Source organism: Chenopodium quinoa, unplaced genomic scaffold (genome assembly GCF_001683475.1).
Source record: "Chenopodium quinoa cultivar QQ74 unplaced genomic scaffold, ASM168347v1, whole genome shotgun sequence".
NCBI lineage: Eukaryota > Viridiplantae > Streptophyta > Magnoliopsida > Caryophyllales > Amaranthaceae > Chenopodium > Chenopodium quinoa.
Window position 1 is genome coordinate 384,382 of NW_018743812.1, and position 72,089 is coordinate 456,470.

The 72,089-nt window shown below is 41.7% G+C and overlaps 3 protein-coding genes and 1 pseudogene across 3 annotated transcripts; 3 read left to right on the plus strand and 1 right to left on the minus strand.

The window, feature by feature from the left end:
- Positions 1–368: 368 nt before the first annotated feature.
- Positions 369–2,480, plus strand: LOC110685393 (O-glucosyltransferase rumi-like). The gene is made up of 5 exons (XM_021861924.1): positions 369–1,132; positions 1,314–1,497; positions 1,610–1,674; positions 1,813–2,029; positions 2,124–2,480. The coding sequence occupies exons 1-5, from the start codon at positions 678–680 to the stop codon at positions 2,478–2,480; spliced, it is 1,278 nt and encodes a 425-aa protein (XP_021717616.1). The 5' UTR covers positions 369–677.
- Positions 2,481–4,741: 2,261 nt separating this feature from the next.
- LOC110685394 lies at positions 4,742–38,555 on the plus strand (annotated as a pseudogene).
- A 629-nt stretch (positions 38,556–39,184) lies between these two features.
- LOC110685346 lies at positions 39,185–40,216 on the plus strand. Its single transcript, XM_021861858.1, has 2 exons — positions 39,185–39,563; positions 39,641–40,216. Exons 1-2 carry the CDS (start codon positions 39,300–39,302, stop codon positions 40,088–40,090), a joined length of 714 nt encoding a protein of 237 aa, XP_021717550.1. The 5' UTR covers positions 39,185–39,299; the 3' UTR covers positions 40,091–40,216.
- Positions 40,217–48,456: 8,240 nt separating this feature from the next.
- LOC110685395 lies at positions 48,457–49,672 on the minus strand. The gene is made up of 2 exons (XM_021861926.1): positions 48,587–49,672; positions 48,457–48,480 (listed from the first exon to the last, which is right to left on the minus strand). Exons 1-2 carry the CDS (start codon positions 49,670–49,672, stop codon positions 48,457–48,459), a joined length of 1,110 nt encoding a protein of 369 aa, XP_021717618.1.
- Between the last annotated feature and the right edge of the window lie 22,417 nt (positions 49,673–72,089).

Genomic DNA, 72,089 nt, shown 5'->3' on the forward strand with positions numbered 1-72,089 from the left:
GGTCAATGTATACAACTCAAGATGCATTCTCAATTGTTAGAAGCCATAACAAGGCCTTTCAAGCGAAGGGCTTCAACTGTAATCCTGTTTTATGCCATCCTCCTCGTTGGTGCCTTCGTTGGAACCCGGTACATGACCATTGTAAGTCTTTGATCCCTATTTTTCGATATCATATTCATTGTTGTGTTCTTCAACTTTGAAGAAATTTCATCAAGAGCATGACATATTATGTAATTTATGACTGATTTTAGGAAATTAGAATTAATCTTTGAAACTTCATAGCTTGATTGTAATTTGTGATTAAGTAATCGTGATGAAATGGTTAATCCCTTTTTGGCTTTTGTTCTAAGAGTAATTGTGTAAGGAAACGTATGTGCTTGTTATATATTTGTTGACGTTCTCACATTTCTATCTCAACATTAACATTACCCCAATACCTTTAAAGAGATTCCCGTCCTAAAAGGACTATAGGAACATTGGGTGTTCGATTATGCTATAATTATGAAACAATACTAAGATTGTTTTAAAACGAAACTAATTCTTCATTTCTAATTGCGCAGCCATCAATTTCAGCAACAAGATTAATCAGAAAAGCACTCCCAGGCTCCAAACAAATAACTGTAACACAATCTCACCCTTTTAAAAAAACAGAATTCCCTTTACAATGCACCCCTGAAATGATCAATGCCACCCAAACATGCCCTTCCAATTACTACCCAACCACATTCAACCCTACTAACCCATCAACCCGAACATGCCCCGAGTACTTCAAATGGATCCACGAAGACCTCCGGCCTTGGAGAGACACCGGCATCACTAGGGACATGGTTGAAGCAGCTAAAGAATTCGCGTTTTTTAGACTAGTTGTGGTTAATGGTAAGGTATATTGGGAAAAATACAGAGATGCTTATCAAACAAGGGATGTTTTTACCATTTGGGGAATACTGCAGCTTCTAAGACTTTATCCAGGGAAGCTACCGGACTTGGATATCATGTTCGAGGCAGGGGATGTTCCTGTGGTTCGCAAGAGTAACTACACCGGACATGAATCAAATGCTCCTCCTTTGTTTCACTATTGTGGAGATGATGATACTCTTGATATAGTGTTTCCTGACTGGTCTTTTTGGGGCTGGTAAGAAGCTAAGAACCTTATTTTAAGAAATATAAACACGTTCTATTTTCGTAAGCATATTAGAGCTGATCATGAACCAGGCCGCAGTTAGGCTGCTCTAATCAGACTAGGCCATACTTGATTACTCTAAGCTAGACTTATCATAAGAAGTATATAATCGCATATGTTTGTTCCTTAACAGGCCAGAAATTAATATAAAGGGTTGGGAAGGATTGAAGAAGGATTTAGCAGAAGGAAACAATAGAGTTCCATGGATGGATAGGTTACCTTTTGCCTTTTGGAAAGGGAATGCTGATATGGGTGACAGAATTAAGCTTCTTCAGTGCAATTCTACTGACCAGTGGAAAACTCAGATTGCTACTCAGGTAACACCAATCCTAAGTAAATCGTCGTAGCCTAATAGCCTACACACGACGTTTTTACAATAATTTACTTAAGCTTATGTGATCATATGGACTAATTATTTGGCACTTGCAGGATTGGGAGCAAGAAACTAAGCTTGGGTTCAAGTCATCAAATTTAGCTGACCAATGTGTTCATAGGTTGGTAATCATACTAGGCCGCTATTTTCTTTGTTTCTTGTAGTGATTATATACGGAGTAAAAGTCTGATTGGTTAATCTCCTAAACAGAACTGTGCACTATGCAAGTTCTTATTGTAATTTATTTTTTCTTGAAAAGGTACAAGATCTATATTGAAGGAATCGCGTGGTCTGTCAGTGAGAAATATATTCTAGCATGTAATTCTCTAGCACTCCTTGTAACACCTAAGTGGTACGAATTTTTTACAAGAAGCTTAATACCCATGAAGCATTTTTGGCCTATTAATCCTAATCCTGAGAACTTATGCAAGTCCCTGAAGTTTGCTGTTGATTGGGGTAACAAGCATACAGAAAAGGTAAAATGTTACAGATTTCTAAATTTTAGTAAAATGGTCTTGTGATCATACACCGATAATTCACTATATTCGTCTTTGTTTATGTAATCAACAGGCACAAAAGATTGGAAAAGCGGGCAGCAAATTCGTTCAAGAACAATTAACCATGAAAAATGTCTACGACTATATGTTTCATTTGCTGAATGAGTACGCGAAACTTTTAAGGTATAAACCAACTGTGCCACCGGGAGTTAATGAAACGTGCTCGGAGGAAATGGCTTGCCTTCAAGAAGGGCTACAGAAGCAGTTTAGACTAGACAATATGGTTAAGGGTCCTTCTAATACAAACCCATGTATATTAGAACCTCCTCAAGCACCTCAAGTTATTAAGGCTTTCTTGGAAAAACAAAATAGTGTAAGAAGGCGCGTGGATGGGTGGGTGGCACAGGGGAGTTCTAGCGAAGATTTATGAGGTTAAGGCGAAACAGATATTGAGAAAATGGACGCGCTGGAGGAGGAGGTGGTGGTGGTAGGAATTAATATGCACCAACAAACGTTACAACCTTGGCCAAAGTCTAGCAACAAAAGGAAACACGTACATGTACGCCTCCTAGAAGGATTTGTTAAGTTGACGACATATTCAGGCTCCAACTTTGCATGGCAGATTAACCTAATTAAGCTTAAAATGTTGTTATAAAATGGAAAAAGAAAAAAAAAAAAAGAAAGAAACAAAAAATGGAATATGGTTACATTTCAATTGAAAGGGGATCAAAGAGCTTCAGATCTTCAGACAATGAATATATACGGAGTAACAAGTTTTTTTTTTTGTTAGTGACAACTTGTTTGTACTCCTTGTGTACTTTTAAATAGATTGTGTCTCGTATTTTCTTTTTTTTTTTGAAACAAGAAGAACGGGAATTATAATTGCAAATCAAAATCCGTCAAAGTAGTTATACTTTGGGGAACGAGTTCAAACAAACTAGTTCATCATTACCCTTCGCATTCCATCGAGCGACTTACTGAGTCATGTAAACTACTTTTTGTTGTTTTGGTTGGAATATTTGTGCCATAATATTTCATCCATTTCTTATTAGTTAACATTGTGTCGAAATCGACGCAAATTAAATGACATAGTTTGATCATGATATGAGATTTAATCTGAACTCGTGATTTATTGTATAGGTACCATCAGTCTTAATCATTAGATCAAAATTTTATAAGTTAGTCTATACAATATTCTCTTGCTCCAGTAGGATGTATCATTGGGCGGAGTGCTTATCCCTAACAAATCTTATCTTCACGTTAAATAATAAGGAATTACCAAATTCCTAATAGAACTAGTTTGGTCTGTTTGTGCAACATTCAGACTTGAGAGAATAAAAGAATTGAAGTTAAGCTAAAAGCAAATCAGCAACCAGCTCGTTTGCTTAATAATAAATAATTAATTAATTTTATTTAGTCTCCTAATGACCTGCTTATGCATAAACGACCAAATTCCTTAGTTGGTTCAAGTCAAATCTTGTTAATGTTCTAAAAATAATCTAATCTTAATTAATCATATCTTTGGCTTATCACATCATTTAGCTCGAGGCTAAATCTGGGGTACTTTATAATTGATTGGCTTTAAAACATGTAAACGATTTCTTTTTAAAGTACAAGATACACTATAAGGTTAAGGATCCATATTTTCAAGGGTATCTTCAGCCAAATCAATGTACATTGTAAAGTTTAATTTATGTGATCTCCAAAGTTTATTTAGTTTGGTCTACACAGTGTATAATACGGAGTATGTGCTAGAAAACAAATGTCTGAGGTCAGGAAGCAAGACGTAATAAAGCCGTTACTTTTTGGAGGTCTCGGTGCAAAGGTTTACCCCCAACTCCCTAAGACGTGACACCTCTCGAGAAAGTCCTAATGTATAATTTTTACATTTTAAGAGAGAAATTTAATATAGATGTTAGCTAATTAGTTGATAAAAGTCTTTAAATGACATATAAGATTTAAACTAAATTTAACCTACTTTTCATTATATTCTGACTCTAAATACACCGTAAAACCATTCATATTAAGAAATATATTAGTGAATTCGAGCTTTGCTTGGTCGTTTAATTTCCATTAATACAAGAATACAAATTTTGAAATAGTCACTTCTAAAAAGCTTTTACCTCATTGAAATTCACTTGGGTTATCAAGAGTTTAAGACCCTAGACCCAAAAGCTCAATATACTACACGTTAGGTAATCTTGTTATTATTCAAAATAAATTAGAGTAACATTTAATAATAATAATAATATTAATAACTACACGTGATATCATATTCAACCCAATAAATTAAAATCATTTATGAACATGAATAATTATATGATAAAGTATGATAATTAGGTAATATTAATAAAGATAATAAATTGGAGCTTTTTCTTGCCATTAAAACAAAGAATAAAATAAATAAATAAGAAAAATCTTGAATATTCCACACGTTAATGTCAAACGTAAGACTAACTATTAACTAATAGTATCCCCATTCCCCGTACCTTATCAGTTATGACGACTAAACCTTTCTTTTTTCTTTCACTCCCAAGAAAATTCAACCTCACTAATTTAACAATAATATTATTATTATTATTATTATTATTATTATTATTATTATTATTATTATTATTATTGTTTTTATTATCAAATTATCTATGTCATTAATCAACCATATAGTCCATATTACATCATATAGTATAATTTGGTGTATATATATAAGTTTACACATTTCTTAGTGCATGAATTACCAACTGTTCAAACAAAGAAAAAATAAAAATAGAGAAGATGGAAGATTCTACTTCTTCCTCTTCAAACAATAACTCAAATAGTATGAAAAAATCATGGGATTCATTCAAATTGCAAGTTTGTTCTTTTTCTTCATCGTCGTCGTCGAAATCAAATAGATTTTCCGCAACAACAGCTTCTTTGCTTCTCTTCTTCCTTTTCATATGTACCCTTGTTTTGACTCGATGGTCTGATATTGTAAGTCCATGTTTTTTTACTCATTTTCTTCTTTCCTCTGTTCTTTTTTCCTTTGAGTTTTTAATCAATTCATTTAATTTTGGTAGTATATATGTTTATGATTATTGAATTTAATGTTTAATTTAAAAGTTATTACCATGATAAATGATGATTTATGAATTATATGATGCATGGTGTGACTTGATTATGTTCATAATTGTTGTATTAGTGATTATTCTTACCTTGTTTATAACTTGTATGTTTTTTATTTTCTTGAGTAATTTCATATGATCATGATTCTTGTACTTTGATACATAACTTGCTTTTTTTTTTTTTTTTTTTTTTTTTTTTTTTTCTTTCTTTTTTTTCCTCTCTTTTTTGGGTGGGGTGTAGACAACTTTGAAAATTTGGTTTTTCGTGGTACGGTGGGCTTTAATGGAGTAATAATATAGGTTTAACTTGTTTAATTGGTATTGACAAATAGGCAGTTTTTGAGCTTTTTTAAAAGTTAAAGCATATGGGCTAATTCTTATTGTCCTGTAAAGGCTGTAACTTACTCCGTACTAAATTAGACACGCAGCAGTTGTAACAGGACAATAAGTTACTCACAAGAGTTACAAGCTAATAAAGGTGTCAATTTGGGTAATTGAGACGGATTCGGTGAGATCGGATTAAATCGATTTATTTCAAAGTCTAACCATACTAATTCATAAGGTCCATACAAGCTAAGTCAGAAATCTAGATTGGATTTTTTTTTTTTTTTTTTTTCCCCAAGTCAGTCAAGTCAGTTTTTGGCACCCGCCACAATTCACAATGAGACAATTGTCACCCATTAATGACATAGATACATAGTTTCCTTGACATATTACTAGCAATCTCTAACATAGTCGGTGATATTGAAATGTTGCGGTGTTCATGATTTCATATGCAAAGTTGGTTTTAGTGAATTCAAATTTAGAGAAATATTTTATAGCTTGGTGATGTAAGTCCATATTTTGATAAAATTTGTAATTTTAAGGATCAAATATAAAAGAGAATTGGTAAAAATAGTTTTAATCACTATAAAATAAAAATAATTTTAAGTACATTTAAATGATTAAAGTTCGATAAATATTAAGTAAAGAGAATATTACTTAATAATCAAAATATGCGATTATAGATATTGGATAGCAAGTGCTACAAAGTCAACTTTTGAGCAATAGACAAATCGATCAAGTAATGTTTGATATAAACTCCTAAATTAGCTCTTTCAAATCAGATAGTAATGGTTTTAATTATTTTCTCGTATATAAGTGACTCCTTCGATGAATTCAATTGGTTGATTTGTAAGGAAATTTCCAATCAAAACCTTTGAAAATTATATTGTAAAGTAACCTACAACTTACTAGTACGTGGTGGATTGCCTGCCTTAGGACTGGGCTTGGTAATTGTGGGTGTGGGTCATGTCAAAATATGGTCACTTTTAATTGGGTTAAATATGGACCGTAACCTCGTAGATTAATATATAGAGGCCAGTGGGTCAATAACAGATAGGTCAATAAACAGGAAATTTTGTCACTTTTTTGTGCTTGAATCTACTTTCTTTTTTGTATCTAATTAAGCTAACATTTTGGCCTTAGCTTATTGTATTAACCTTGTCCAATAATGAATTTGTCCATTTTTAATAAAAACCTTTTTACCCCATCAGGTTACCTTATACAATAACCAGTTCTACGTAATCCTTGTGTCCCAAAAAAAAAAAAAAAAAGTTCGTACGACTTAGGATAGAAAATAGGGGTAGACTATGAAGTCGTTAGGATTATAGATTATGGAACCTTCAATATCATTTCTATACGTCTAATAATGAAATTTATATTTGCTAGCTAGACTTGAATGATGAAACATGTATGGTTGTCATATGTCATATAAAATCTCGATGCATTTCTATTGTTGATAGAATATCAATCAATGTACGGATACTTGTCAGTTTTTTAAGAATTGTGTTTATAACAAGTCTCTAAATTAATATTCCAAATATAACTTACCTTATGCATAACGCTAAACAAAATTTTTTATTTTATTTTATTGTGTAATTATGTTAATCAACCAAGAATACTAAGCCATATTTTTTTTGATGCATTTTTCTCAGTCAACTCTAGCAAGCAGCTCAGGGTCATTCACCTTCTCAATGTTCTCAAACCGTAACAAACATGAGTACCCAAAGAGAGATGAGTATCTTCTCAACTGCACCTCAAGCAACATGACTATAACATGCCCAGCAAACTACCCTCCTACATTCAATCACACCTTTACATCGAACGAAACATGCCCCGAGTACTTTCGATGGATACACGAAGACTTAAAGACATGGAAGAAGAAAGGGATTACAAGAGAAATGGTGGAGAGTCTAAAAGATGTTAATCATTTTCGACTTGTTATTGTGAATGGAACAGCCTATGTAAAGAGATATGCAAAGGCGTTCCAAACAAGGGATACGGTATACATTTTGGGCTATATTGCAACTCCTTAAGTTGTACCCTGGTAGATTACCTGACCTAGATTTGGTGTTTCAATGCCATGATCAAGCATCCATCAAGAAAGACAAATATAAAGGAAGAAAAGCCGCCTTTGCACCTCCACAATTTCATTATTGTGGGGATGATTCCACGTTTGATATCGTCTTTCCCGATTGGTCTTTTTGGGGATGGTAATTGTTCATCAATAATCTTTTTGAATATATTTAGTTTCGAGAGATGTTACATATGTTGCACGTTACATGCTATAACAACATTGGCATGCACATGATAAGAACAATTATGTACAAAATCATATGATATATGTCTAGCAATATATATCATGGACGGCTCTTTTATTGTGTGATCATATATATGTAAATTATGTCTTTATTTTGCATTGTTTCAGGCCGGATATTAATATAAAGCCATGGATTCCTTTGGAGAAAGATTTCAGAGAAGGTAACGCGATGAAAAACTGGACTTCTAGGGAGCCCTATGCTTTTTGGAAAGGTAACTTGCATACTGGTCCAAGACAGAAGCTAGGGAAATGCAATTCTGTAAAGGATTGGAACGCTGAAATTGTTAACCAGGTAATTACAATCTAAGATTTAATTTGTTGCATTGCATACCCTTAAAGCAATGCTAAACATTTTTGCTTATGGAAAATGTTTAGATCAAGATACAAAATTCAAGTGAATTGCATACAATCGATATTTTTTAATTAACTATTGGCTGGCTAATGGGAAGCATAAATTACTCATAATCACTATATTGTAAGCCAATCATGAAGGAGATTAGATTATTTATTACTTTAATTGCCTATAAGGCCTTTTTTTTTTTTTTTTTTTCTTTTGGTATAAACTATTTCAAAATAGTTATTGTACGTGTTTTTAGAAATTTGAAATACGCAACACGTGCATACAAATAATATAGTCATGCTACAGCTAATTAAAGCAGTGTACATTGGCAGAATTGGGGCAAGGAAGTTGCAGAGGGATTTAAGAACTCTGATTTGTCAAAGCAATGTACTCATAGGTAATAAGTAGGTCTTTCATTTTAATTTTTGCTAAGACTTTTATTTTTTTAAATTATGGAAATTATTTTGTGTGATTTATATGCAGATACAAGATGTATATGGAAGGAAATGCATGGTCAGTGAGTGAGAAATACATCTTAGCTTGTGATTCCATGACCCTTCTCGTAAACCCTGTATACTATGAATTTTTTACAAGAAGCTTAATTCCTATGAAGCATTATTGGCCTGTAAACCCTAATAATCTATGTCATTCCATCAAATTTGCTGTTAATTGGGGCAACAACAACACTCACAAGGTAAGTAACAAAATGCCAATTCATCTTTTAAAATACTCCTTTTAATATAATCTCCCAAATTACAATGTATCATAAATTCATAATATAAAGTCTACACCGTCCATAAATAATTGGCCTATTTATATTCTTAGAATTTCAACCAAAATTCTTCTTGTTACTTAAAAATTTTAAATGGTTACACTCAACCCCAGTGATTTGAGCACCCTCCATTATTATTATCTCACATTCTCAATACACGGTATACACCCTGCTAAATTCTTTATTATAAGTGTCCAAACCTAATAGAAAGATTATTTATGGTGGAGTGAATTACTTTATTAGTATTTTTTTTTTTTTTTTTTTTTTTTTTTTTTTTTTTTTTTACGGAGTTAGTAATCTTATTCTCATACAGTCTTACTTCGTTCATTATATTTATTCGGACCAAAAATTACAATTTTTATCTAAAAGTCACTATTACTACCATTTTAATTATATCTGAAGTTGAATTAATTGATGTATAAACAGGCTCAAGAGATTGGAAAAGAAGGAAGCAAATTCATATTCGATCAAATAAAGATGGAAAATGTGTATGATTACATGTTTCATTTGTTGGATGGATATGCAAAGCTACTAAGGTATAGGCCCACTGTACCCGAAGGGGCCATTGAGTTATGCTCCCAAAAATTTGCATGCAGCCCAATGGGCTTGGAGACAACGTATAAAAAACAGACCATGGTAAATGGGCCGTCAGAAAAAGGCCCATGTAAACTTCCCCCACCATATGATCAACAAACCTTGAAATCTACTTCAAATTTGTTGATGTCGGTGGTGGTTGTTGTTGGGTTTCGCAGCGTCCAACGCTACGCGGAAGATAAACCCGCCCAAGACCCGCCCCAATAATTAAAGCAATAAAGCATGCATAAACATAATTAAACAATAATTAAGAAAAGGGATAAAGAAGTAATACCCTTGAAGCGTGCTTCGCTCGTAAACCGAGCTCTTACTTCGAAGCTTAAAGCCTCACAAGCGTGACGGCCTCCAACGGCTCGTACCCACGACCCGACCCGAACGATCTTCGCCTCGAGAGTTAGTCGAGACTTGACCAAGTATAAAACTAGATTTTACGAACTTAAAGGTTTTCTCAATAATAAGAGATGCCTTTTTGAGTTCCACTCAAGTTGATTTCCAAATGCCCAATCATGGGGTATTTATAGGGAAATGCAACTTGCACTCCCATTCATGATCAATGTGGGATAATTGCATTTTCTACTAATTTATTTAAATCAAAATAAATTATAAAACAATGCAATCAACAATCAACAAGTGGCATGAGGAGAGGAGAGGTTAGGTGAGGACCATAACCATGGGGGGGGGACCATTGCCTTGCTCCCCAAGGCATGGCTCTAAGCCTTGGTCCCCACTCTCCTTAAACCGGCATCAAGCAAGGGGTGAGCTGGCTGCCAGCCTTGCTGTCCAGCTAGCACAGCCAGCCCAGCACAGCTAGCACGCACAGCCAGCCAGCGCATGCGTGCTGCTAGCGAGCCACGCATGCTGCTGTGCTAGGCGAGGCCCCTAGCTCGCTGCTGCTGGTGGGCGAGGCTCCTGTCAGACGCACACACGCACAGCAAGCACAGCGTGCTGCTGCTGCTTGGTGCTGTGCTATGCGAAGGCACACACACGCAAGTACGTAGTGCTAGCGATGGTGCTAACATGCGAAGGCACGCACACACGCAAGCGCCTAGTGCTAGCGATGGTGCTGCCATGCGAATGCACGCACACACGCAAGCACCTAGTGCTAGCGATGGTGCTACCATGCGAATGCACGCACACACGCAAGCACCTAGTGCTAGCGATGGTGCTGCCATGCGAAGGCACGCACACACGCAAGCACCTAGAGTTAGCGATGGTGCGGTGCTAGCTCGAGCTAGCCTAGCAACCACATGGCTAGGCCAATGTGATGCTACGGCTTTGCTCGAACTTGTTGCTTGTTGATTTTGCGATGCTCGGTCTCGACGCCCTAGGCTCGATATTTGACGTCTGTGTTCGTAATACTCTGGTGACTTATTAAATCCTTCGGATTGATTCGTCGGTTCGGATCGGTAGTTTGTTTGGGTTCGACCCGAAGGGTTCAGTTAAGACAAAGCTGTAATATTAATTGTTCACTAATATTACAGATCGGAAGCGGCCTCCACCCAGGCATTCCGATCACTTGATCTTACTGAAGAATTAGCTTCCTGATAATTCTGAACCCTCTATCAGAATAATACACTTGTTTGAAGGACACCATTCCTTTCAATCTCCCACTTGTCCTTCCGGACAAGTGTGCATTCAGTGTATAGCCTATTTCCTATGTCGCTTAATGTCTCTTCATGAACTATAAGGTAAGAATCTTCGTCATCCTTATTACGTCCAGAAGTGTTTCTCGATCTCCGAGTTCGACTGTCAATAAGCAGATGATTTCTAAAGTCCATCTGAGCACGGCCATGCATTTTCACAGTCTCGCTCTTCGAGCGGCCTTGTAAACAACAAAGACATATTCCCTATTGTTAATAGGGGGACATTCCCAGTCTTGTACTGTAAGTCTTTCTTACTAAGAGGACCTAATCTCCCGAGTGTTCCCGTTATAATCCCTAGTTACGGCGGACGTTTGATAACATCAAAGAGACTAGTACTCAAACAAGAGAACTTCACAATACTCATGGTTGAGGAAACAGGTTCCGATAGCTATAATGAGAAATGTACTTATGACGTTTTTAAATCTCTTAAAGTACTCTCATAGGTCAATCCGGTGCAGTTCCAAACTAGCACCTGTGCAAATGATTTATGACTACTATGTCCTTCCAGCACAAGAAACGGTGCTGTAAATCATACTACACACTAATCTCCAGTGGTCATTAATCGTTCATCAGTTAAATGACCTCGATTAGGGATAATTTTCGATTTTAATATTCAATATTCACTTAACAGGTGTTTCTTTATCCAAGACATGGTCTTGATACCCTGTTTTGAATATTCTCAGAAGTCAATGGATTCATTATTTAATTCTAAACCACAACTTAATAGCAATGGAGTGAATAGTAATTTTGCATGAAAAATTAATTACTCCATAAATGAATGGTTTCTACATAGTGTTTTACATTAAGACATCTAGTTTAATTAAAACACATGTATGGGGAATTCAAAGCCAGTCTCCAACGTGCTTGATTCCCATTGCCTCGACGTGCTTGTTGTGCTTCACTTGAGGCAGAGGTTTAGTCAAAGGATCGGCCACACTTTCTGATTTCACCTTTGGATTTCCATTCCCTTATCATGTGAAATCGCCTTTGGACATGTTTGACCTTCTGGTGCTCTCTTGGCTCTCTGACCTGAGCAATAGCTCCATTGTTATCACAATAGAGATCTATTGGACCCTTGATGGAGGGTACAACACCAAGTTCATTGAAGAACTTATGAATCCAAACTGCCTCCTTAGCTGCTTCCGAAGCTGCAAAGATTTCGGCTTCAGTTGTAGAATCTGTAGTGGTGCTTTGCTTGGCACCCTTCCAACTAAACGCTCCTCCATTTAGGCAAAATATGTACCCTGACTATGACTTGAAGTCATCTCTGTCAGTCTGGAAGCTAGCGTCGGTGTAACCTTCAACAACCAAATCTTTGTGGCCACCATAGACCAGGAATTTATCCTTATTCCTTTTCAGGGTACTTTAGGATATTCTTGGCTGTAGTCCAATGCGCCTCTCCTGGGTCTGATTGGTATCGGCTCGTAGCACTTAAGGCGTACGATACATCAGGCCTAGTACATATCATGGCATACATGATCGATCCAATTAGCGAAGCATATGGAAACTGATTCATTCTCTCCCGCTCAATAGGTGTCTGTGGACACTGTTTCTTGCTGAGAGTTACGCCATGGGACATGGGTAGGTGCCCTCTCTTGGCATTCTCCATGCTGAATCGTGCCAGTACTTTATCAATGTAAGTACTTTGGCTCAATCCAATCATCCTCTTAGATCTATCCCTATAGATCTTGATGCCCAATATGTACTATGCCTCTCCTAAGTCCTTCATTGAAAAGCACTTTCCCAGCCAGCCCTTCACGGACTCTAATAATTTTGTGCTATTTCCAATGAGCAATATGTCATCGACATACAGGACTAGGAATGCGATGTCACTCCTGATTAGGGGATTTTTATCCACCAATCAGCATCCGACACGTGGGCCAGCCAGGTTTCGCCACGTGTCCTTCACGTAGGCCAATTGGAGCCTGCCACGTGTCGTCAAGAGATTCGCTCTCCTTGGACCAATTGCAACGCAACACGTGTCCACCCATGCCAAATGGGAAAACCGGCCAACAAGGCCCAATCCTTGTGGGAGGCCCAGTCAGCCTTAGGTTTAACCTAAACCTAGTACTGGCACACATCCCAAGGCATATAAATATGCCCATTAATCCTCATTAAGGGGGATTACGCACATTAAACACTCTCACCTAGAGAGACCAAAACACATTTATTTCCGCATTAATTACTCTTTAATCAAGTACTAACTTGACCGTCGGAGGCGGATCTCCAATCATCCGGAGCATCCGTTTGTTTTGCAGGTACAGGCGTCCGGTTTCAGTCTCGGAATTGTAACTCTCCCGTAGGACACAAAAAACCCCGAAACATTTTGGCGCCGTCTGTGGGGAGAGTACTTCTGAGATGACATCCACGTCTGTACCGACTCCTGAAAAGAGGCGTCCCCTGGGCGACCCTCAAGTTCAGTCGGACCATGATACTGAAGAAGAATTGGAAGTTGAAGCCCATACAGCTTCAGACGGGACCCTAAGAGCCCGGCGCACCCGTCATACCGAAAGGAGAGAACGGGAAGATGTTCAAACTGGACTCAGTAATCCAGTCGGCGACCCGCCTGTCCAGCAGCAACCGGCTGATGGGTCTGCTCCCATTACTAGAAACGAACTCATGACTTTCATGAGGGGCTTCAAGGGAGAGATTCAAGAGTTGCTCAACAGGAAGCCGCCTGCTCAAACCAAGGAGCAGTCGGCTAAGAAACCTTCCTCTTCTGGGAGGAAGAAACCTGTTCAGGGGCGAGAGGCTACTCCTCATCCTAATTCTAGGAAGTGGGAGCCGCCTGCCCTTGATTTCACGAAATACCGCTTTCCTACCCCAGGAAAGAGAAAGCCCGTTCGTCACATTCAGGCGGACGGTTCGAGGAAAACATACACAGATGCTCGGCTATTGCTAGAGCAGAAAAAGAGTGACCGATTGTCAGAGTCGGCCTCTACTTCAGACTTCCAAGAAAGTCTACGCAATACCTCGATGAGGTATACTCAGTCGCATCATGAGAGCCAGTCAGGCGGTACCTCCCGACAGTCCGGCTTTCACAGTGACCAGGCGGTACCAAACTTACCGTTTGTTCCGCAACAACAATATTTCTTGCAGCAACCTCTGTTTGGAGGACATGCGGCAAAGAATGTCCAACCTATGGACTGGCAGCTACGGTTGCTTAGACTTGGAGAACAGCCGTCGGCTTTCTCCAAGGAAATTACAGAAGCCGCTCAGCCGGCCAAAGTGAAAAATGTGCTAGTAGGCGCCTATGATGGCACTACTAACCCAGAAGACCATTTGATGGCATTCACCAACCTGATGTATCTTCAAGGGTTGGATGATCCCACTTGGTGCAAATGTTTTCCAGCGACTCTCAAAGGAATCGCCCAACAATGGTTCGGCAACCTGCCGACTGGTTGCGTAAATAGCTTCAGGACGCTTGCTTACTTATTTACCTCCAACTTTGCTATGAACATACCTGCGAAGAAGACGACCCTAGATTTGGGGACGATTCAGCAGGGCGAGAAGGAGGGGCTTCGTTCTTACATCAGGCGGTTTAACCTAATGAGAATACAAATTCAAGGGTTACCAGATGAGGTAGCCTATACTGATTTTTTCAGAGGCCTCAAAGACGGGTCGACCTTCAAATTTGATTTGGTTCGAAAGAGGGTGGCGACTCTTCAAGAAGCCTTGATTGAAGCAGAAGCCTATATACAGGCGACTGATCTATGCAATACGGGAAAACAGTCGGACGGGAAAAGGTTCGACAAAAAAGAAGGACGACAGAAACAGTCGTCCAATAAAGATGAGAAAAAGAGAAAAGAGGTATGGGCGGCTGATTCCTCTAAACAGCCGGCCCAGAAGAAGAAGAAAGAATTCAAACCATACTCCCCAAAGTATGCGTTTATCAAGGATAGCCAAGCTATCCTAAAAGAGATTAAGGGGCGGATCTCAATTGAGAAGCCGGCCCCCATGAAGGGTTCTGCGAGCAATCGGAACCAAGAAAAATTCTGTGATTATCATGAAGATGTTGGTCATCAGACCAACGAGTGTATCAGTCTCATGCGGTATCTGGACCGCCTGGCTGAGCAAGGCGATCTTGACTTGTATGTCAAGAAATCTAAGGGGAACACTTCCTCGAAAAAGCAGTCGGCCAAAAAGAATCAACAGGCCGACAGCTCTGATACAGATGATGCAGTCGTCTACACCATTGCAGGCGGCTTCTCAGGAGGCGGCCCCACTATTAGGGGCAACAAAGACAATATCAGGCGGCTAGACGTCAATTCTGTTCACCAAGAGCGGCCCTCCAAATATTCATTTCCTGAGATTGTCATCACTGAAGAAGATCTAGGAGGGGTAAGGGGGCCGCATGACGACCCCATCGTTATTGAATGTAAAGTGGCCAACCAGAGAGTTGGCCGAATCCTCATAGATACCGGCAGCTCCTCAGATCTGATCAGTAGCAAATGTCTGTCAAAACTCAAATATCAGACTGATTGCATGCATCCGGTATCCCACCCTCTAGTAGGGTTTGGAGGAGGAGTCGTCCACCCTGTGGGACGAGTGGATTTACCCATCCGCCTGGGTGAGAAAGGAGAAGGACGACACATGGTAGTCCGGTTCTTAGTAGTAGAAGAACTCTCGGCCTACAACATGATTCTGGGACGACCAACTTTGAATAATTCCAAGGCTGTTATCATCCCATCTCTTATGTTGCTCAAGTTTGAGAGGGATGATGGAACAGTAGGATCCCTAAGGGGAGATCAGAAGATGGCCCGAGAGTGCTATCTCTCGGATATCAAACCCACTGTTATGGCCGCTGGGTCAAGTGGTGGAAAAACAGACCTTGACAATGTCAAGGAAAGAGCGCCTGTTCAAGAAACAGGCGGCAAGAAGAGAAAGGCGGCCCAGATGGGAGCCGCAAGGAAAGAGAAAAAATAGCAATCATTGGCAGAGGAGCGGTCGGATGAATTCCGCCCTCAGCCGGCTGGCGAGCATACGGATCTGATCTTAGACGACTCCCGTCCTGGCCGAACAGTCAAGGTTGGGACGAGTGCTCTGAGAGACCTGGGTGACGACTTTCACCAGCTCTTGAAAGAATACAAAGACATCTTTGCATTCGAAGTCCATGAGATGCCAGGCATCAGTCCTGACCTGGCGGTACATAAACTGGCTGTGGATCCGAAAAAGAAGCCGGTAAGGCAGAAGAAGCGGAACCATGGCGAAGAAAGAAGTCAGGCGGCAGCCGCCGAAGTTAAGAAATTGCTTGATGCAGGGTTCATCCGGCAATGTTACTTCCCAGACTGGGTTGCAAATGTAGTGCTTGTTAAAAAGCCGAATGGTACCTGGCGAATGTGTGTAGACTACACAGACTTGAACAAGGCGTGCCCCAAGGACAGTTACCCTCTGCCTAAAATTGATAATCTGGTTGACTCAACAGCCGGCCATGCTCTAATGAGCTTTATGGACGCCTACTCTGGCTTCCATCAAATTCCCTTATGGAAGAAAGATCAGGAGAAGACGGCCTTCGTCACTGATCAAGGGTTATACTGTTACACGGTCATGCCGTTTGGTCTGAAGAATGCCCCGGCCACCTTCCAGCGAATGATAAATACTGTATTCATTGATCAAATTGGGAGGAACGTCGAGGCATACATTGATGATATGATTGTTAAGTCTAAGCTTCAAATAGATCATCTGTCGGACCTCCGAGAAACTTTCGCCACACTCAGGCGGCACCATGTCATGCTCAATCCCAAGAAATGTGTTTTTGGAGTTGAGTCTGGGAAATTTCTCGGATTTCTTATCAATCAGAGAGGAATAGAGGCGAACCCTGAGAAGGTGCAGGCGGTCATCGACATGCAGTCGCCTCGCACCGTCCGAGAGGTTCAGAAACTAACTGGATGTCTGGCGGCTTTGGGAAGATTTCTAAGCCGATCAGGCGACAAATGCCTATACTTCTTTCAGGCCATAAAGAAAAAAGCAAGGTTTGAATGGGGTCCGGATGCAGAAGCGGCCTTCCAGAGATTGAAAGTCCACTTGCATTCCTTGCCGAGGCTGGTCAGCCCTTTGCCCAAAGAAGTACTCTACATGTACCTGGCCGTCTCTGACCATGCGTTAAGCGCTGTTCTCCTTGCTGAAAGAGACGGCTGTCAGCTCCCGGTCTACTTTGTCAGTCATGTACTGAAAAATGCCGAGTTGAGGTATCCCTTAGTGGAAAAATTTGGTCTGGCACTCTTCATGGCTGTTAAAAAATTGAAGCCCTACTTTTTGGCACATGCAGTCGTCGTGTATACAGATCAACCGATCAAGCGGCCACTGACCACCATGGAGTCGTCAGGCCGGATGATCAAATGGGCTATCGAGATACAGAGTCTCGAAGTTACATTTGAGCCTAGAAAAGCAGTGAAGGGGCAAGCTTTTGCTGACTTTATTGTTGAGATGACTCGTCCTCCTGACTCTCAAGTTCCAGACCAAGTCTGGAAAGTATATGTGGACGGAAGCTCTACTTCAAATGGTTGTGGAGCAAGCGTCATATGTCAGTCGCCAGAGGGCGACAGGTATGAGTATGCTCTACGCTTTAGTTTTCAGGCCTCAAACAATGAGGCAGAATATGAAGCCTTACTAGCCGGAATCCGCATGTGTAAGGCGGCAGGGGCAAGAAAGATAGACGCCTGTTCCGATTCACAATTGATAGTGAGTCAGTACAATGGCGAATACGAAGCAACCCATCCGGCCATGATCAAGTATTTGCAGGCGGTCCGACAAGCAGTCGGCTCCCTTGAAGATTTCCATCTGACTCAAGTGCCGAGATCAGAAAACAACCAGGCGGATGCACTTTCAAAATTAGCATCGTCCGCCTCCTGTGATACTCCTCGAACAGTTTTTTGGGAAGTAATGGAGAAGAGAAGCATCGAGGAAGACCCTATTGGAATCCTAGACAGAAGCTCAACCTGGATGGATCCAATCAGGGCATACCTGACAGACGGTACCTTGCCGGATGATCATCACCAGGCGGCTGCACTGAAAAAACGGGCAGCCAGTTTTGAAATGATAAGGGGAGAACTTCACAAAAGAGGGTACCTCCAACCCTTCTTGAAGTGTGTTACTCCAGAAAAGGGGCGAGAGATACTAGACGATCTCCACTCTGGATACTGCGCTTCACATGTAGGCGGCAGGTCGCTTGCTCAACGGACAAGGCGGCAGGGCTACTTTTGGCCTACTTTAGAAGCAGATGCAATGGAGATGGTGAAAAAATGTGACAAGTGCCAAAGGTTTGGTAAACTAATTCACCGACCGGCTACTGATCTCACTACCATTCATAGCCCGCTACCGTTTGCTAAGTGGGGAATGGATATTCTGGGTCCCTATGCGCCTGCTACAGGCGGTAGGAAGTACATACTAGTTGCAGTCGACTACTTCACTAAATGGGTGGAGGCGGAGGCTGTAAAGGGAATCAAGACGAAGGATGTAATCTCATTCATCTGGAAAAATGTCATCACTCGGTTCGGGGTTCCCATGTCTATGGTTTTTGATAATGGTCCCCAATTTGAGACGCCTGTTCTCAAAAGTTGGTTGGGTGACCAAGGTATTGCACACCACTTTGCATCAGTCGGCCGTCCACAAGCAAACGGCCAGGTAGAAGCTTTTAATAAAATCATCTCAGACGGTCTAAAGAAAAAGATTGAACGAGCAGGCGGCCTATGGGCAGACGAACTACCACATGTTCTCTGGGCCATTAAGACGACTGAAAAAGGGGCGACTGGAGAAACACCTTTCCTCCTAACTTATGGTGCGGAAGCTGTTCTTCCAATTGAACACTACGAGCCGACTCTTCGAGTAATGTTATATGACGAAGAGGCAAATTGGGAAGCCATGCGCCTGGCATTGGACTCGCTCCCAGAAAGGAGGGGCAATGCTGTCTTGCGCCATGAAATCTACCGCCTGAGAATGACCAGATCATACAACAAAAAAGTACACAGGCGTCCACTCAAAGTGGGGGACTTTGTACTCAGAAAAATGGAAGCAGTCGGTAGGGCTAATGAGTCTGGCAAGTTAACTCCCAACTGGGAAGGACCCTACCGAATCTATGAAGAGGTCAGGGACGGTACCTACCGTCTGGAAACACCAGACGGCCAACCTTTGCCTCGAACCTGGAATGTAGATAATCTTAAGAAATATTATTTTTGAATAATGTAAGTAGCTGAGAGCTAATTAATAAAAGTTTGTTGGTTCATTCAATTTTGCACTAAGAGGGGCACGCCTACTGACCAACAGTCGGCTACTCTCCCATAACACAGTTCACCGAGAACTATTAATGGCTCATAGCCGAAAGGATCAGACCAGGCGTCAGGCCAACTGATCCAAACATCAAATTAATTCGACCTGTCCCAACATTATAGCAGGCGTCCGGCGGCATCCATCCGGATGAAATTCGTCGCAAAGAGCAGCTCCCTTTTGGGTGGAACATTGTTCTATAAAATCCTTACACGGCACCTATACGACTGTCTAACCAAGACAACCACGTAGCCGTTTCCCGGACAAGGATACCTCTCACTTAAACTGACTAATCAGGTCAGACAAGTGTTCGCAGTAACCATCCGTGTCCACCAACCGACTGAACTACTTGGGATAAGAACAGCCGGTACCTTATGAGTTAATAGCCAACAAACATTGGCGAATAAAGGGGAACAACCGGTACCCACCGCTTGAAATCTCTACTACTCAGTCACTCGGCGACTAAGTAACAATCATGTTTGCTTAGTCACTCCTCAAAAACTTAGTACAGAACTAAAGAGGCGATAGCAGGGACCAGTCGGCCTAGACCGCCTAGAGTCTCTAGCCTAAAAACATGGCAGGCAGGAAACTACTTTCCTACTTGGTTAATTTTACAAAAGACAGGACCCCCTTCCTAAAGGGGTTCCACTTTAAAATGACCGCCTGCCTAGAGCATTAATCACCATTTACAAGACCCTGTCTATTTTCTATTTAAGAAAATCTTGAAATCGTGGAATCGGTAGTCATCATTATTAAAATGGCCGACTGCTCGCTGAACCTGGAAACAGACAACCAGTCGTCCAGGGGCATAGGCGGCGTGACAACCTTGTACCTGTTCGCAACTGTCGGCCATACAAAACAGTCGACATAGTATGTAATTGGATCAGAGTTTCGATATTTAGCAAAACAAAAGCGCAAGTTCGAAACAGTTTGGCAAAAAGGCGACCTAAAATAGCGGTCGCCTAAGTTATAATAACAGCCGGCCATAGTCGCCTAAGTTATATTAACAGCCGGCCATACAGACCGGCATAAATATTTAAAACCCCGGCCCCTTGGCCGGGTAAAAGAGAGAAAAAAAATATATATTCAAAGCCCCGGCCCCCTGGCCGGGTAAACAGAAGCAAACGGCACGCAGGCCGTAAAAGAAGATAAAAGCTTAAGAAGGGGGCAGATCTTCAATAATAGCAGCTGCCGCCTGGTCAGCATTCTTTTTGCTGGACTCGGCTTCAGCTGCATCCTTCTTCGATGCGTCCACCCCAAGCGGCACCAGCGCCACTACCGGCTCCTCCTCCTCCAACGCCTCGTCCTCAGCAGCCGCCAGGATCTCTTGATTGTATCTATCAGAACACTGGCGGTACGTTTTTTCCCATGAGGAAAAGTCGGCATTGGGGAAGAGGCGGCTCCAGGTCATGCGCTGGATCTGAGCAGAGTCCTCCATCATCTCTCGGACCAGCTCCTTCTTCTCTTGCTCGGCCTTGGCCGAGAGCTCTTGAGTGAGACCCTTCTCCTGATTCGCCAGGCGCTCCTTGACGGCTGCCAAAGATTTCTCCAAGGTGTCGTAGGAGCTTGCTTTTTGGCGAAGAGGTCTCAGCTCGGTCTTGAGATTGTTGATGGTCGCCTCCAGCTCAGTATTTTTCTTCTGGGCCGCCTCCAACTGAGCCCGGATAGCAGAAGTAGCCTGCGCCTGATAATAAAGAATATCAGTTGTCAAAATCTCATTTTGGGCAATTTGAAACATTGCCTTATCACAGTCAGAGGCGGCCATAGCTTTTGCAGCCTTTACCTCTTTGTTCTTCCTATCAATCGGCTTGCGAAGGCCGTTTACTCGGAGCAGGGCCTAAGTAAGAGGGAACAGGCGTCAGTTTTCAAACAAAAAAACAGGCGTCCTGGAATTTATATGACAAAAATATGCTAAGTATACCTCAGCAAGGACCCCTGAAATCCCGTCCAAATCAAGGGTGCCGACACCCCTGACCGCCTCCCTCTCAGTTGGAGGGACGGCCTTGATCATAGACTTGGCCACCTCGACCAAGTCTGGCTCCTGGGGGCCGGCTGTATCAAGCACAAACAAGCATGTTAGACCTGGCAAAAGGAAAGCAAGTCTAAATTCACAAGGAAAGCTTCATACTCCTAGGCGGCCTGCTTGGAGTCTGAGAAGGGGTGGCCGGCTGTTTCTCAGCCGCCGCATGCTTCCTGGCAGTACCAGGAGAGCTTGCAACAGTCGTCCTCCGGGTCTTGGAGTCCGGCTGTTGAGAAGAAGAGGTTCTTGGAGTGCCCGCCTAAAAAAAAAAAAAAAAAAAAAAAAAAAAAAAAAAAAAGACGCATGGTTAGTATCTACATACTCTAGCTTCAAAAAAAAAAAAAAAAAAGGAGCGAGAGACTGGAAACTTACCAAGGGCGCCTCCTTGTTGGGGGAGTCGGTAGAGCCCTGTTGCATGATGGAAGCACGCAACATAGCAGCCGCTGTCTTAGAAGCGGTGATCTTGCTCATGGCGTCCGCTGCGAAGACAAAATACCAAGTTAATGAGAGATAAAACAAGTCACGAATGGCAGAAAAGAGTATTCGACAGGCCGGCTACCTCTTGAACACCGGCTGCTAAGGCCACAGGCGGCCAAAAAGTACTCGTCATAGAGCCACTTGAAGCTCGGGACGCAGTGCAGGGGTACTTGCTCTCGTACCCCTGTAGTAGAGTCGACCCTCGACTCTACTTTGAAGAGTCCTTTGTCCAGGATCTCTTTCTTAGCTTTTGGAGGAACAGGCGGCATGCTGCGGCCGCCTGCAAGAAGAGGCGGATCCCTGTTCCATCTGTTGAAGCGCTTGTTCAGCTCTGTGTCTGAACTCTCAATAATGAGGAAGGTGCTCCGCCAATCCTTCCATTTACTTTCTTTACCTCTTGTCATGAGGTAGCCACGGTGGCTCGTCAATTGATACTAGCCGGTACCGCCTGCCTTAGGGGTCCGGCTGAGGTAGTTCATGTGGGCGAAAGCCTCGAAGTTTGGCTCCACCCCGTGCAGTTCGCACCCGGCCACATAGCCGAGTACGTTGAACCAAGAGTTTGGGGCTAACTGCCATAACCCCAACTCATACCCATCCAAGATCCGCTGAACAGCCGGATGTAGTGGGAAGCGCAGCCCAGCCCTGATGGCCGCCTCGTAGCAGCCAAAGCAGGCGCTATCATAACTAGTACCAGCCGGCCAGACGACTGTGTCTTCTGGATCCGGCACAAAAACTAAAAAGCCGGGGCCCATTGTGTGGTTCGCAATAAAGCTCCCCACTTTTTCTTGCATGGCCTTGATCCGGCCCTTTGGGACTGTGCAGTAGTAGGGGGTGTTTTGCTCTCTGTAAGAGGCGGACGGCTCCGCCCAATTGTCCCCCTTCTCAACTGCGTGAGAAAGTCTTGCCTCTTGTAGGCGGCTGTTTTTCTCTTCTGTGTCTAGAGATGCAGGACCAGAAGAACTGGACTCGGACTCGTCAGAGGACGAGTCCGAAGAGGACGACTCCTCCCCTCTCCCAGAGGGGCCCGCCTCCTCTCCTTCAATAGGAGTAGGAGAGAAGTTAGACATATTAACGGTATAGTGGGTAGGGAACACCTTGATCCCTCCCTCAGAGCTGTCGGCGGTCAAGCCGACTTGGTTAACTTCGACATCTGGCGCCTGGTCAGATGTTTCACTAATCGGCACCCGGTGGGAGGAGCCGTCTGAGTTCGAGATCATAGCAGTCCTTTTTGTTCTGGCCATTGTGTTCTGCATAGACACAGAGACAGTCGGACTTTGTATAAAGGGCAAAGATTGGTTCGGAAAAGGGCAGGCGGCACTCCTAGTCCTAGATTCAGCCGTCCCCGGTGACCGGCTGATCACTAATCTAGGCCGTGTCGTGTGCTTCCGTGGTGCCATTTCAAAAAAGTAAAATAAAAAGAAAAATTAAGAGTAAGAGAACCGACGGTTACCTGAACGAGTGAAGTTGACTTTCTGAAAGTTCTGAGCAGCCGGCTTGTCAGAGCAGGCGGTAGGCAGAAAGAGTCCGGAATGTCAGAGCAAGTTCAGGGGTCCGAATGTTCTCTTCAAAAAGTTCTCAAGTGTGAAAATGACTGAAGTCAACACACCCTTATATAGGCAAAATGAGAAGGCGAAGGGTCATTCCCAAATTCAAAATTTGGGCGGGAAAATCTCCCGGCCTTTCACCAAGCGACACCTGTAGCAGGCCGTCGCCTGTTACGGTGCGACACCTGTCACAGGTAGCATGTGACCAGTCACGTGCCACCTGTGAGGGGCAAATGATTAGGGGATTTTTATCCACCAATCAGCATCCGACACGTGGGCCAGCCAGGTTTCGCCACGTGTCCTTCACGTAGGCCAATTGGAGCCTGCCACGTGTCGTCAAGAGATTCGCTCTCCTTGGACCAATTGCAACGCAACACGTGTCCACCCATGCCAAATGGGAAAACCGGCCAACAAGGCCCAATCCTTGTGGGAGGCCCAGTCAGCCTTAGGTTTAACCTAAACCTAGTACTGGCACACATCCCAAGGCATATAAATATGCCCATTAATCCTCATTAAGGGGGATTACGCACATTAAACACTCTCACCTAGAGAGACCAAAACACATTTATTTCCGCATTAATTACTCTTTAATCAAGTACTAACTTGACCGTCGGAGGCGGATCTCCAATCATCCGGAGCATCCGTTTGTTTTGCAGGTACAGGCGTCCGGTTTCAGTCTCGGAATTGTAACTCTCCCGTAGGACACAAAAAACCCCGAAACAACTCCCACTGACCTTCTTGTAAACACAAGACTCATCTGGATTCTTGATAAAACCAAACTTACTAATGGCTTCATCAAATCGCAGATTCCAACTTCTGCTTGCCTGCTTCAGTCCATAAATGGACTTCTTAAGCTTGCATACCTTTCCAGCGTTGCTTGGATCAACAAAACCTTCCGGTTGTGTCATATACACAGTTTCTTCCTAAATCCCATTAAGGAAGGCGGTTTTGACGTCCATTTGCCATATTTCATAATCGTAATATGCAACAATTGCTAGGATGATCCGGACGGACTTAAGCATTGCGACTGGCGAAAAGGTTTCATCATAATCAATCCCGTGGATTTGCCTGTAACCTTTTGCCACCGGTCTAGCTTTGTATATTGATACATTTCCATCTTTGTCTGTTTTCAATTTGAAAATCCTTTTGCAACCGATGGGTGTGTAACCTTCGGGCAAATTTACCAAGTCCCAGACTTGATTTTCAGACATGGAGTCCATCTCGGATTTCATGGCCTCTTTCCATTTAGTAGAGTCGGGGCTTGTCATAGCTTGTTTGTATGTCGCTGGATCATCTCCATCCATGACTAGGATGTCTAGATCTTCGGTTAAGACAATACCAAGGTATCTGTCTGGTTGAGATCTTGGTCGTTGCGGCCTACGAAGGGTAATAGGTTGAGCATTTACATTGTCTGTTTGATTCTGACCAATCTTATAAACTGCTTCTAAAGCATTTTGATTGTCAGTTTTATCAGGTTGACATTGTTGCTCGTCCTCTCGAACTTCGTCGAGTTCTATTTTCCTCCCACTTGTCATTTTGGAAAGGTGTTCCTTCTCCAAAAAGACACCATCACGAGCAACAAACACTTTGTTCTCGGATTTATTGTAGAAGTAATACCCCTTGGTTTCTTTTGGGTAGCCTACAAAGAAACACTTGTCTGATTTCGGGTGAAGCTTGTCAGAAATTAATCCCTTGACATATGCTTCGCAACCCCAAATCTAAAGAAAAGACAACCTTGGAGGTTTCTTAGTCTATAATTCATATGGAGTCTTTTCTACAACTTTTGACGGAGCACGGTTCAGTGTTAGTGCCGCAGTTAGTAACGCATGTCCCCAGAAAAAGATAGGAAGTTTACTAAGACCCATCATTGATCGAATTATGTCTAACAAGGTTCGATTTCTCCTTTCGGATACTCCGTTCCATTGAGGATTTCCAGGAGGTGTCAGCTCTAAAAGAATACCATTTTCTTTCATGGCTCAAATATTCGCCACCTCGATCCGATCGAAGTGCTTTTATCTTCTTGCCAAGTTGATTCTCAACTTCACTCTGAAATTCTTTGAATTTCTCAAAGGATTCAGATTTATTCGACATAAGGTAGACAAGCCATATCTACTATAGTCGTCGGTGAAGGTAATGAAATATCGATAACCTTGCCTTGCGGGTGTACTCATTGGTCCACATACGTCCGTATGTATTAGACCCAATAAGTCACTTTCCCTTTCTCCCAACTTGGAGAATGGCTGCTTTTATTATCTTGCCTAATAGACATCCTTCGCAATTTTCAAACAACTCCAAGTCGAATGAGTCAAGAACACTTTCTTGTAGAAGTTTCTTGATGCGTTTGACGTTAATATGGCCAAGACGACAATGCCACAAGTAGGTTTGATTCGACTCGATAGTCTTAGCCCTTTTGGCGGTATCATTAATGTTATAAACTTGTTTGTCAAGAGAAAGCACATAAAGACTATTTTCTGAATATGCCTTACCATATAAAACATTATCGAAATAAAATGAACAACTATTTTTCTTAATTCGAAATTCAAAACACTTGGCGTCCAACGCCGAAATTGAAATAATGTTTTTGGTAACTCTAGGAACATGATAGCAATTGTCAAGTTCTAAAATAAGCCCAGAGGGCAAAGACAAACTGAGAGTTCCAACGGAGACGGCAGACATCTTTGCTCCATTGCCGACCCGAAGCTCGACCTCTCCCTTCTCTAGCCTCCTATTTATCCTTAGTCCCTGAGCATTGGAACAAAGGTGTGAGCCACATCCGGTATCTAATACCCATGATGTTTTGCTAGCAAAGTTTAAGTCTATAACAAAAATACCTGATGAAGAAGCAACGGTGCCGTTCTTCTTATCTTCCTTGAATTTGAGGCAATCCCGTTTCCAATGTCCCTTCTTCTTGCAGTAGAAACATTCGGAGTCGGATTTGGAAGAGGCTACCTTTTTGTCCTTGCTGCTCTTGGCAGTGTTTGACTTAGGCGGAAAATTCTTCTTTTTCCCTTTAAAGCTCTTCTTCTTGCTTGAGCGCTTAAATGGCTTGCCCTTTTTCACTATGAGCATATCATGCTTTCCCTTCATCCTTGAGGGTTTGCTCGGCTTGCTTCAACATACCATGAAGCTCGGTGAGAGTTTTCTCCATGCTGTGCATATTATAGTTCATTTTGAACTGATCATAGCCTTTGTGCAGCGAATGGAGAATGATGTCAATTGCGGGCTTACCGACTCTCCTTTCTTGAGCTTGCTCTCAAGGATTTGCCTGTGGTTTTCGAACCTTTCAGTTCAGGCTTGCTCTTGAAACATATTCTAAAGCTCAAAAATGATCTCAAAAGTCGTCTCCTTTTCAAAGAAAGTCTTTTGAAGGTCCGGAGACATAGTGGCCAACATGATGCATTTGACATTCCGATTGGCACTTTGCCATCGGTTAAGGGCAGCTTGAGTGACCTCCTCATTGGGAGTGTCGGGCATTTCCTCATCAAGGACGTATTCCTTTTGCTCTTGCATGAGAACAATACGTAAATTCCTTTGCCAATCAAGAAAATTTGGCCCACTCAATTTCTCCTTGTCGAGAATTGAGCGTAATGAGAACTGGTTGTTTGAGTTACTTGCAGACATGGTTCTACAATTGAAAGAATTTGAAATGAAAAACCATTCATAAACCAATAAGTTTGAAATTTAAAAGTGTTCATGCAAATTTTCAATCTTATTGAGTATTTTATCCACGCATTAATAATTTGTCCCTTTTGGCGAGAATAAAATGATTCCGAGATCCCAAAAATCAGAAAGTGATTAAGCATGCTTTGGCATGTCTTAACACTTAATATTTTTAGGGTAATCAATCCAATTGCTAATAGCTCTAAGCTACTCTCGGTTTGATAAAACGTCGCATCTAATGCTTCCTTGACTTATCTCTTTTGCCACGACATCTAAGGACTCCTTACTGATATCGTTGAGCTTAACCAAGATCAACTCGTATACATAGTATACCTTACGTTCCTAGGGAAGTAGTGATGCCTCGCTTTGGCGTAGCCCATCACGTACGCGCATTAGTTCGGTAAGTGTTGTTCTTGGAACGGTAAATTTTAGCTCAATATTTTAGGGACCTAGGGTTTCTATGTTGGTTGATTTAAGTGAACTTAACTAATCATCGCAACATTTGAAATCCTAGACATGCATCTAATATTCAAATATATATATATATATATATACACATATATGTATATGTATATATATATGTATATGTATATATATATGTATATGTATATATATATATATATGTATATGTATATATATATATATGTATATGTATATGTATATATATATATATGTATATATATATATATATATGTATATATATATATGTATATATATATATGTATATATATATATATGTATATATATATATATATGTATATATATATATATGTATATGTATGTATATGTATATATATATATGTATATGTATGTATATGTATATGTATGTATATGTATATGTATGTATATGTATATGTATGTATATGTATATGTATATATATGTATATGTATATATATGTATATGTATATATATGTATATGTATATATATGTATATATATATATATATGTATATATATATATATATATATATATATATATATATGTATATATATAAGCATAATGATATATATAGAGCATAAAAATAGATGCATTTGGCAACTGGCATGACCCCTTGAAATCTTCAAATCTTCAAGGGTCTTCATCTTGGCTCGTCTTCATGGAAACACCGTCTTGAGACATCTTCGCCAAAATAAAATTACTAGCTACTACGACTAGGATTAATCTAAATATTAAGGTACAAAAATACTCAACGGTACGCAGACCGTATTTAGATTTACAAAAATACGTAACGGAACGCAGTCCGTATTTTCTATCCTAATCGGGCCCCACTAGTTGTCATTTTCACGAAATCCGTGAAACAATATATCTTCCATTCATCCATTCACTATATGTGAATGGCCCATGCATTTTACGACGAAAAACAAGAAAAAATGCACAACATGCGAAAACTAGTAACTAACTTAGGTTGTTAATCCGACTAACACGCCTAATTAAAACTAGTCAAAGTTGTTTAACATATTATGTTTATTAAGGCGCAATTTGTTCACGAAAAATTCATAAGCTCCCACTAAATTCCGCATCCAACTTAATTAATCTAATTAATTAAGCCGGTAAACCCAAATTTTGTCAAAATTAAAATTTTGCAAGAGCCGGAAAAATCGAGGTCTAACCTCGTTAAAATTTTTAAATAAAATTAAAACTGCAAAATTGCGCAAAAACGATAGCCCAAAATTTAAGCAAAAAACGTCCCACTCAATCCTTGTGGGTTGCGGACCATGGCTGCTAGGCAGCCCATGGGATGTGCGTGATGCTGGGTGCTAGCATGCTGCGCTCAGCATAGCACGCTACGCTGGCTAGCACCAGCAGCTTGCTACGCATGCTGCGCATGCTAGCTCGCATGCTGGCGCCTGCCAGCGAGTGGCGGGCTGGCTGGGGCTTGCTGCCATGCTGCCTAGCAGCATCCCCAAGCATCCAGCAGCCTAGGCCACGCACAGACATCAGCGCACCAGCACTTCCTCGCCACACAGCAGCGCCATTTCAAGGCACAGCCCCTGTGCGCACCATAGGCAGCCACATATGGGGTGCTAGGCAGCCCGGCTAGCCTTGGTGACGCTTGGGTTTTTTGCCTCGATTTGCGTACCATTTCTCGGGATTTTAATCCCGATTTACATGTGACATAAAATTAATCCTAAATTTATTTTAGAATCAATTTAGGGCAAAAATAAAATTAAAATAAGTCCAACTTAATTAAATTCAATTTTAATGGTGCACAAGCCTAAATCATCCAAAATTACCCTTTTGAAATAATTTAGGTCTTTCTTTATGCTTTACAATTGAAGGGCTACACCCAAAATTAATTTAACCCAAATGTAAATTAATGATGAGTTTTGACAAAATAGGGAGTTGGAAAATAAAACCAATCATCCAATGAAAATTTTTCCAACTTTTAACTTGTGTAAAATAACAAAATTACATCTTCCAATATGAAAATTAATCAAGATTTAATCACAAGCACTTGAACTTTAAGGACTTTAATCAACACAAAATGATTAAATCCAAAAATTAGTTCAACCATGGAATTTAGAATCAAAGTTCCAACCATTTAAACACTTAAAGATTGGATCTTTAATATACAAGGAACTTAAAAAAAATCACATTCACAATAAACATTCACACTTTAATGCAATTTATTTGCATGATTGTGAAATAACAAGTTTATGTGAGAAATTGAACATACCAACTTAAGCACACATTATGACTTCATAACCATGCTTAAAAGGGTTTATAATTGCAGTAGATTAGGGATGCAACCATACATTTAATCTACCCTTAACATGCATAAATTAATCAAGGCATAAAGATTTAAAAAAATTTCGTCAAAAACGAAAAACACCTCAAAAAACATATTTCTGGGAGGATTTTGGCTTCTGGATAATCCTAAAAGGGTCAAAAACGATTTAAAACATCGATTCCACCCAAAAATCACTATTTTTGAGTCGAAATCTGGGTTCGTCAGCCACAATAAGAAAAATACGAGTTTTAAAATTAATTAAAACGAGCTTCTAATCCAATTAGAAAGCAAAACCAGTAATTTAAATCCATTTTAAATCACCTTAATTAATTACAAATTGCAATAATTAAAAAGAGCGCGGCTCCGATACCGCTGTTGGGTTTCGTAGCGTCCAAAGCTACGCGGAAGAGAAACCCGCCCAAGACCCGCCCCAATAATTAAAGCAATAAAGCATGCATAAACATAATTAAACAATAATTAAGAAAAGGGATAAAGAAGTAATACCCTTGAAGCGTGCTTCGCTCGTAAACCGAGCAATATTAATTGCGGAATCTCTCTGAATCAGGGAGAAAAACCCATTTACTTTCCGCACTTTTACCCATCCGGAATCATACTAACTTGATCGTCGGAGGCGGAACTCACCCCAACCGGAGTTTCGTGATTTTGTAGGTACGGACGTCAGGCGCGCATTCCCAGAATTGTAACTCTCCCGAGGGACTCCAAAAACCCCGAAACATTTGACGCCGTCTGTGGGGAGAGCACTTCTGAGATGGCATCTGACAGTGTACCGCCTGTAGAGGGCAGCCGGCCTACGGTTGAACCTGAGGTCCATACGGACCATGACAGTGGTGAAGACTATGAGGTCGACACCTATGTGGCCCTAGACGGGTCATTTCGAACAAGACGCACCCGTTCCAAAGAAAAGAAGGAACGGGGCCAAGACAAAGCTGGTCCCAGCAACCCAGGCGGCAAGCACGCCGGGCAACCCCAGGCAGCAAAGTACACAGCCCCCATCACCAGAGACGAACTCATGAAATTCATGACGAGTTTCAAGGGGGATATAAAAGATATAATGAAGAAGTCAACTGGCTCAAACAAGGGTCAGTCAGCAAAGAAGCCTTCTCCCTCCGGGAAGAAGCAGATTAAAGACCGGGTGCCTACTCCTCACCCCAAACCCAAAGGGACGGATGGGCCCCTAATCGACCTCTCAAAACTTCGTTTCCCTGAATCAGGGCAAAGGAAGGCCATCCGGCAAGTACAGCCGGATGGGTCCAAAAAAACTTACTCTGACGCGCGGATGTTCATCTAGGAGAAGAGAAGTCAGCAAATGTCTGAGTCGGCCTCAACGTCGACTTACCCAGACAGTTTCCACAATTCTTCAATGAAGCATTCGGAAACACTTCAAGGGAGTCAGTCACGCGGCATGTCCGCACGTACTGGCCCTCATATCGTCCAGCCGGTTCCGTATGTGCCCCAACAGTCATACATGCCGTATGGATCACCATACATGCAGCCGTCCCCCGTTGGGGGTCAGGCGACACATCAGGTCCAGCCTATGGACTGGCAGCTCCCGCTGCTCAACCTTGGGGAACAGCCTTCGGCTTTCTTCGGGAGATAACCGAGGCGGCACAGCCGACCAAGGTTAAAAATGTGTTGGTCGGTACCTACGACGGTACCACCAACCCGGAAGACCACCTAATGGCATACACCAACCTCATGTACCTACAGGGGTTGGATGACGCCGCCTGGTGCCGATGCTTCCCGGCTACATTAAAGGGCATAGCCCAACGATGGTTTGGCAACCTGCCAGCCGGATGCATCAATAACTTCAAGACGCTTGCATACCTGTTTGCGTCCAACTTCTCCATGAACATCCCTGCCAAAAAGACAAGTCTCGACCTAGGGGCTATCCAGCAGGGAGACGGTCTTATGTCAGGCGGTTCAATCTGATGAGAATTTAGATTCAAGGGCTGTCTGATGAAGTTGCATACACAGACTTCTTCAAGGGTCTGAAGGATGAGTCAACTTTCAAGTTCGACCTAGTCCGCAAGAGGGTGGCTACCCTCCAAGAGGCTTTGATGGAAGCCGAAGCCTATATACAGGCGACGGAACTCTATGCCATCAAGCACTCGTCGGAGCCAAGGAGGTCCGACAAGAAAGACAGCCGGCCTGCCCAGCCGGCCAAAAAAGAAGAGGGCAAGAAAAGAAAAGAAGTCTGGGCCGTGGATCGCTCTGGTCAGCCGTCCCAGAAGAAACAGAGAAAGTTGGAATCGTACGTCCCCAAGTACGAGTTCAACAAGGACTGCTCCTCCATCCTCATGGAGATCAAAGACCGGTTAACTCTTGAAAAACCGGCTGCTATGAAGAGTTCTATCAAGAACCTTGACAAGAGCAAGTACTGTCACTTCCATGAGGACGTTGGCCATGACACTAATGGTTGCTATAGCCTCAGGCGGCTATTGGACCGTCTGGCTTACGAGGGGGCTTTAAAGTCCTACTTGGTGAAGTCCAAAGGTAACCCCAAACCCAACAATGGACAACCGTCAAAGAAGCCGGCTGTGAGTTCTGATACTGATGAAGAGCCCATCTTCACCATAGCAGGCGGCTTCGTAAGCGGAGGTCCTACCATCCGGGTTACTAAGGATAACATCCGAAAACTATCCAACCCAGAGGATGAGGGCCAGGCGTCGAAAGACACCTTCCCTGAGGTCTTCATCTCTGAGAAGGATCAGGGTATGGTCAGGCGGCCCCATGATGACCCAATTGTCATCGAATGCAAGGTTGCCAACCAACGAGTGGGCCGGATCCTCATCGATACCGGGAGCTCGTCTGACCTGATCAGTTACCAGTGCTTGGCAAAGCTCAAGTACAAGCCTAGCAGTATGCACAAGGCTTCTCACCCCTAGTCGGCTTTGGGGGAGGAATAGTGCATCCGGTGGGGAGAATTGACCTACCCATCCGGCTAGGAGAGAAGGGGGAAGGACGGCACATGGTCGTCAAGTTTTTGGTGGTCGAGGAATCGACCGCCTACAATCTCATTTTGGGCCGTCCTACCCTCAACGAGTCCAAGTGAGTCATCATCCCATCCCTCATGCTAATTAAGTTTGAGAGGGATGACGGGTCAGTCGGTGCTCTGAGCGGGGACCAGAAGACGGCTAGGGAGTGCTACCTCTCAGACGTCAGGCCGACTGCTATTGCAGCCGGCCATAACGAGGAGCCCATGGACCTTGATGACAATGAAGCCGCGCTTGCTCCCAAGGCAGCCGGCAAAAGAGAAAGGCGGACCATCTGGTGGCCGCCAAGAAGGAGAAGTAATAGCAATCACTGATCGGGGAACGATCAGAAGATCTCCGTCCCCGGCCGGCTGGTGATACCATTGATATGATCATAGATGACAGCCGTCCGGAAAGAACCGTAAAAGTGGGGACGGTTGCTTTTGAAAAGTTGGATGCAGACTTGCACCAACTGCTGAAAGAATTCATAGGCATCTTTGCCTTTGAAGTGAAAGAGATGCCAGGCGTCAGCCCGGATCTTGCTATCCACAAACTTGCCGTGGATCCAAAAAAGAAGCCGGTTAGGCAAAAGAAAAGGAACCACGGCGAGGAAAGATCTTAGGCGGCAGCCGCTGAGGTCAATATAGCCAATGTCGTTCTGTTCAAGAAGCCGAATGGTACCTGGCGGATGTGTGTTGACTACACAGATCTGAACAAGGCCTGCCCGAAGGATAGTTATCCACTTCCAAAGATCGACAGTCTAGTCGACTCTACAGCCGGCCATGCTTTGATGAGCTTCATGGATGCCTACTCAGGCTTCCATCAGGTACCCTTGTGGAAAAAAGATCAAGAGAAGACGTCATTCGTCACTGATCAAGGGTTGTTCTGTTATACGGTGATGCCGTTTGGGCTGAAGAATGCGCCTGCTACCTTCCAACGGATGATTAACACGGCCTTCATTAATCAAATTGGAAGGAATGTAGAGGCGTACATTGATGATATGATAGTCAAATCCAAGCTTCAGACGGATCACCTTGCTGACCTCCGAGAAACCTTCACCACCCTCAGGCGGCATAATGTCATGCTTAATCCCAAAAAGTGTGTCTTTGGTGTTGAGTCTGGGAAGTTTCTCGGATCTTGATTGATCAAAGGGGGATAGAGGCCAATCCGGACAAAGTGCAGGCGGTAATTGACATGAAGTCACCCGGCACTGTCAGAGAAGTCCAAGGACTCACCGGTTGTCTGGCGGCATTGGGGAGATTCCTCAGCCGGTCAGGTGACAAGTGCCTCTACTTCTTCTAGGAAATCAAGAAGAAGACTAGATTTGAATGGGGGGAGAATGCTGAGGCGGCATTCCAGAAGTTAAAGGAGCACCTCCACTCTTTGCCACGGCTAGTTTGCCCTCTAACAGGAGAGGTTCTCTACATGTACTTGGCCGTCTCAGATCATGCCCTCAGTGCCGTTCTCTTAGCTGAAAGAGACGGCATACAGCTCCCGGTCTATTTCATTAGCCATGTACTTCGAAATGCTGAGCTGCGGTACCCCCTGGTTGAAAAATTTGGCCTTGCTCTTTTCATGGCAGTCAAGAAGCTGAAACCATACTTCTTGGCACACCCGGTGGTGGTCTACACAGATCAACCCCTCAAGCGGCCAATGACAACCCTGGAGTCGTCCGGCAGAATGCTCAAGTGGGCTATTGAAATGCAAAGTCTGGAAATAACTTTCGAGCCTAGAAAGGCAGTGAAGGGTCAGGCGTTCGCCGACTTCGTTGTTGAAATGACAAGACCGGTACAGCCGGAAAATGTTGATCAGGTTTGGAAGTTATATGTAGACGGGAGCTCTATTATGAACGGCTGTGGTGCAGGCGTAATTTGCATATCTCCGTAAGGGGACAAATATGAATACGCACTACGGTTCAAGTTCCAGGCCTCCAATAATGAGGCGGATTATGAGGCCCTGCTAGCCGGTATACGCATGTGTAAGGCGGCAGGGGCAAGGAAAGTTGACGCCTGCTCAGATTCTCAATTGATTGTTAGCCAATTCAATGACGATTATGAGGCCACCCATCCGGCAATGATCAAGTATCTGCAGGCGGTCAAAGATGAGGCTGCGACACTTGATGAATTCCATCTAAGTCAGGTGCCCCGGTCAGAAAACAATCAGGCGGATGCATTGTCCAAACTGGCCTCATCCGCCACATGTGATACGCCTAGGTTAGTCTTTTGGGAGGTCATGGAAAAAAGAAGCATTGAACATGATCCCATTGGAATTCTGGACCGAAGCTCTACCTGTATGGATCCCATCCGGGATCTACCTGAGCTTCGAAATGTACAAGGGGGAACTCTTCAGAAAGGGTTACCTCTAGCCGTTGCTGAAGTGTGTTACCCCTGAAAGGGGAAAAGAGGTATTAGAGGATCTGCATGCGGGTTTTTGTGCATCACATATAGGCGGCAGAACTCTAGCAAAGAGGGCCAGGCGGCAAGGCTACTTTTGGCCCACTCTTGAGGCTGACGCCATGGAATTGGTGAAAAAATGTGACAAGTGCCAGAGGTTTGGCCGGCTCATACACCGTCCGGCAACAGATCTGACGGCCATCTGCAGCCCGATTCCATTTGCAAAATGGGGCATGGACAACTTAGGTCCTTATACGCCTGCATCAGACGGAAGAAGATACATTCTAGTGGCTGTAGATTCCTTCACCAAGTGGGTTGAGGCAGAGGCGGTCAAGGGCATTAAGACAAAGGATGTCATCTCCTTCATTTGGAGAAACATCATCACCCGGTTTGGGGTTCCTATGTCTATGGTCTTTAACAACGGTCCTCAGTTTGAAACGCCTACCCTCAAGAGTTGGTTGGGAGATCTGGGGATCTCACATTGTTTTGCATCCGTTGGCCGCCCCCAGGCAAACGGACAAGTTGAAGCCTTCAACAAGCTCATCTTAGACGGCATAAAAAAGAAGATTGAAAGAGCTGGCGGTCTTTGGGCGGATGAGTTACCTTACGTCCTTTGGGCCATCAGAACAACTGAAAAAGGGGCAACCGGTGAAACCCCGTTTCTCATGACATACGGCACTGAAGTCGTCCTGCCAATTGAACTTTATGAGCCAACACTCCGAGTCATGCTCTATGATGAAGAGGCTAATTGGGAGGCCATGCGTCTTGCATTGGACTCACTCCCGGAGCGCAGGGGAAATGCCGCCTTGCGTCATGAGATATACCGTCTGAGAATGACGAGGGCCTACAACAAAAGAGTACACAAACGGCCCCTCAAAGTGGGGGACTTTGTGCTACGAAAAATGGAGGCAACCGATAGGGCAAATGAGCAAGGGAAGCTAACCCCTAATTGGGAGGGCCCCTACCGGATTTTTGAAGAAGTCAGAGGCGGCACCTACCGCCTGGAAACACCAGACGGCAGGCAGCTGGCCAAAACCTGGAATGTAGACAACTTGAAAAAGTACTACTTCTAAGGATTTGTAAATATTTTGTAAATATAGTATATTAATGAAAGAGTTACTTTATTTCAAATTGTTTTTTGTATAAAGTCCCATGTGCAATGCACAACCGGGCAACTTCTAAGTCCCATGTGCAATGCACACCCGGGCATCTCCCAAGTCCCACCTATGCAATGCACATCCGGACACCCGTTTGCTCAAAATGAGTAGAAGGCTAAGTACCTAACTTAGTTATTTAAAAGGCCAAAGGCCAACATATTTTAAATCGTCTGCTCTAACCATGAGCAGGCATCCGGCGACGCCCATTTGGGTGAATTTGTCGAAGAGAACATCTCCCTTCCGGGTGGTACATTGTTCTACAGGTCATAGACTCAAACGGCTTTAACCAGTTAGGTTAAAGATAACCCATGGCCGTTTGAATGACCTATCGAAATCAAGATACACCCGGTTATTGACCCAAGGTAATACAGACAGTGAATTAAATCTTGATCTGCAGCCGGCTTTTGCCAAAAAGCACTACAGCCGGCTCCAGCTCCCATAAACAAATTCAAAACCTTGTTAAAATCAAGGGACACCCGGTTATTCCCCCAACACAACACAGGCGGTGAATTAAATCTTGGTCTTCAGCCGGCTTTTGCCGAAAAGCAATACAGCCGGCTACCATTTCATTATCATTATCATTAATCCGCACTTGTTTAAAATGCATACGTCCGGCCACAAGCCGCCTGTATGCCAACCAACGACATTGTCGGATACCTTAGGGGTAAAACCCCAGCTGGTTGAGCGCGTATCCTAAGTTTGATTTAGCCGGCACAGCCGGCCGATTCGACTTGGGTTCAATTCTTTTTTGAAACGGTCACAGACCGCATATATATTCATCTGGATGCTTATGGACGGCTGCTTGCTTTAAGTTTCTAACTATTAAGCAAACAACCATCCAGGGGCAGACAAGGCTAATGCATCCGGCATATATCAATTCAAATTGCAACAAAAAATTCATTCAAGGAAAATTGCAGAAAATTGAAAATTGAAACAAAATGGCAAAGTAAACCGACACAGTCGGTATATATATATAAATTTCAAGTTAAAATGTTAGCCGGACCCCTGTCCGGAGAAAGTGATACAAGATTACACGGCTCGCAGGCCGGATGAAAGTAGGAGTTTATAAAATTTTAAGCTGCTGCTGCTGTTGCTGCTGTTGTTCCGGCTGCTGGCCCTGACCGGCATTAGGGGCATCTTGGGTCTGCTGGGGTTGGGCTTCTCTTGCCCCACCCGGAACCTCATCTTCCGCTTGTTCATCCCCTATGCCGGCCCATTCCTCGAAGGGCGCCGGCTGCTAAAGCCCGAGTACTTGAGCATCAAATACCTCTGTTGCGTATTTGTACCTCAAGTCGAAGAAAGCATAGTCGGTGTCCGGGTGGATCATGGACCATGCCATCTTCATGCGTGCTTTGAAGTCACGCTCATTCTCGATGACCAGCCGGTTCTGTTCAGCCAACAGCTTGTTGGATAATTTAGAGTGTTGTAGTGGAGAGATCGCTCCACTTGTTAGCGCGCTTGTGAAAGACAAGCGCGGACCGCTCCAAAAGCGCGACAAAATCGCGCTGAGTTTCTGGAAAATCTGTAAAGTTTAGGAGGCGCGCCCGCGCCATGGTTTGGCGCGACCTGCGCCTAAACCGCGACAAAATCGCGTCAGGTTTCTGGAAAAGTTGGATTTTTGGAAGAACGAGTAGGAGCGCTCGCGCGAGCAAATGGCGCGCCCGCGCCCTATGGTGGTGCGCCCGCGCTGCTGTGGTGGCGCGCCCGCGCCTCCTCGCTCGTCTTCGGTTTTTACGGTTATTTCCTTTATATCGTTTTCGATGTTTTGTTTTGAGATACAGAAAAACAGATTCCTCTCTGAAAAACTCTCTCTTCTCTACACTTTTAATTGAAGAATCTTGCAAACTCTTCATTAATTCTCCATTATTAAGTTTATTGATTGAGAATTTGTTCATCTTATCACACATCTTTGTGCTTAGAGTGTGGTGTTGACTATTGTATCTCAAAGTGAGTTTCCGGTTTCAACCCAAGCACCGTGGTGGGGGAAATTATCACTTGAGGAAAGTGTATACACGCCTTAGTCAAGTATCCGGTATAGAAGACTCACGTGGTCATTGTTTTTCTCATGTTCTTGGTGGATATCGGCTTGGAGAGAGGCAAGTAAAGAACCTTTTACATTAGTGTTAATTTGTTGTAATTTCTGAATTATATTGTTAATTTAGTGCTTGGTTTGTGATAATACTTTAAGTATTTGGTGTTGTGTATTTAATTGAATTTTATACACATTCGAGGGTTTGTCCACCATTGTTTTTTGATTCTAGTTGTGTAGAATCAAAGTAGTTAAACCCTAACAATCTAAAGTGATAATTTTTTGAACAACATGTCTAGTGTGAAAGAACTTACCACAAACTTTGTCAAACTCAAGAAGTTTGACGGTGTGGAATTTCGACGATGGAAGAAGAAGAAGATGTATTTTCTTCTTACATCGTTGAAGGTTGCCTATGTGATTAGCACTCCTAGATCGGTAGAACATGAGAATGAAACAATGGAGGATGTGCGTGAGAAATCTAAGTGGGATAATGATGACTTTATATGTCGGGGACATATTCTCAATGGGATGGAGGATGATTTGTTCGATGTGTATCAACATGTCGAGTCTGCTAAGGAGCTATGGGAATCGTTAGAAAGCAAGTATATGGCGGAGGATGATTCTAGCAAGAAATTCCTAGTAAGTAATTTTAATGATTTTAAGTTTGTTGAAGGTAGATCGATTATGGACCAATTTCATGAGATACAACGTATTTATAGTAACTTGAAACAACATGGTATCAATGTTGATGAATTGTTTGTTGTTTCGAGTATTAATTATAAGCTGCCCAATAGTTGGAAAGATGTTAAGCATGACTTAAAACACAAAAAGGAGGACATATCTTTGTCCAATTTGGCTACCCATCTTCAAATTGAAGAGGGGATAAGGTCCATGGAGAAGGCTAAGGATGGAAATCCTAGCTCTTCCACATCAATGTGGTGGAGGAAAGAAAATCTAGTGCTTCAACTAGTGGTAAGAGGAAGAAGTTTAATTCCTCTATGGGCAAGTCCAAGAAACAAAAGGACAACAACAAGTATGCTTGTTGGGAGTGCGGTAAGACTGGACATCGCAAGAAGGACTGCTACATTTTCAAGAAGAAAATGGAGAAATCCAAGGATGGTCAAGCTTCTAAGAGCAAGGACCAACCCACCAAAGGTAATTTATTACATGAGGTTGAATTTAATTCCGGTATGGATTTAAATGCAATGGATCCTAACATTTTTATGGTGCAGGATGATGACTCATGGTGGATGGATTCAGGGGCTTCAAGGCATGTATGCAAGGTGAAGCATTGGTTCAAAACCTTTCACAAGGTTGGTGATGGAGAAGAGCTCTTTATGGGAAACAACTCTACCATCATGGTCCAAGGAAGAGGACAAGTTGAGCTGATGTTTAGTTCGGGCAATAGTATCATCCTTAGGGATGTATTATATGCTCCTAGTATTTCTAGAAATCTTGTATCAGGCCCAACCCTGAATAGACTTGGATTTAGACTAGTTTTTGAAGCAGATAGATGTATTATAACTAAGGGTAGCACTTTTGTTGGACATTGTTATTTGTCTCATGGTTTGTTTAAACTCTCTTTAAGAGAGAGGTCTGTAATGTTGGATGATGTTTGTTTTAATGTTGGTAATGACAATAGTATGAATTTGCATTGTTTTCTTTATGGCATTCTAGATTAGGTCATGTGAATTACAATAAGTTGTCTTTTATGTCTAAATTAGAACTTATTCCTCCATGTGATATTGCTCTTGATAAATGTACTACTTGCATGCTTAATAAGATCACTAGAACTCCTTTCAAGAAAGTTGAAAGATGTTCTAAGATCTTAGAATTGGTTCATAGTGATTTGTGTGACTTTTATAGTACACCTTATTTGGGAAATAAAAGATACATAGTTACGTTTATTGATGATTTTTCAAGATTTTGCTATGTGTATCTTTTATATTCCAAAGATGAAGCCTTGGTTAAATTTGATATTTATAAGAAAGAGGTTGAAGTGCAAGTAGAGTCTTTTATTAAGAAATTGAGAACCGATAAGGGAGGAGAATATTATGATCCTGCGTATTTCCAATCTTTGGGTATTATTCATGAGACTATAGCTGGTTATGCACCACAATCAAATGGTGTAGCTGAAAGGAAGAACAGAACTCTTCAAGAAATGGTTAATTCCATGCTCTCTTACTCCGGTTTGAGTGAAGGGTTTTGAGGTGAAGCTATGTTGACGGCTTGTCACATACTTAACCGTGTTCCCACTAAGGGAAAAGAATCCACTCCTTATGAACTTTGGTACAAAAGGAAACCAAACTTGAAGTATCTCAAGGTTTGGGGTTGTAGGGCAGTTGTAAGAGTGCCCGGCAACAAAAAGAGAAAGCTCGGTGAAAGGGGCTTGGAATGTATTTTTATAGGTTATGCTGAGCATAGCAAAACCTATAGGTTCTCTGTTATAGAACAAAGTGACTTTATTTCGAAACATTCGATAATTGAGTCAAGAGATGCAATATTTGATGAAAATCGATTTTCATCAATGAGTAGACCTAAGGATCTACAAATAAGTACCAAAGGAAAGGAAATTGTTGATTATGATAATCAACATGTTTCTCATGAAGGTTCATCTAATAATGAGGATGAGACTCCTCATGTTAGAAGAAGTAAAAGACAAAGGAAAATTAGGAATCCTCTAGATGACTTCATAATTTATTTGGTTGAAGGATCTAGGGATGTCCTTAGTTCCACTACTCCATATTGTTTTAATGTGGATAGTGACCCAAAAACTTATAGCGAGGCCATATCTTCCCAAGATAGTGCATTTTGGAAAGAAGCTATAAATGATGAGATGGACTCCATCATGGGAAATGACACTTGGGTCATAGAGGATTTACCTCCCGGTTGCAAACCTCTTGGTTGCAAGTGGATTTTCACTAGGAAAAGGAGACCGGATGGCTCCATAGTGAAATTTAAAGCTAGATTGGTTATCCAAGGCTTTAGGCAAAAGCATGGTGTTGATTATTTTGACACCTATGCACCGGTTGCAAGAATCACCTCAATAAGGTTATTAATTGCAATGGCTTCGGTATATAATCTAGTAATCCATCAAATGGATGTCAAAACGGCATTCCTTTATGGAGATCTAGAGGAAGAAGTGTATATGAAACAACCCGAAGGGTTTGTTTTGGAAGGACAAGAAAAGAAGGTGTGTAAATTGGTTAAGTCATTGTATGGACTTAAACAAGCACCAAAACAGTGGCATCGAAAGTTTGATGACACGATTTTGTCTTTTGGATTCAAGGTGAATCAAGCTGATAAGTTTATTTATAGCAAATTTGATGACAAAGGTCATGGTGTCATCATTTGTCTATATGTTGATGATATGCTTATCTTTGGTACAAGTCTACAACAAGTAGAATTGACCAAGGAATTCTTATCCTCGTCTTTTCAGATGAAGGATTTGGGGGAGGCAGATGTCATTTTGGGCATCAAGATAATTAGGGATAATGGAAGGTTTATGTTAAGTCAATCTCATTACATTGAGAAAATGATCAAACGGTTCAATATGTTTGATAAGTATCCCGTGAATACCCCCATGGAACCTAATGTAAAATTGGTTAAGAATTTGGGGAAAACGGTTTCCCAATTGGAGTATTCAAGGATAATTGGATCCTTGATGTATGCCATGACAAGTACAAGACCAGATATTGCATTGGCTGTGGAAAAACTAAGTAGATTTACTAGTAACCCAGGTGCACAGCATTGGTTTGCAGTTCGGAGGGTCTTGAGGTACCTTAAAGGTACATTGGACTATGGTTTGTCTTATAGTGGATTTCCTTCGGTTTTAGAAGGATATTCGGATGCAAGTTGGATCACTTACAAAGAGGATGACTCTTCTGTACGTGGTTGGGTGTTTTTGTTTGGGGGAGGTGCCATTTCATGGTCTTCCAAGAAACAAACTTGCATTGCCGATTCCACTATGGCAGCGGAGTTTATAGCTCTTGCCTTATCTAGTAAGGAAGCTGAGTGGTTGAGAAATCTCATGTTAGAGCTGCCTTTATTGCCTAAGCCAATCTCACCGGTGGCTATTGTAACACCCCCAAATCTCTCTCTACGTAAATTGTAGAAAAATACGTATAAATACCGTAGAGATAGGCTTGGGCGTATTACCGCCGCGTATAACGCAAGGCTTATACAAAATACTTTTGCAGCGGAAAACTTTATTCATTATTAAATAACCATAATAAAAATTCGTTCATAATTCGTGACACAAAAAATGACTCAAACTTTTCCTAGCTAGGTGAAATTTCCCGTGGACTCCCGTATGCATCAATCAATTTCCACCTGAAAAATTCACCTGTTTACCATAAAGGATAAACAGGGCAAAGCCAAAACAAAAGCACGTATTAGCAAGTATGCTAAGTAAGTCATGTGTAAGATAAGTAAAACGTAATTTAAATCATTTACGTTTAATTAATAAGAAATACCAATGCCGTATTCAAATAGAACTTTCTCAATCCAATTCTTTTAATTCAAGTAAAACTCAATCGATTCATACCAAACCAATTCCTCACTAAGTGTGCACACCCCCTAAGTGGTTTACTTTATAATCAAAGGCCAAACTTGAGGAAAGACTAGGTCATGCAAAGTCCATAGTCTTCTCTAAACCATTCCCTAAGTGGGATTCAACATATCGATTGATTTATTTAAAAACTCGTCTTTAAAAATCCATCACACTTACATAACAACAACCTTGCAAATCATTTCCAATAATTTCCAATCACAATTTAAGGTCCTTTTGATTTAAATCCAAATCATTTAATTCAATCCGACATAATTTCATAATTTAATACGGAACATAAAATTCATACGAAACATAAAACATGATTTCATAAGGAATGTAATAAAATATGATTTGATACGGAACATAATAATTTATAGTTTCATAATAAATCATAGTTTTATACGGAACATAAATTATAGTTTCACAATTAAAATAACATACGGAACACATTATAATTTCATACGATCATAAAAATGTAGTTTCACAATCAACTTTCGAAGGTATCAAACCACATAACGTACCTTGATCAATCACGAGCGATTTCACAACTACTTCTCTAAATCACGAACACTCTACACATAGTTATAACCTTAATTAGTATAAGGCTATCAAATAAACGCAACAACTTAATTAAACTACCCTATATGTGCATGAATTAATTATCATTATATAAAATAATTTTCTGTTTATATATAATGTAAAGAATTTTCTGTTTTTATAAAATTAATTTGTGTAAGAAATAATATTTAGGAAAATGATTAGTAATATAAATAAGATTAAGAGGAAGGAAGGATTAAAGGATGGTGGAGGAACCAATGCAAGGGAGGAGCTAGGGTGGCTGTGGCCGGCTAGAGTGGCGGCTAGTGGCTGCTGGCGGCAACAGGTGGTCGCCGGTGAGGGTGGTCGCCGGTGGCCGGAAAAATGGAAGGAGGGAGAGGAGGAAAACCGTGAGAAAGAGGGGGAAAGAAGAAGAGAATTCTTGAGGTTTTTGGTGTGATTTTTGGGGTGTATGAAAGGGGTATTTATAGGTGTTTAGGGGATGGGTTTATGGCATTTTAGGGTTTATAATTTATGGAAGTTTTTGATCATGAAATTCCATTGGTAATTTTTAAGCTTGGAGTGCAAGGATGACATAGAATAAAATATTCTTAGGTTTAAGAATGGAAGTAAAGGAATTTAAGAGATTTTATTTTTAATAAAATAATTTAAAATCTTTGTAGAAAAACCGTGAATGGCCGAAAATATTGAGCAAAATATTACTCAATATTTTCGGACCTATCATGTTAGTTTAGGGGTTTTATAAAATAATTTATTTGTCAAAAATTAATAAGTTTATAGGTATTTGAAAGAATAAAATCAATTTTTCTTGCTAGATTATTAGGGTGGCCGAATTTGGACTACATTAAGGTATAAAAATCAGATTTTTATTATATAAAGTTTAAAATATTATTTGATAAATTTTGGAAATCATTTTATTTCATAAAAATAATTAATTTAGCAAATAATTAATAAAAATCAGATTTTTAATGTATAAAAATCCGAAAATATGCTTCATTAGTTTAGGAATTAATTTTATTTTATGAAAATACTTTTACTTAGAGTAAAATCAGATTTTTAAATTATAAAAATTCGAAAATGATATTTATTTAGTTTTAGGAAATTAATTTCATTTCATGAAAATAATTAGTTTAGCAAGATATTAAGTAAAATTGGATTTTATTGGGAAAATCCGAAAATATATTTACAAAAATCAGATTTTTAAATTCGAAAAATGCCTCTAATTTTATTAATTAATATAGTTTTGTTTTATTATTTATTTAATCAAAATACTATTTATAATATTTTTAGTTTATCATTTAATTAAAATAAATGATTTAGGCGCCAAAATTCAAATATCATTTTGGCTCCAAAACTGAAATACTCTTAAGTTAGAAAATACGTTGAAAATACGAGACTAAATACTCTTTAATTTAGAAAATGCCTTTCAAAAATACGGGGTATTACAGTCTACCCCCCTTAAAAGAAGTTTCGACCCGAAACTATGCAGAGTGATGAGGAAAGTAAAAGAATTTCTTCTTTGAAAATAGCTTTTAGTTAATTAATTTCATGCACATGCTAAACATTCTAACTAGACACAGCCTATTGCTAACTTAGAGGGTTGGGAAAAGATGCGCGCGAAACTCTATCGCATTCTACCCCCCTTAAAAGTGTTACGCCCTCGTAACTCGACTACTAACCTCCAGAAACAGATCTGGGTAGCGTTTCCGCATTTCGGCTTCAGCTTCCCATGTTGCTTCCTCAACCCTGTGATTGGTCCATAACACTTTCACAATTCTCACATCTTTGTTTCTTGTGCTCCTGACTTTAGTATCCAAGATTTTGACAGGTCTTTCTTCATAAGTCAGATTTTCGTCCATTTCTATGTTCTCGGGTTGTAGTACATGAGTCGCATCAGGTACATACGTCCGGAGTTGGCTCACATGAAATACGTTATGCACCTTTTCTAGCTCACTGGGTAAGTTCAACCTGTATGCCACCTTTCCGATCCGTTGGCTAATTTCGTATGGTCCGATGTACTTTGGACTCAATTTTCCTCTTTTTCCGAATCTCATAACCCCTTTCATAGGTGACACTTTCAACAACACTTTCTCTCCTACTTGATATTCTTCTTCTCTTCTCTTCGAATCAGCATAGCTTCTTTGCCTATCTTGGGCTGCTTTCATCTTTTCTTGTATCAATTTGACTTGTTTAACCATGTCTTCAATCATATCTGGTCCAAGTACCATCGTTTCACTGATATCACTCCAACAGACTAGGCTTCTACATTTCCTCCCGTATAGGGCTTCAAATTGTGCCATCCCAATACTTGCATGGTAACTATTGTTGTAGGAGAACTCAATCAAATCCAGGTGGTCTTCCCATGACCCTTGATATTCCATTACACATGCCCTTAACATATCTTCCAATGTTTGGATGGTCCTCTCGGTCTGTCCGTCAGTGGCAGGGTGGAAAGCCGTGCTCATTAGTAGTTTCGTCCCCATTGCTTTTTGCACACTTTGCCAAAAGTTGGATAGAAATCTCGAATCCTTGTCTGAAACAATGTCACTTGGCACCCCATGGTACTTGACTACATACTTAACATAGGCTTTTCCCAATTGCTCCATGGACCAAGTATTTTTCATGGGTATAAAGACCGTTGTTTTCGTTAATCGATCCACAATTACCCAATTGGTGTCATTTCCTGCCCGAGTTTTGGGTAATGCCCCAACAAAATCCATAGAGATGGAATCCCACTTCCAACTAGGCACTTCTAATGATTGGACCTTCCCTTGTGGTCTGCGATGTTCAATCTTTACTTTCTGACATGTCAGACATTTAGCCACAAATTCTGCAACCTCTCTTTTCATATTGGGCCACCAAAACATTTTCTTCATGTCCTTATACAATTTGTCCCCTCCGGGATGCATTGAATAAGGAGAACTATGAGCTTCTTCCATCAACCTTTGCTTGATGTCTCCACGGTGCTGTGGGACGCACCATCTTCCCTTAAAACGAAGTCCACCTTCTTCATCAATGGTGAAATCCGATACCTGCCCTTCACTCATTTTCTCTTTTATATTTTTCAACTTTTCATCCTCCGACTGACTGTTCTTAATTTCCTCGAAAATCGACGGTCGAATAATCAAAGCGTTCAACATTCGACTGACTTCTCCTTGCTCTACCACCTCCAAACTCATCTTTTGGAACTCGTTACACAGTTGGTCCAGCAATATCATCGCATATGTCGAGTGTCTTGACTTCCTACTTAAGGCGTCGGCCACTACATTAGCCTTACCCTCATGGTACTGTATTAGCAGCTCATAATCCTTGATGAATTCTAACCACCTTCTCTTTCTATTGTTCAAATCCTTTGGGTGAAGATATATTTTAGGCTCTTGTGATCGGTGAAAATTTTACAAGTCACTCCATACAAGTAATGCCTCCAAATCTTCAAAGCAAACACTATGGCAGCAAGTTCCAAGTCATGCGTTGGGTAATTCTGCTCATATGTCTTCAGTTGTCTTGAGGCATAAGCAATAACTCTTCTAGCTTGCATCAAAACACATCCTAACCCAAACTTTGATGCATCGCTGTACACTTCATACTCCTTGCTTTCGTCAGGTAAGGCTAACACAGGGGCTGTTGTCAATTTTTCTTTTAGGGTTTGAAGTGCTTCTTCACACTCAGGGGACCAAATGAACTTACATTCCTTTTTCATCAAGTTGGTCATCGGTCTTGCTATTTTCGAAAAGTCCTTTATAAACCTCCGATAATACCCGGCCAATCCCAGGAAACTCCTCACCTCTGACACATTCTTTGGGGTTGGCCACTCCTGTACAGCTTGGACCTTAGCTGGGTCAACCGAGACTCCTTACTTAGAGATTACATGCCCCAAAAAGGCAACTTCCTCTAACCAGAACTCACACTTAGAGAGTTTGGCATATAACTGGTGCTCCCTTAACAATTGTAACACTTTCCTCTAATGGTCTTCATGGTCCTCCTTACTACTCGAGTAAACCAGAATGTCATCAATAAATACCACCACAAACTTGTCCAAATAGGGTCGGAAGATTCGATGCATCAGATCCATGAACACTGTCGGTGCGTTTGTCAACCCAAACGGCATTACTGTGAACTCATAATGGCCATAACGGGTCCTGAAAGCAGTCTTAGGAATATCTTGCTCTGCAATCCTTAACTGGTGATAACCCGATCTCAAATCTATTTTCGAGAATGTTCCTGCTCCCTTTAACTGGTCAAACAAATCATCGATCCAGGGTAGTGGGTATTTATTCTTTACGGTGACATTATTCAACTCACGGTAATCAATACATAACCGTAAACTCCCATCCTTTTTCTTCACAAACAATACTGGAGCTCCCCAGGGTGAGGAACTGGGTCTAATGTATCCCTTTTCAAGCAAATCTTCCAATTGGGCCTTTAGCTCTTTCATTTCAGCTGGGGCCATTCTGTATGGAGCCTTGGAAATAGGTCCAGTTCCAGGAACCAAGTCAATCGTGAATTCCACATCTCTTTCTGGTGGCATGCCTGGTATTTCATCGGGAAATACATCGGGAAATTCTTCCACAACAGGTAACTTTGTATCATTCTTCCCTTCTTCACCCCTTATCTCTTGGAGGCTACACATGAATAACGGATACCCTTTCTTGAGGCACTTCTGAAGTTGTAAAGCCGAAATAATCCTTATTCCTTGGCTTTTCCCTTCCTTCCTATAAGTCACTCTGGTCTTTGCTGGGCCATAGAGCGTGACCTTTTGTGCTGAACAATCTATCTGGGCTTTGTACCTCCCCAACCAGTCCATTCCCACAATCACATCGAGGTCTTTGAGATCGAACTCAATTAGGTCCGATGGAAACTCTACTTTTGAAATAGTTAGGGGTACATTCCTAAAAAGTCTAGAACACTCCCTAACTTCCCCCGTTGGAATAGCTACATCTAAGGAGACTGACTCTGGACTTTCTAACTGGAGACTTTCTATTACTGTCTTAGAAATAAAAGAGTGCGATGCACCCGAATCAAATAAAACTTTCACAGATAAAGAACGTATAAGAAAAGTGCCAATTACCACATTATTGGAAGTCTCAGCTTCACGGCTATTCATTACGAAAATTCGTCCCTTAGAAGTGTTTCCACCATTGCTGATTCTAGTGTTCTGGGCAGGTCCGCTAGTTTGTGGGGGTTTTGGGGGATTCCGTCCATCCTGAACCTTTCCATTCTTCAAATCTGCTTCCTTCTTGAAACACTCGTACTCTCGGTGTCCCAATTTCTGGTAGTATCGGCATGTCACTTTATTGCCTACACAGTCCTTCCCCGGGTGGTCCTTCTCACATCTCTTACAGAAGTAACTTCTCTTATTTCTCTCCTTGTTTTCTCTATTCTCACCACCATGGTTTGAAATTCTCCGAAAATTCCCCTTAAAGTCCCTCTTATCCCCATGATTCCCATTCCCAAAACTCGCATGGTTCTTGGGCCTCTTATCGCTCCCTTGGGGTTGATCATTGAACTTCCTTTTCTCCCCTGACATGCTCCCTAGCTCTCTTCCCTTGATCCCATACAAATGGGCGGCTCGGCCATACACCTCATCTAGACTCTCAAAGGTTGCCCCACCCAGTTTTCCTTGCAGATTCCAAGTTAACCCCTGCTCGAACCTTTGTGCTTTGATAGCCTCTGTTGGTACTACTTCCGGTGCAAACCTCATCAACTCTAAGAACTTAGAATAGTACTCACTCACAGTCATAGTTCCCATCCTTAAGTTAGTGAACTCCAAACATTTCTGTTTCCTCAAATGATCAGGATAGAACTTTTTCCTCAAAGCTACCTTGAAATCCTCCCAGCCAAAATTAGGGTCTACCATCAATTCTTCTTTTTTTTGGGTCCACCATAAGTCAGCTTCTTCTTTTAAGTAGTATACAACATTATTAACCTTCATATTGTCTGGACAGTTGATTGCATCAAACAACTTATCAAATTCTCGGATCCAGTTCTCAAGGCTAGCTGGGTCCTCTTTTCCTAAGAAAAAGGGCGGTTTGGCTGCAGCTACTCCCTTGAATACTTCACCAAAAGTATCCCCCTTTCCTGAACCCTTCCCTTGGTTTGCTACTTGGGTAATGTTTTCAGCAAGATCGGTTAGTTTCTTAAGGACCTTGCCCATATTGGAACTAGCTTTCTTATTTTTTAACTTTAAAGACATATTTTCCTGATGTTCACATTCGAGAGAAAGAAGAAAGAAAAAAATTAAAATTTATTCATAAACATAGAAGAAATCAAGCAAATACTTTATTATTAATTAATTAATATTCGAGTACACTTTATTATGCATATAATTTATCGAAACAATCATAACATAAATCATTTAATTAATCATCCTCTTCTACTGGGTCGAACTCTTGATCTTCATTGTTAGCCTTCTTGTTACCATTGGGCTCCTTCAAGTAGGTTGGTACATAGTCACTGTAGTTTGGGGTTTGGCCTGACTTTGGATTTGGGTTTCCTTGAGGGTTTGGGTTGTTGGGTTGTGGAGGAGGTGAAGAGTTGGAGCTAGAAGATGATGAGAAGTCATGGACTCTAGGCCTTTTTAGAATTCGGGCTTTTGTTTGAGGTTTTGGATGTTCACGTGGTATAGGTACATTGTACTGAGAAAAGTGGGAAGGATGAGGGTAGTTCTTACGCCGTCCAAGTGGTGGAATGGATTCATCATCAGAGGAGTCAAAGTCTCCCTCATACTTTGGGTAAGAGAAAGGAAGTTGAGAATTTAGATAGCGGAGTTGGTCAGCCTCTCTTAATGTGTGGTGAGGGGTAAGTTTAGGTGGCTTAACGGACTTCCTCTTAGGTTCATAGTTACGCTCCAAATAGTGTAGGTCATTCTTAAAATGGGTCAAGGTGGCTAGCCATTTTCCTTCATGGTGATGCCTCTCATTCCAAAGCCCATCCTCCTTAATCACATCCCCATATTTCTCAAGTAGAGGGTAGTACTTCTTAAGCTTGGGTAAGTGGGCTAATTCCAAAAGAACTAGCCAAGGGGGTTGGGTGAAAACTTCAAGATTATACTTCTCATAGTAGTGTAGAGCTAATACTGTTATTCCAGTCACAAAGTCGCTAACACTGATTGCATCAGTTTTCAAGTAGTGAATGTTAAAGTACTTCTTCCTAATATCATCCAACATCTATTTAGAAAACAATACTTCAATAAGTATCCATATAAACATACCAATGTTCACAAACATATAAGTTTAACATATATGGGCCACATATATATATACTCAAAGATCATGTCCATGGACTTCTTCAAAAAATTCATAATATACTTATCTTATATGCACACATAGTCTTTGAAACTAAAAATTTCAATTCATTCTTTTGAAATTAATAATGTACTTGACTCATGATATAGGATGGTCGAGCCCGCGTCTCCCAGGTAAGTTACTCACAGCGTCGGGGAGAGCCTTGCCTAGACAGAGAGGCGTACCCATTATAGGCCTCATTATGAGAACCCGAGCATCCATTTCTCAATCATCTTTCCAAAGAAGAAAATAGTTTTTATGAAAATAGTTTTTTTTTTTTTTTTTTTTTTTTTTTTTTTTTTTTTTTATAAAAAAATGTGAAACTCTATCCTGTATGCCCAACTTAAGTCTACCCATCCAATTTATTTATTCCACTTTTAATCTTGTTTTAAGACCAACAAACTGATACCACTTTGTAACACCCCCAAATCTCTCTCTACGTAAATTGTAGAAAAATACGTATAAATACCGTAGAGATAGGCTTGGGCGTATTACCGCCGCGTATAACGCAAGGCTTATACAAAATACTTTTGCAGCGGAAAACTTTATTCATTATTAAATAACCATAATAAAAATTCGTTCATAATTCGTGACACAAAAAATGACTCAAACTTTTCCTAGCTAGGTGAAATTTCCCGTGGACTCCCGTATGCATCAATCAATTTCCACCTGAAAAATTCACCTGTTTACCATAAAGGATAAACAGGGCAAAGCCAAAACAAAAGCACGTATTAGCAAGTATGCTAAGTAAGTCATGTGTAAGATAAGTAAAACGTAATTTAAATCATTTACGTTTAATTAATAAGAAATACCAATGCCGTATTCAAATAGAACTTTCTCAATCCAATTCTTTTAATTCAAGTAAAACTCAATCGATTCATACCAAACCAATTCCTCACTAAGTGTGCACACCCCCTAAGTGGTTTACTTTATAATCAAAGGCCAAACTTGAGGAAAGACTAGGTCATGCAAAGTCCATAGTCTTCTCTAAACCATTCCCTAAGTGGGATTCAACATATCGATTGATTTATTTAAAAACTCGTCTTTAAAAATCCATCACACTTACATAACAACAACCTTGCAAATCATTTCCAATAATTTCCAATCACAATTTAAGGTCCTTTTGATTTAAATCCAAATCATTTAATTCAATCCGACATAATTTCATAATTTAATACGGAACATAAAATTCATACGAAACATAAAACATGATTTCATACGGAATGTAATAAAATATGATTTGATACGGAACATAATAATTTATAGTTTCATAATAAATCATAGTTTTATACGGAACATAAATTATAGTTTCACAATTAAAATAACATACGGAACACATTATAATTTCATACGATCATAAAAATGTAGTTTCACAATCAACTTTCGAAGGTATCAAACCACATAACGTACCTTGATCAATCACGAGCGACTTCACAACTACTTCACTAAATCACGAACACCCTACACATAGTTATAACCTTAATTAGTATAAGGCTATCAAATAAACGCAACAACTTAATTAAACTACCCTATATGTGCATGAATTAATTATCATTATATAAAATAATTTTCTGTTTATAATGTAAAGATTTTCTGTTTTTATAAAATTAATTTGTGTAAGAAATAATATTTAGGAAAATGATTAGTAATATAAATAAGATTAAGAGGAAGGAAGGATTAAAGGATGGTGGAGGAACCAATGCAAGGGAGGAGCAAGGGTGGCTGTGGCCGGCTGGAGTGGCGGCTGGTGGCTGCTGGCGGCAGCAGGTGGTCGCCGGTGAGGGTGGTCGCCGGTGGCCGGAAAAATGGAAGGAGGGAGAGGAGGAAAACCGTGAGAAAGAGGGGGAAAGAAGAAGAGAATTCTTGAGGTTTTTGGTGTGATTTTTGGGGTGTATGAAAGGGGTATTTATAGGTGTTTAGGGGATGGGTTTATGGCATTTTAGGGTTTATAATTTATGGAAGTTTTTGATCATGAAATTCCATTGGTAATTTTTAAGCTTGGAGTGCAAGGATGACATAGAATAAAATATTCTTAGGTTTAAGAATGGAAGTAAAGGAATTTAAGAGATTTTATTTTTAATAAAATAATTTAAAATCTTTGTAGAAAAACCATGAATGGCCGAAAATATTGAGCAAAATATTACTCAATATTTTCGGATCTATCATGTTAGTTTAGGGGTTTTATAAAATAATTTATTTGTCAAAAATTAATAAGTTTATAGGTATTTGAAAGAATAAAATCAATTTTTCTTGCTAGATTATTAGGGTGGCCGAATTTGGACTACATTAAGGTATAAAAATCAGATTTTTATTATATAAAGTTTAAAATATTATTTGATAAATTTTGGAAATCATTTTATTTCATAAAAATAATTAATTTAGAAAATAATTAATAAAAATCAGATTTTTAATGTATAAAAATCCGAAAATATGCTTCATTAGTTTAGGAATTAATTTTATTTTATGAAAATACTTTTACTTAGAGTAAAATCAGATTTTTAAATTATAAAAATTCGAAAATGATATTTATTTAGTTTTAGAAAATTAATTTCATTTCATGAAAATAATTAGTTTAGCAAGATATTAAGTAAAATTGGATTTTATTGGGAAAATCCGAAAATATATTTTACAAAAATCAGATTTTTTAATTCGAAAAATGCCTCTAATTTTATTAATTAATATAGTTTTGTTTTATTATTTATTTAATCAAAATACTATTTATAAAATTTTTAGTTTATCATTTAATTAAAATAAATGATTTAGGCGCCAAGATTCAAATATCATTTTGGCTCCAAAACTGAAATACTCTTAAGTTAGAAAATACGTCGAAAATACGAGACTAAATACTCTTTAATTTAGAAAATGCCTTTCAAAAATAATACGGGGTATTACAGCTATTCATTGTGATTCGAATTTGGCTTTAATAAAGGCTTATAGTCAAGTGTATAATGGTAAGTCTCGGCATATTTCACTAAGGCATAGCCTAGTGAAAGAGCTTATCAATGATGGGGTCATAAGTCTTGACTGTGTTCCTACGAAAATGAATTTGGCGGATTGCTTTACTAAAGCAATGCCAAGACATTCCATCATATTTGCTTTGACTGGAATGGGTTTATGTCCTATAGCACAAAGTTGTGAAATCCAATCTAACGCTTGAAGAAACATCAAGTCTTAGATTCAATGTGGTTGAATTACAACTTTGTTGTTTGTTAGCAATATATGATGACCCATATTGCTATGTTACTTGTGACGGTAAGGTAGCGTCAATTCAAAGTTCTCAAAGATTTAGAGTTGAGAAGCTCTAAATGAAAGTGTCTTGTCACAAGGACATGTTTACGTATATGAGAACCTACCTATATAAGTTCGAAGTTTAGCCGCTTCAAGAAGTCTAGTTGGACATATAGACTTTGATGAACTTATGAAAGATACGGACACATGGCTGTATAAAAGTGTCAAGTGATGTTAAATTCGAGTTATCTTGTGTGTATTTCATCTTCGAATGATTAGATATATATCCGTGTGATTCAATCCATATGGAAATCATGGGATATGATCATCGTTAAGTATGTTATACTGAGTGTCAATTCAATCCGTAGGGACATTGACATTGATGCATGAGATGAAGCTTATTTGATGGAAGTAGAGAAAGGATTTAAAGGAACACTCTAAATGGGGGAGGATTGTTGGATAATTTAGAGTGTTGTAGTGGAGAGATCGCTCCACTTGTTAGCGCGCTTGTGAAAGACAAGCGCGGACCGCTCCAAAAGCGCGACAAAATTGCGCTGAGTTTCTGGAAAATCTGTAAAGTTTAGGAGGCGCGCCCGCGCCTCCGGATGGCGCGCCCGCGCCATGGTTTGGCGCGACCCGCGTCTAAACTGCGACAAAATCGCGTCAGGTTTCTGGAAAAGTTGGATTTTTGGAAGAACGAGTAGGAGCGCCCGCGCGAGCAAATGGCGCGCCCGCGTGCAGGGGTGGCGCGCCCGCGCTGCTGTGGTGGCGCGCCCGCGCCTCCTCGCTCGCGCCTGCGCCTCCTCGCTCGTCTTCGGTTTTTGCGGTTATTTCCTTTATATCGTTTTCGATGTTTTGTTTTTGAGATACAGAAAAACAGATTCCTCTCTGAAAAACTCTCTCTTCTCTACACTTTTAATTGAAGAATCTTGCAAACTCTTCATTAATTCTCCATCATTAAGTTTATTGATTGAGAATTTGTTCATCTTATCACACATCTTTGTGCTTAGAGTGTGGTGTTGACTATTGTATCTCAAAGTGAGTTTCCGGTTTCAACCCAAGCACCGTGGTGGGGGAAATTATCACTTTAGGAAAGTGTATACACGCCTTAGTCAAGTATCCGGTATAGAAGACTCACGTGGTCATTGTTTTTCTCATGTTCTTAGTGGATATCGGCTTGGAGAGAGGCAAGTAAAGAACCTTTTACATTAGTGTTAATTTGTTGTAATTTCTGAATTATATTGTTAATTTAGTGCTTGGTTTGTGATAATACTTTAAGTATTTGGTGTTGTGTATTTAATTGAATTTTATACACATTCGAGGGTTTGTCCACCATTGTTTTTTGATTCTAGTTGTGTAGAATCAAAGTAGTTAAACCCTAACACAGCTGGTCCAGATGCTCCTTCTTGGTCCTTACTAGCTCGTCCTTCAGCCGGGTGACCTCGTCTTTCAGCCCAGCATTCTCCTTGTTAGCCTCCCCCAAGGCCTTGACGTTAGCCTTGAGTTTGTCAACTTGGAGTTTCCAGTCGGCAGCATTTTGGTTGGCTGTATCAGCAGCAGCCGTCAGCTCCCGGATGAGTTCCTCCTGTTTCATCTCCCGGGCTTTAGTTTGGATTTCAAGCATTAGGGGGTTATATTGACAGACATCAAGTAATTCGGCTGCCCGTCTCTAGGCATCCCTTACCTCCTCTTGCTTCTTCCGCAAGGGGGTTTTTAACCCTTCAACCCTCAACATTACCTGCAATGTCAGCCGGAGAAGAAGTTAGTTCAGTTATATAACAACCGGCAATGAGAAAAATTGCCCAAAAGTACCCCATCCGTCAAATAGCAAAATTGCCCAAAGTACTGATATACGTGTTTTATACAATGGTTTTCCCCGGTTTTATTGCATGATTTTGTATGGTTTTGAGCTCTACGGAGCTATTTCTTGCTAACAATCTCTTCTTTAGTGTATTCGATTGTTTTAGTAAGCTTTTCAGGAATATGAAGCGTTTCTAGGCAATTGGACGTGTTTTTAGTAGATTCGGAAGAGTTGATAGCCAAGAACTGAAATTTATGTGGAATGCCCGATCGGGCAGGCTTCGCCCGGTCAGACCGGGCGATGAAGAAGTCAAGTTATGAAGATGCAATTCTGGAAAACTGTCGTATTTTACGCAGCCTTCCTCCGCCCGACCGGGCGAGGTTCGCCCGGTCTGACCGGGCAAAGAAGGAAAACTGTCGTATTTTACGCAGCCTTCCTCCGCCCGATCGGGCGAGGTCCGCCCGGTCAGACCGGGCAAAGCTCAAGAACGCGTATTTTCTTATTTTTCCGAAATATTATCTTATGAGGGTATAAATACCCTTTTGTAATTAACTTTTAGACAGTTAGTTTTTCATTAGTTTTCTCCTTAAGCCCTAGAAAACTCTCAAGAACCCTAGTTTTATTTTCTTAAGCAATTTCAATCTTTAATCCTAGTTTTATTAATTGTTCCTCAAGAATTCAAGATCATCAATTGAAGTATTTGGTATTTCTTACTTTCCATCTCTTTTATTTATTTTATAGTTCTTTAATTATGTGTTCTCTATTAGATCTTGTTTTTGATTTAATTATGATTTGTGAGTAGTTTCCTTAATCCGGGATCTTGCTAAGCCCGATTATGATTGATGTATAAAGTAGATCTTTAAATTCCCCAATAATAATCCCAATTGACATGCTTAATTGATTGTGTTTATGCCAATACTAGATTAGGGATAATTAGTATTGTTATCATCCCTTTGTTCTTATTGCAACGGAAGTTGGGTATTAACGGGATTAGGTTATTTCAATTAAGGGTTTGAAGATCATCACGGAAGTAGATGATTGAATAATTAGGAATCTAGGCATGGTGTTTAATGTCCCTTATTCGCTTGATTCCACGGAAGTAGGCTTGATAGTTAATTTGGGAAGCCATTGATAACTCGGAAGAGACCTTTGGTATTATTATTAGGGATTGCTTTTCTTCTTGTCAATTGATTTATATATTGGGGGTAGATTTATTAGTTTATCAATCATAATCGTGGTGATGCTTGATCTTGGATGCTTTAGTTTATTGATTAATATTTCCTCTAGTTAATTGTGTTATTTAATAAATTAGTTGATTATTATCATCCATTATTGATTGGTCACGTGCTTAGTGATTAATTGAGTCTGATTAATTGAATGAACCATAGTCTCTTGGGATTCGATCCTTACTTGCCCTACTACACAGTTAGAAGGAATAGTTAGGTTATTTTTGTTAGGTACGCGATAAGCCTATCAAAATTTTGGCGCCGTTGCCGGGGACTAACGGTTTTCATCTAATTATTTGTGATTCGTTTTTTTTGCTAAGCTTTTGGTTTGTTGCTTTGGCTATTATTAACTTCTTTTTATCTTATGAGTTGATGATATACATGCCTTGGAGATGGATGATTTATTGTCACGTCTTGCATCTGGCCATTGTTCTTGTTATTATCTTTATCATGAAAACCCTGATTGCCCTTATAGTGAGTATTTTGTTCGAGCTCCGGATGATTTTAGAATCTTTCCATTCGTATATGATTATTCTGAAAAACAGTTTGTTCTAAATGAAATTTATTGGAGGATTCATGATGAATATTATCATAATTTGTATAATACGTCGGAGGAAGAATCATTTGTTGAAAAACCGATGGTTAAAGAGTCATTGGTTATAGAATCAGTGGTTGAGGTATCATTGGTTCCAATAGAAGAAGAATCATTAGTTGTAGAACCATTGGTTGAAAAGTCATTGGTTGTAGAACCAATGGTTGAAAATTCTTTTTCCTTTGCTAATGAACTTATTCGTGAGCGTAAAATAATAGAGTCGTTATTGGGTGATGATAAAGAACAAGACTACCTCCATGTTCGTTCTATTAATTCTAAATTTTTAGCGGAGGAAGCAGAAGGTTGTGGTGTATCTTCATCTTTTTCTTTTGATTTTTCTTTTTACCTTGAGTTTTCTTTGTGTGCTCCTAATCTTTTCTATGTAAGGATTACTGTGCTTGCAATTGAGCCCTATATAGTGCTTAATGAAATGTTTGCAGGAGCGTATGATAAGTTACTCAAGGCGTTAAGTTCTTCTGATGGAAGGAGAATGGTCAAGCTTAAGACCTTGATAAACTAGCGCTTTACGGGAGGCAACCCGTATTTCATTATTTTTATTTTAGTCTTTTCTAATTTTTGTGTTTTCGTTTGTTTTATTTTAGAGAGGTAAGGAGAGGATATTTTATTCTTGTTGGAGTTTCTATATGTGTAGGTTTTGATCTAGAAAGGTTTCGATTTTAAAGGAGAAGAAAGCTGGATTGTACTCGGGTTCGCTCGGGCAGAGCTCGCCCGATCGGGCGCGCGTACGGATCAGCAAAACTGCTCAAGTTCAACAGGCCGTAACTTTTACGTTTCTTATCGGATTTTTGCGTGTGACCTATCGTTGGAAAGCTCTTCAAGTCTACTTTCCAACACAATTAGAATCACTGCATTATAATTTATACAAAAAAAGTTATGATCAGAATAGTACGCATAACTCAATTTTTATATTTTTCCCACTAACACTTTGTTTCATTCTTGCCCAAATTTGTTCCAAAGAGATGCATTGAAATCCTCGAGGCTTTGGTGACATTGTTGTGGTGATGATGATAAGTAGTAGTCGCCTTGACTACTAGCTTCCCTTTAAGACAATGAGGACATTGTCTGATTTTGGCTTGGGGGAGATTTTTGGATTAAGGTATCTTTCTTTTCTCTCTCTTTTTGTTTTTTGACGTATTCAGTTTAGTTTTATTTCTTTCATAGTCTAGATTTTATTGCTTTCTAGGTTAGATTTTATTGCTTTGAAAAAGAAAAAAAAACATAAAAAAATACGATCCAATGAATAATAAATCATGCTTCCCTGTGCCCCATTCATGAAAATTGTTTTAATTCTTGGTATATGATGACGAGTATTGTGGATAGGTTAGCCATGATTTGATGTTTGATTGCTTGGATGTCTTAACATGAGTCAATTTTGCCCAACTACTTGTGAATATAGTGCTTGACTAGTTGATTTGGTTAGGAATGTGTGTTAGTTCCTGGTATGTCAATGAAGTTGAGTATTGGTTTATAACTTTGAGTAACGTTTGCATGACTCATTAATATGCACATTGAGGAGGACGAAGGCATTTGTTCCTCTAGGTGGCCTTCAGACGATATTAGATACATTTGTTCCCTTCTTGCTACCCATGTTGTTGCTTGTGCCCTTTTATTGTTTATTTTGCCACATTACAAGCCTATTTAAGCCCCATTGGTTACTAGTCCCAAGCTTGGCTTGGGGGAGCTAATAGTGAGTGAGGTGAGGGAGTTGTAGTGTGCATGTAATTTGCACAATTTTGGGTGGATTTGAGAAGTTTTTTATTTGTTCTTATTGTTGTGGATTGAAAAAAAAATTGAAAATTTATTGTGCAAAGAAAAAAAAAATTCCAATGTGAGATAAAAAAAAGAAAAAGAAAGAGCAAAAGAAAAAAATTGTTTCAATGTTCAAGTGTTCTAATTGAAGGCTGCTCAAGAAAAAAAAAAAGAGAGTTCAAAGTTTGTTTGTTCACTCAAGTTCTATAATTTTATATTTTGTATATATGAGTGAAATTTTAAGTGTTGGAAATTTTTAATATAATTGGATGTTTGGTGAATTTTTGGTAGAGTTGAGTTGTGTTGGAGATGATTTGGTCATTAATTTATTTTGACCTTGGTTTTATTTATTAGGATTTTGGCTCCCTTAAGCATAGCTTTACTCTTACATTTTCCCAAATATTTCCTACCTTTTACCCTAGCCTTACATTACAAGCTTTGAAGACCTTCTGACCTTTGTGCATAGAGTTGTGTGAATGTGAAATTAGTTGTTTTCCAATGCAAAGAATGATTTGATATATTTCGAGTCGACTGCTAGGTTGAGTGCTTGTTTTCTTAAAACACACGAGTGCGTGAGTTTGGGAGGGCATTGTTCACATTTAAAGGAGTTGGATGGAGAGCGATCGAGTATATCTTTTACTCGCCACATAAATGAGAGTTGAGTGTGTGAACACTAGTCTTGAATTCTATATGCTCTTGTGGTTTGCTCTATTTGACCATTGTCAGACAGGATGAGTAGTTAGATGGATTTGATTGGTTGACTTTGATGCATAACTGTCGAGTTTACCTTTAATCGTATTTATTGATTTGAATTGCTTTTGGGGTGAAGTATTGATTTATTTATTCATTGCTTTGCTTAGGGACAAGCAAAGGTTTAGCTTGGGGGAATTTGATATACGTGTTTTATACAATGGTTTTCCCCGGTTTTATTGCATGATTTTGTATGGTTTTGAGCTCTACGGAGCTATTTCTTGCTAACAATCTCTTCTTTAGTGTATTCGATTGTTTTAGTAAGCTTTTCAGGAATATGAAGCGTTTCTAGGCAATTGGACGTGTTTTTAGTAGATTCGGAAGAGTTGATAGCCAAGAACTGAAATTTATGTGGAATGCCCGATCGGGCAGGCTTCGCCCGGTCAGACCGGGCGATGAAGAAGTCAAGTTATGAAGATGCAATTCTGGAAAACTGTCGTATTTTACGCAGCCTTCCTCCGCCCGACCGGGCGAGGTTCGCCCGGTCTGACCGGGCAAAGAAGGAAAACTGTCGTATTTTACGCAGCCTTCCTCCGCCCGATCGGGCGAGGTCCGCCCGGTCAGACCGGGCAAAGCTCAAGAACGCGTATTTTCTTATTTTTCCGAAATATTATCTTATGAGGGTATAAATACCCTTTTGTAATTAACTTTTAGACAGTTAGTTTTTCATTAGTTTTCTCCTTAAGCCCTAGAAAACTCTCAAGAACCCTAGTTTTATTTTCTTAAGCAATTTCAATCTTTAATCCTAGTTTTATTAATTGTTCCTCAAGAATTCAAGATCATCAATTGAAGTATTTGGTATTTCTTACTTTCCATCTCTTTTATTTATTTTATAGTTCTTTAATTATGTGTTCTCTATTAGATCTTGTTTTTGATTTAATTATGATTTGTGAGTAGTTTCCTTAATCCGGGATCTTGCTAAGCCCGATTATGATTGATGTATAAAGTAGATCTTTAAATTCCCCAATAATAATCCCAATTGACATGCTTAATTGATTGTGTTTATGCCAATACTAGATTAGGGATAATTAGTATTGTTATCATCCCTTTGTTCTTATTGCAACGGAAGTTGGGTATTAACGGGATTAGGTTATTTCAATTAAGGGTTTGAAGATCATCACGGAAGTAGATGATTGAATAATTAGGAATCTAGGCATGGTGTTTAATGTCCCTTATTCGCTTGATTCCACGGAAGTAGGCTTGATAGTTAATTTGGGAAGCCATTGATAACTCGGAAGAGACCTTTGGTATTATTATTAGGGATTGCTTTTCTTCTTGTCAATTGATTTATATATTGGGGGTAGATTTATTAGTTTATCAATCATAATCGTGGTGATGCTTGATCTTGGATGCTTTAGTTTATTGATTAATATTTCCTCTAGTTAATTGTGTTATTTAATAAATTAGTTGATTATTATCATCCATTATTGATTGGTCACGTGCTTAGTGATTAATTGAGTCTGATTAATTGAATGAACCATAGTCTCTTGGGATTCGATCCTTACTTGCCCTACTACACAGTTAGAAGGAATAGTTAGGTTATTTTTGTTAGGTACGCGATAAGCCTATCAAGTACCCCAACCGGTATATTACCTCAGCCAGCAGTGAGGGAATGCGGTCAATATTGACCAGGTGGACGCCCGGTACCGCGTCCTTCTCGGACCGGGTGAGGGTCCTCAGCATTCTCTTGGAGTAATTTTGCATATCCGACCAACGAGAAGCAGCATCTGCATCATGAGAGATAATTGTTAAGTGTTGGGCATAAGCAGCTCCTATATTCAGCCGGCTTCCGGAAGAATCCCCCGACTGAGAAGCTTGGGACTTGACTCGAACAGGCCCAAGCGGCCAGGGGGATCAAAAGGGAAATTCGTACCTTCGTTTTCAGGCTGAGGGGTGAGACCACCCCCAGCCGCATTTGAGCCGGATGCAACAGCAAGCACCCGGCCAGAAGGAACCTCAGGCTCCTTAGATCCGGTCTCAGCCGGCCCTGAGCTTAAACCCAGGCTTTACAGACTTTTGCCTGCGGTTGTGGGTCTATCAAGAGCCGGTGTTCTACCGGCTGAGGTTGGGGCGAGGCCGCTTGAGACTCTCCGCCTTTGTGAAGCAGGCTGGGGGAGTTCCTCCCCTGGCCTCCTCACCATCTGCCTCAAGGAGCGAGGAACGTTCTGGCTCCCCGTCTGCAAAAGATAACAAAGCAACAAGTTAGAATCAAGATTGTTTGCAAGACATACAGGCGGCATAAGATCAGCCGGTGCTTACCCCACCGCCTCTGGCCGCAAGTTGGGCCCGTTTCTGCTCGAGTTGCTCCTTCCTTATTTCGACGGCTGACTTAGCCGGCGTTTTCTCTGGTGAAGTCATCTCAAGTCCTTTCTCTGCAAAATAGTAAAGAAAGAAAAATGTTAGAGCATTCAAACACCATACAGGCGGCATAATATGCCGGTTAAGCAGTAAACCTACGTTTGTCCCAAAAGGTGCTAAGACCGCAGGCAGAAAGGAACGCCTCGTCTCTAAACCAGTCCGGATGAGGGACCCAGAATTTGGGGACAATGATTTGTGTCCCATCATCCAGTGGCATTGTAGTCTTCTTGAACAACCCCGGCTTCATAATAGCATCCCAAGATTCAGCCGGTATCTTGGGGAGGGCACATTTCTTTCCCAGTAGAGCCGGGTTCTTGTTGTAACGGCGCAGCCGGTGATATGCAGCCGTAGATGGGGAAGAGACGAAATAAAATTTGCTCTTCCAGCTTGTCCATTTGGAGGGCTTCTCCAATGTCATCATATATTCCGGATGCGTGGTTAGTGTGTACCACGCATTCCAGCCGCCTGGGGCACGGCTCAGGTAGTGCATGTGCACGAACGCCTCCCAGCTAGGCGTCACATCCTGCATCTCGCAGGCGGCAATATATCCCAAAATATTCACCCAAGAGTTGGGTGTGAGCTGCCAGACGCCAAGGTCGTAACCCCTTAGAATGGCTTTGATTGTCTTGTGGAGGGGAAACCGGAGGCCGGCTTTGAATGCCGCCTCGTAGCAGCCGAAGTAATTATCGGCATGTTCTAAGTCGTCATCCCAGACGACGGTTGCATCAGCAGGCGGGACGCCGACCTCCCATCCGGCCCCTACAGGGCGCTTCTCTAAGAATGCCGGGAGGGTTGCATTTAAAGTGACAACATCCCGGGCGCTCATGTGCGCCTCTGTTGGTTTATTTGCTGATGGCCAATTATATGCCTCCTCATCCTCTTGAGGGGCATCCGGCGTCATTGTAGTCTCACTTGAGTCAGATTGCTGGACGGTTTCCTCACCGCCTGGGCTCCCGGACTCTTCTAATATCTCATCTCCAGGCGTGCTAGGTACGCCTGGTTGGTCAAAAGGTACATCCTCAACCGGAGTTCCGGCTGAATCATCTGATTGGTACTCGGGGTCAACCGCCGTTTTCCTTGTCCGAGCCATTCTGTCCTGCACATGAACAGAGACGGTCGGATTCCTAGCAGAATTAGGGTGGTCCAAACACCCCCAGACGGCATCCCCAGTCCTAGACTCAGCCGTATTCGGTGAACGGTTGACATCTGCCCTAGGTCGTGCCGTGTGTGTGTTGGGAGAGTCCATTATTCTCTAACCTATACAACTGGGAAAAACTCAAAGTTACGAAGGGCAGAGACGGTACCTTAAAGTGTTGAAGAAGTTTGTAGAAGACCGTTATCTCATAATGTGGCTTGTAGATGCCACAGGCGGAAGATTCCGGTTGCTTGTGTTTTGAAAGCTGAAATACAAAGCAAACAGTCAGGCGTTTGCGTAGAAAATCACTCAAAGATACCCCAGACGGTATCAAATAGAATGCAATTTTTGAAGATTGCTCAAAGATACCCCAGGCGGTATCTATAGAAAGCAGTTTATGAAAATGACTCAGAGATACCCCAGACGGTAACTGTAGAGTGGCTTTTTGAAAAATTGCTCCAAGATACCCCAGACGGTATCTATTGGGCGCATTTTGTGAAGATTGCCCCAAGATATCTCAGATGATATACGACCGGATGAGGGTCCATAAGGTGCAGTATTTGAAGAAAATTGCGCAAAAATACCCCAGACGGCACAAAGCCGGCTGAGGGTCTTATGAAAGCAAATTAATAAAGAGAAATCAAAAAAGAAAATTGCTTGAAGATGCCCCAGACGGCATAAGGCCGGCTGTAGGTCTATAGAAAGCAAATTATGAAGATTGCTCAGAAATGCCCCAAGCGGAATATTTCCGGCTGTGGGTCCATTGGATGTAATCTTTGAGGACAATTGTTTGAAGATACCCCAGACGGAATATCTCCGGCTGAGGGTCTAAGAAACGCAAGTTTAGAAGACAATTGTTTGAAGACCCCCCAGACGGAACATTTCCGGCTGTGGGTCTATGGAATGCAATTTGTGAAATAAATTGCTTTGAAGTGCCCCAGACGGTGTAAGACCGGCTGTGGGTCTAATGCATGCAATTTGTGAAATATAAATTGCTTAAAAGTGCCCTAGACGGTGTAAGACCGGCTGTGGTTCTACTGAAGTCAAGAAGAAATTGATCAAGTCAGACGGTACTTGAGAAAGGGTCAAAGTACTCAATCGGTAACCGGATGCGTCTGAAAGAAGAAGCTAGTTACACGAATGAGCAGCCGGTGCCAGAGCTTTTTTCTCTCAAGTGATTTTTGTGAAAATTTGCAAAGTGGCAAATGAGAGGAGGAGGCCTCCAATTTATAGGAGGGGGGGCAGAAGGCGAACCGTCACCTTCCCCCTCCAATTCAAATTCGAATCCAAATTCGAATTCAAAAAAAAAAAAAAAAATGGAGGGAAGGAGACGAACCGTCATCTTCCCGGAATGTGACACGTGTCACAGGTGCCACGTGGCAAGCCACGTCGCACCTGTGAGGGGCAAATGTTTGGGGTAAAACCCCCCTCCCCCATGCCACGTGGCCCAATACCGTGCTGACACATGGCAGCCCTTCAAAGGGCCTTTGGGATCCAATCGGATGCTGACACGTGGCATTGTAACCCTAATAGGGGAGCAGATCTTTATCTGCTATAAATAGAGGAAACTCCTCATTTATTGGGCATTCAGAAACATACACAAATACAAACACAAAAAACCGAGCAATATTAATTGCGGAATCTCTCTGAATCAGGGAGAAAAACCCATTTACTTTCCGCACTTTTACCCATTCGGAATCATACTAACTTGATCGTCGGAGGCGGAACTCCACCCAACCGGAGTTTCGTGGTTTTGCAGGTACGGACGTCAGGCGCGCATTCCCAGAATTGTAACTCTCCCGAGGGACTCCAAAAACCCCGAAACAGCTCGTACCCACGATCCAACCCGAACGATCTTCGCCTCGAGGGTTAGTCGAGACTTGACCAAGTATAAAACTAGAGTTTTACGAACTTAAAGGTTTTCTCAATAATAAGAGATGCCTTTTTGAGTTCCACTCAAGTTGATTTCCAAATGCCCAATCATGGGGTATTTATAGGGAAATGCAACTTGCACTCCCATTCATGATCAATGTGGGATAGTTGCATTTTCTACTAATTTATTTAAATCACAATAAATTATAAAACAATGCAATCAACAATCAACAAGTGGCATGAGGAGAGGAGAGGTTAGGTGAGGACCATAACCATGGGGGGGACCATTGCCTTGCTCCCCAAGGCATGGCTCTAAGCCTTGGTCTCCACTCTCCTTAAACCGGCATCAAGCAAGGGGTGAGCTGGCTGCCAGCCTTGCTGTCCAGCTAGCACAGCCAGCCCAGCACAGCTAGCACGCACAGCCAGCCAGCGCATGCTTGCTGCTAGCGAGCCACGCATGCTGCTGTGCTAGGCGAGGCCCCTAGCTCGCTGCTGCTACTGGGCGAGGCTCCTGTCAGACGCACACACGCACAGCAAGCACAGCGTGCTGCTGCTGCTTGGTGCTGTGCTATGCGAAGGCACGCACACGCAAGTACGTAGTGCCAGCGATGGTGCTGCCATACGAAGGCACGCACACACGCAAACGCCTAGTGCTAGCGATGGTGCTGCCATGCAAATGCACGCACACACGCAAGCACCTAGTGCTAGCGATGGTGCTGCCATGCGAAGGCACGCATACACGCAAGTACCTAGTGCTAGCGATGGTGCTGCCATGCGAAGGCACGCACACACACAAGCACCTAGTGCTAGCGATGGTGCGGTGCTAGCTCGAGCTAGCCTAGCAACCACATGGCTAGGCCAATGTGATGGTACGGCTTTGCTCGAACTTGTTGCTTGTTGATTTTGCGACGCTCGGTCTCGACACCCTAGGCTCGATATCCGATGTTAGTGTTCGTAATACTCTAGTGACTCATCATATCAAATCCTTCGGATTGATTCGTCGGTTCGGATCGGCAGTTCGTTTGGGTTCGACCCGAATGGTTCAGTCAAGACAAAGTTGTAATATTAATTGTTCACTAATATTACAGATCGGAAGCGGCCTCCACCCAGGCATTCCGATCAATTAATCTTACTGAAGAATTAGCTTCCTGATAATTCTAAACCCTTTATCAGAATAATACACTTGTTGGAAGGACACCATTCCTTTCAGTTGTTGCGGTTGCTCGGTTCTTGATCTCGATTTATTAAAAATTCCGGTGAAGCTCTGTTGTTGATGTGTTGTTGATCTCGTTGTTGGTTATATTGGTGGGTTAAGGGAGTTGTTGGTGGTGGGTGCGGGGGTCGTGTTCGTGGTGAGGCTGGTTGTGGGGGTTGTGGTGGTGGTTGTGGCTGATGGCTGCTTGAGGTGAGAAAGAGAAGAGGAGAAAGATCCAGAAACTCATAAAGAGGAGAAAGAGAAAGGGGAAAGAGAAGAGGAGAGAAAGAGAAAGGGGAAAGAGAAAGAGGAGAGGAGAGAGAAAGAGAAGGAGAAAAGGGAAAGAAGGGGCGTAAATGAGAAAGAGGGGGGGTTTGGCTGGTTTAGACTTTAGGGTTTTTTATTTTATTTTATTTTTTTTAAATTAGATTCCGACGGATTTAAATTCCGTCGAAAATTTAGTGTTCCGACGGAAAAATCCGTCGAAAAATTCAGAAATTCCGACGGATTTTTGACGGATTGTTAAAATTCGTCGGAAATTTACGACGGAATGAAAATCCGTGGAAATTTCTGAATTTTCCGACGGAAATAGGTGTCCGTCGGAAGCAGTCCGTCGGAAAACGGCCTATTTCTAGTAGTGAACGCTTATGTTTCTCACAATGAGGAATAGAGATTTAGCCCTAGTAATAATAAGAGATAGGTTCAGATTCAAGGAAGTAGAAAGTAAGTGAAGTTCAAATTAAAAAAAAAAAAAAAAAAAATTTAAACTAACTGAAGAACAAACTTGATTCATAATTATCATAACCATCATAAATATCAAAACTAGGGTGTACTGTACTACAAGATTAAGAGATCAGATAATATAACCCTCTTAATTAAACTAGATACTCATTATTACACATTAAAATAAGCTAAAAATCCATAACAAATAGATGTTTAGCATCTATTTAATTAATTTAAACTAACAGAACCTTAATCAAGTTAATGCTAGCTTCATGCATAATTAGTAACTCTAATGGATAACATCAAATCAAACTTGAAAGTTGAAACTAAACCACTTTTTGTAATTTAATCCCATGCATAATACTGATTAATTAAGGAACCACCAACAAGCTAAGATTATAGAGACAGTGAGAGGTCTATACTTCTTCCTCCTGAACGCTGGTGTTGCTGCTGGTGAAGGTGACTCTCCAAGGGAATAGGAGGAGTCAGCATGACCGCGGCCGGTGGCGGCGGAGTGTACACCATACCCATTGTATTATAATAAAACCTGCCGCTACCGGTGCCAGCAGCATCATCAAAGTAACCATCAGGAGGCGGCGCCACCACTGGACCACCGCACCCACAACCACAAGCAGAACCAGAAGCAGTATTAGGATAGTAAAAACCAGCTGCATCAGAATGTAGAGGTGCAGAACCACACACCGCCTCCATTAATCCATTATTATTAGTGTTAATAACATGATTATTATTATTAACCTCAAAATTAGTACAACCTCCTCCTCCACTTGCATTACCATACCCAAACCCGTACCCGTATCCGTACCCGTATGAATACAAACACCCATCTCCATAGCCAGAACCCACCGGAAAACCAGAACCGGCGGTGTTGGTGGTGGTGATGGGATTAACGACGGCGGTGGCCAACTGTTGGTGGGAAAACAGAGTAGCAGGAAAGTAAAGAAACCCACCTCCACCTCCTCCGGTTCCTCCGCCTTGAACATCGATGGAATAATAGGTGTTATTGGGGGTGTTAGAGGCGGCGGAGGTGGGAGATTCCGATGACAAAAGACGGCGAGCGGCGGCTCTTTGAGCTTTATGGGCATTTTGATGGCCACCCAAAGCTGGAGAAGAAGTGAAGGTTCTAGAACAATAATTGCAGCTGAAAACTCTGGTATTATTATCACTGCAACACTTCTTCATTTTGGGTTCGTTTCTGGGTTTTTCTTCGTAAATGGAGTGAGTTGAAGAGTTGTTACTGTTTGGGTCCAATTTAGTCAAAATTGGGCCTGAGCACTAAATGATCCAATTAAAAGCCCAAGGTCAAGGTTCAACTCTCCAATTGCTCAAAAGTCAAAAGTCAGCCCACAAAGTAAGCCAATTGGGCTAAAGCCCAACCTCTCCAAATATGATGAGGTATAAAAGCCCTCATATTAACACATTCAAGAGGACATCTCATAACATCATATTCCGAGATCAACGAGATCAGATACAACAACAGACACATTATCACATGCATTATCTCATACACCGATTATTCCAACTCATATGCTCATTCTTGCATTGAGAAATACTACACAAAAGCCTCAAGCTACAATCTCTCTTGCATAGTGTCTTCCTTTTTACACATTGTACTGACTTTAGCATCGGAGGGGCCTTCCTCGGAAACACCCCCGAGGCTAGTTTACGTGTGTTCACTGTGCAGGAAACCTTCGGCCCAACACAGCTTGGATCGAATCCAATCTTCTCCATTTCAGTGGACCTTCGGCAAGGTCCCATTGTTTTCAACCGAAACAATTTGGCGCCGTCTGTGGGGAAGACTTTCAAAAATCTTTAAGCCAAATTCCTAACCAAGATTATCTTGCAATTATCTTAGCAGCCATGGCTAAGAACCGCAAGAGCAAAAGCCTCCGTCAAGGAGCGGGCGAAAAGCCTAAAACCCCTACACCATCGCCCTCGCCGGACCGGAACTCTCCCAAGGGTGCCGGCTCGGGGGGAGGATCACACAAGGAGGATTCCCTATCTCCTATAATGCATGACTCTCAATATAGGCCGGACCACTCTCGGTCTAGCAGGGGTCAGTCTGATCATAGGACATATTCAGTGTCCCAAAGCCAACCATCGGCTGCACGGCCTCATGCCCACACTCGGCCGGGGACCCCTTTGACGGGGCCCAGTTCGGAAGAGGTGGCAAGAGCGCTGGCAGTACTCATGGAGGCAATGAGGGCACAGAATATGCCACCGCCTCGTGATCGAACTCCTCCGCATACCCGGCATCAGCGGAGGAAGTTAGACCATGACGGTGGGAAGCTTCCTTCCTTCCGGGAACTGGAAGAGTGGGAGGAGGATTCTTGGAAAAATGAAAAACAGAGGAAGAAGAACTCTCAATTATTTAAAGGATCCTCATCCTCAAGACCAGCAGCGCATAAGAGCAGCAGCTCAGCTTCTCGGCCAGAATCTGCTCGCCGGGAACCTGAGACTGCTCGCAGAAGCGTCCTTGACCGACTCGGCGGCCAGGAACCGAGCGTGCGTAGTCGCCTCACGTTCCCTGCAGCCGAGGCCCAGACTTCCCAGCCAGGGACGAAAACCACTCCTACCTCTCTGAGAGGGCGGAGCGCGGTCCCTTCGGCCAGGAACAAGGGCAAGGCCATCATGCTTCCCGCTAGTTCACCATTCGAGCAATGGATACTAGAAGAGCGCGTACCCACGGTTAAAATACCGTCGCACATCACATATGACGGGACCACGGATCCGAAGGACCACGTGGCCTCGTATGAGACTCATATGCATCTTTGCCCCAGATCCGAGGCAACTTGGTGCAAATATTTCCCAACCACTCTCAAGGGGGTCGCGCAAGCGTGGATCTCCAAGGGAGTAAGGCAAGGCTCCATAACAGGTTGGGATGATCTGTCCTCCAAGTTCAGGAGCAAGTTTTCCACGGCAAACCGCCGAGAGAAGACTACCGCAGAGCTCATGGGTCTGCAACAGGGGGAAACTGAAAGCCTCCGAGACTACCTGACCCGTTTCAGTAACGAGTCATCAAGCGTCTCTCAGCTGGACCAGGGGCTAGCTGTTTTTGCAATGCAGAATGGCCTTCAGCCAGGAAAATTCCTAGACTTCATGGTCATGCATACCCCGCAGACCTTGGAGGAAGCTCTTAATGCTTCGGATAAGTTCATCCGAGCCGAAGAATGGAATAAAGCAAAAACCCAACCTCAATCCGGGGGAGGGAAACAGAGGCAAATACCCTTGCCTGAAGGCCAAGGCCATAAGGCAAAGGGAAAATTAAAGGTTCCGGAGCCATCTTCGGCCACCGACCTAAAGAAGGACAGGTTTGCCTCATACACAGGCAGATACGAGTCCTACACTCCGCTCTCTCTTCCACGCGCCAAAATTTACAGTGTGACGAAGGAGGAGCAGAGTTACCGAAAGCCGAGACCACTCCCAGAGTGGTATCAGCGAAAAAATAAAAATCAGTGGTGTGAGTTCCACGAGTCTTCGGGCCACAACACTGAAGAGTGTATCCAGCTGAAGGACCAGATAGAGGACATGGTCCGGAAGGGATACTTGAAAAAATACATCGCGGATCACCGCGAGAAAAAAGAATCCGAGAGGCTAGCAAAAGACCCTCGGCAGGACCTTGATTTCCCCCGGAAAAACAGTAAAAAACCGGAGGGGAAATTCCCTCCGATCAATGTTATCTCGGGAGGAATATACTCTCGGAGGGAGCACAAGCGTCACCTTAGAGCTTTGACTCACCAGGTGAACAACGCTGACATTCAATCTCCCCAGTCGCCGGTGCCGAACATGACGTTCACAGCCGCCGACTGCCGGGGGATTACGTTCCCTCACGAGGATCCGTTGGTGATCATCGCCACGGTGGCCAACCACGACGTCAGTAAGGTCCTTGTTGACGGTGGCAGCGGAGCAAACATTCTGTTCCGAAAGGCCTACAACCAAATTAAGCTGAAGCCCAAGCACCTTACGCCGGTACCCTATCCGGTATCCGGGTTCAATGGGGCTTCAACTTATCCAGATGGGAAGGTGACACTCCCTGTCACCATCGGTTGCGATGAGGCAGCCCGGAACGTCATGATTGAGTTTTTGGTCATCGACGCTCCTTCAGTGTACAACGTGATTTTGGGGAGACCCATAATTCACGAGATCCAAGGGGTCGTCTCAACTTATCATCAGCTGATGATTTACGTCTCAGACGCCGGCTTCCCCGAAAGGATACAGGGCAACCAAAAGGACGCCCGAAGGTGCAACTACCTCAAGCCATCCAGTAGTCGCCCAGATGACGACAGGGATGAGAAAGAAAAAGAAAGAGAGCCAAGCACAAAAAAGCCGAAAGGCCAAAGTGCTTCGGCCCAAGGATCCGTGCCCAGAGAAAAAGGTCCCGAAAGGGAAAAGGTTGACTCTTCAGCTGAGCCGAAAGACTCAGAGAGCCAGCCGAAGAACATAAAGACTGGGACACCTGCTGACATTGGCAGCAGACCCGATTCTGAAGAGTCCAGTCCATCAGCAATGGACATGGACCAACAGACTGAAACAGCAGAGTTGGCCGAAGGAGATGCTGAGAAATGTGTAACAATCGGGATGGACCTTGATCCTAACACCCGTTGTGAACTTATTCAGCTC

What these genes read in the sequence shown, in the direction of transcription:
- LOC110685393 (XM_021861924.1), top strand. Translation starts at nt 678, where the DNA reads ATGATCAATGCCACCCAAACATGCCCTTCCAATTACTACCCAACCACA. An exon ending in GACTGGTCTTTTTGGGGCTG is followed by an intron (nt 1,133 to 1,313) that starts GTAAGAAGCTAA and finishes GTTCCTTAACAG; the next exon opens with GCCAGAAATTAATATAAAGG. An exon ending in AAACTCAGATTGCTACTCAG is followed by an intron (nt 1,498 to 1,609) that starts GTAACACCAATC and finishes TGGCACTTGCAG; the next exon opens with GATTGGGAGCAAGAAACTAA.
- LOC110685395 (XM_021861926.1), bottom strand. Translation starts at nt 49,672, where the DNA reads ATGGGCAAGGTCCTTAAGAAACTAACCGATCTTGCTGAAAACATTACC. An exon ending in CTGAGACTTCCAATAATGTG is followed by an intron (nt 48,481 to 48,586) that starts GTAATTGGCACT and finishes GTCTCCAGTTAG; the next exon opens with AAAGTCCAGAGTCAGTCTCC.
- LOC110685346 (XM_021861858.1), top strand. Translation starts at nt 39,300, where the DNA reads ATGGAGAAGGCTAAGGATGGAAATCCTAGCTCTTCCACATCAATGTGG. An exon ending in CAAGGACCAACCCACCAAAG is followed by an intron (nt 39,564 to 39,640) that starts GTAATTTATTAC and finishes TTTATGGTGCAG; the next exon opens with GATGATGACTCATGGTGGAT.